The sequence below is a fragment of the Hirundo rustica genome, chromosome 18, assembly GCF_015227805.2.
Source record: "Hirundo rustica isolate bHirRus1 chromosome 18, bHirRus1.pri.v3, whole genome shotgun sequence".
NCBI classification, from domain to species: Eukaryota; Metazoa; Chordata; class Aves; order Passeriformes; family Hirundinidae; genus Hirundo; species Hirundo rustica.
Genome location: NC_053467.1, coordinates 9957390 through 10027956, shown reverse-complemented (window position 1 = coordinate 10027956; position 70567 = coordinate 9957390). Strand labels below are relative to the sequence as shown.

Sequence of the window (70567 nt, the reverse complement as noted above, 5' to 3'; positions counted from 1 at the left end):
AGGCGGTGGTTTCACAGAGGGGTGAAGACAGCCAGATTTATGGGGATGAGGCGGGGGGGGGGTGTGTTTATAAATCATCAGCAGAAATTTCCAGGCTTCCATTTGCTTAGAGACCCAATCAGCATCTCTGGAGGTTTTATGGTGTGGCAGCCACCAGGAGCATCCCTCGAGATGAATTTGAGTGCCATCTTAAACGCTGCAGGGAACAAAACCTGTCTGGCCCAGCCCAAGAGCTGAGTTTGGAAGATGGGCAGAGGGCTGGGGGAGAAGCAGAGGGAAAGGAGGAGAACCCTCCCGGGGCTGGGATGCAAATATCTGTCCTGATATGCAGCTCCCTGCTCCTGCAGATCCTCTCTCCTCTGCTTTTCCTCGCAGGTACAAGTTTATTCTGCCAGAGAGTGGTATTTAAATACGAGCAGGGATGATTATTTGTTCTCAAACACATATGTTCTCCCTTCCCCTGAGAGCAGGGGGAGGAGGACAGCGATGAGAGCCGGCGAATGTTTCACCCTCGCTGCAGTGACAGCTTTGATTTGTGAAACAGCTTGGAATAAAACGCCGGTAATTTTTCATGGAAAAACCAGTGGACATAATTTTTGTGTGTCTGAAAGGGAACAGTGGAGAGCTGAAATGCCTGGATACACCATTGTGTGAGTGCCAAAATCCCGGATGGATATAAAACTCAGTGTTTTCAACCCAGAGAAATAACATTACAATCATCCCTGGTTAAGCAGATCCTGCTTGTTTATTGTTTCCCAGTATCTGCAGCTCCGCTCATCAATTTTTCACATTATTCCTTGGCTGTTTCCTCGTGTTCTGTCTCTTTGCTGGTTTGATGTTCTGTTCCCTGGAGATCTCTCCCATAAATTTTTATTATTTCCTCCGAGAAATCTTTTATGATTCCCAATAAGAGTTGGGACCGCGATATGGTGGAGGGAGAGGAGAGAGCTGGCCAGTGGAAACTCCTTTAACTTAATGCCATGGAAAAACCCCTCTGGCTCCCTGTCAGCCAAAGAAGGTCAAACGCAGTCCGAGCTGCAGCTCTGCCAATGGATCCTAAATCCAGTATTTAACATCGATCTCCGGCTTCATAAACACCAGGCTGACAGCGCTGACAGCAGCCCTGACATCAGCGTGATGACACGGGGCAAAAACATGACTTCACACCGCCAGCTCTGCTCCCTGCAAGCACCAGGGCAGCGCTGGAAAAGGCCTTTTGTTTAATTAGCTACTGCTAATGAGGTGGGACTGAGGGGAGCGAAGCTGGGCTGCCTCAGTGCTTGGGGCAGGGGATGTTTGGCATCGGTGGGGCAGGGGTTTAAAGCAGGGGTTTAAAACAGGGGCTTCAAACAGAGGTTTAAAACAGAGGTTTAAAGCAGGTGTTTAAAGCAGAGGTTTAAAAAAGAGGTTTAAAACCGAGGTTTAAAGCAGGGGTTTAAAACAGAGGTTTAAAAGAGTGGTTTAAAGCAGATCTTGGGCTCACTTTAGGTGTGGGAGGAGGTTTTCCAGGCACACCCAACCCCAGCCCATCACCCAAGTGGTTGGAGCTGAAGCTGAAGCTGATCTTCAGCTTTGGAGGAGGATTTTGGAGATTTGCCTTCAAAGAGTCTTGTGGAGATTTAGCTTCAGCTTTGAGGGAGATTTTTGGGAATCCCTCTGTCTGTGATCTGGATGAACCCAACCCTACACAGAGTAACAGGAAGGTTCCCAAGGAGCAGAGTTGGAACCTTGGTGCTGTAATCACAAGGAAAACCAGACTTAGACATTCCCAGAATTGCTGGGCACATCCAACACCAGCCCATTGCTCAGGTGATGAACCAAAACCTTCGCCTCTGGAGCTGATCTTCAGCTTTTGAGGAGGTTTTTGCAGACCCTTTTTCAGTTTTAGAGGACATTTACAGAGATCTGCCTTCAGCTTTGGAAGGAGATTTTGGAAATTCATCTGTGATCTGGCCAAACCCAAACCTACACAGGGGAACAGGAAGGTTCCCAAGGAGCAGAGCTGGTGCCCTGGGGCTGAAATCACACGGAAAACTGGACTTAGACATTCCCAAAATTGCTGGGAGCATCCCTTTGAAGAATGATGGCTGTGGGGTGCGCTGCCATCACCGCCCTGTCAGTGCTGAGCCCCATGGATGTCCTTTGTGAATTGAATTAAAATCTAGAACCACCACCATTAAAATCTAGAATCACCCAAAGCCCAACAGAAATATTTAGGAAAAGGGAAAATTCCAAGTGACCACAGGGGGATTCAGGGAAATAGTTCCCAAAAATTCACCTGGTAACTCCTTTTTTGATAAAATGAAGAGGGCAGGAAGAGAGCTATTCCGACCTGACAAAATTACTTTTCACCTACCCCAATGATCCCCACCTTCACTGCATCCATGAAAATCTGTGCCCACAGAACGAGGCAATAAAAGCCAATCCAATGGGAACAGCATGAGCCAGAGCTTGGGACTGTGTAAATAAAGCCCTGGGGTGACCTCACTGGGGCAGAAGGGATTTATACCAGCTGAGGATCTGGCCCATAAAGTGGGAATAACTCCTTGTGCCCTGTGATTAATGCTCTCCTGTTATTGACTGCTCCCAAATAAGCCCCTGTTATAAACAATCCGGGCAGCAAAGAAGGCAATTGCGCCTTAATGAGCCCGCGGTTCAAAGCTCTGCCCCGCTGCAGTGACCCTTCTATAGATCACAAACTCTCCTTGATTTAATTACCTTACAGAACCCCAGACTAGACAGCTCCAAACCTCATTTATGCCCCAATCTTGCTATATATATTATATATATGATGTATATTTTTTTTTCTGCACTTTATAGCAATTTACAATTCAGCCAAGGGACTCTTCAGGCAGACGAGTGAGAATTGTTTAGAGGGGTTTGTGTGCAGTTACGTTTTTCTGAAGGAAAGAAAAAGGGGGAAAAGAAATAAAGCACATTTTGAGACTCAAAGGTCTCGTCTCCTTTCCCATGCACAAATAATAAGCAGTTCTGCCTTTTTAAGTGTAAAGGACTAGAAACTTCAGGGGTGGAATTAAGGGAATTTGAATCTGAGGCGAGACACTGCACACACTGGAAATGTTCCCGTTTGGAAGTTCCCAATCTGGTCGTGCACAGCTTTCAGCAGATATTACAGGATTGTTCCACCAGGACTATCTCAGCTACCAGGGTATTTATTTTCCCCTTCCAATCTGTGGCACAGAGCTGTGGAAATCATGCAACCTTCCCCTTGCACTCACCAGCACCTCGTCCCTCAGGATGAGCCTCTCATCACATGAGCCTCAAAATGCCCTCAAAAAATAATCCAAAATTAATCCAATGACCAAGATTACATCTGAATTTCTTCTGGAGCAACGCTGAACTGCAACCACACGTGCAGCAAGCAGCCCTGGCTCCTCTCTGCTGCCTCCTCGGCATGAGGGATTCCATCTCCTCACTGGCAGCAAGGGATGGGAGATAAAATTATGGATTGAAATCACAGAATCATGGAGGAGTTCGGGCTGGAAAGGACTTGAAAGCCCATCCAGTGCCACCCCTGCCACGGGCAGGGACACCTGCCACTATCTCAGGATACTCCAAACCTGGCCATGGACTTTCCAGGGATCCAAGGGGCAGCCACGGCTTCTCTGGAAGTTTTGCTGCAGAGAGCACCAGTGTTGGTCATGGATCCTGCTGAGGGCTGATCCAGGTTAAAAAGGGTCCAGGACTGGCTCTCCCAGGCTGGAGGTTGTGGCTGGGTTGAGTTGGGACCTTGCACTCACCTGGCCCAGGACAGAGCAGCTCTGGCACCGCCGATGCTGTCAGATGTCAGAGCGGCTCCACAGTTTGGAGATTGTGTTTCACTCTCCGCGTTCTTGTTTTGTGACAGAACTGGATCACTAAAACTGCCACATTATTCCCTTTCTGCCCCTCCCTCCCCCCTTGCTCAGCAGAGACACTTATTGCAGCTTTAATAGGGAAAAACAAGTTCCCTCTCTCCTTTTCCAGCCCTAAAAACACAGGGGTGTATTTTCCAGAGGAGCTGGTGATTGAGGCTTAAATGCTCAACCAGAACACATTAAAATGCTCAGAGCATCAAGGAGGAAAAGGGAGCCCTGATACCCAGAGGAAAGTGGGGTGCTTGAGCTGAGTTACAGCCCTGTAATTATTGGTGCTGTCAGGGCTTAAAATCTACAACATTATTTTTAGGCCCCCGTCCAATCCACAAAAAGATCTCTAAAATAATTGCAAAAGGACCTCACTTGAAGACTGTTTGTTTTGGAAAAATAGAAATCTTTGCTCCATTTCAGCATATTTCAGCCTTGGAGAGCAGTAATATTTTATTTGTGTTGAAAGAAGGCAGGGGTTTATTCAATATTAATAAATGGTTTCGAGCATGGGTTAAAGTTCTTTTCCTATTCTACCCTGCAACCCTGCCCAGGAGACTCCACTCCTGGGGGAGAAGATGCTTCTGCTGAAAGCATTGAAATTAAAAAGAGATAACATTCACAATGTATAAATCTGCCCAAACAGAGATGTTTTCTGCTCAATATTCTGCTACGTTTTGCACATTGGTGCTAATTAGTGGTGCGAGCTAATTAAAAGCGGTGTGTTAATAGGACACCTGGCAGGGCAGTGTGCTCCTGGCCAGGACAAAGGGACCTGACCCATTCCTGGTCCAGGCTCTTGGTTTGGACCCCTCTGAGGCCCAGAACAGACCCTGGGAGTTGTGCCAAAGTCACTCCGTGACATTAAAGACTCAGAATCCAACTGTCTGTGGTCAGAGACAAGAAAGGGATGGAAAAGAGGTACCAGGAGAGAAAGAAAAGGGGGGAAAAGAACAGATCCTGAATCAGGGGGATGCACTTCAGTGAATGAGCTTTAAGGTCCCTTCCACCCCAAACCCTTCCGTGGCTCTCTGGGTTTCCCTGGAGGATTGCAGCCTGCAGGTGATAGAAGGGATGGAATTTTGGCTACTCCTGAGGATGCACAGACCCAAAAAAACATTTTGACCCAAAACCCCTCACCATTTTCTGCCTTCTTGATGTTTTCCTTTGCTTTGTTCAGGGGAAGTGTTCTTGTCCAGTGGAAGATGTGCTTCCCTTCCACCCCAAACCCTTCCGTGCTTCTCTGGGTTTCCCTGGAGGATTGCAGCCTGTGGGTGATGGAAGGGATGGAATTTTGGCTGCTCCTGAGGATGCACAGACCCCCCCAAAAAAGGCATTTTCTGCCTTCTTGATGCTTCTCTTTGCTCTGTTCAGTGGAAGAAGGGGGAGAAGGGGAAATGTCTGAGGTCCTGGTGGCTGTGGCTCAGCTCTGGCACAACCCTCCGGGCTGCTCATGCCCCTCTGGCTCCCGGGGTTTGTGCAGAGCTCTCCCAGCATTCCTGAGCCCCCTTTCCGGCCAGGAGAGCACAGCCCTGCCAGGTGCTCCCCCACATCCCAGGCTGGGCTGAAGCTGGATCCCTGGCACAGCTGGAGCCACCAGGGCTTTAGGAACCAGAACCCTGCAGCTCACAGAGCTCAGCTCGGACCTTCACTGAGCCCCTGAGCAGCGGGGTGCTGCTGGTTGTGGTCACCAAGGGCCCTGCACCCTTCCAGGGCGGCACTTCAATCAGTCAGTGACCCAGCTGAGGGGCTGGCACCTGGAGAACCATCAGCAACACAACGCCCAGGCACAAAACCCCGCAGGAAAACAGCTCTGTGTGAGGAGAACGACGACACCAATGACAGCAGCAGGGAGCTGAAATGGCTGCAGGCAGCCCCGGCCGTTTTCTGCCCAGATCTGGTTGGAATCGTGGCTGTGAGGGCCTCGAGGGGACAGGTTTGGGGCACAGGGAACAGCAATTCCCTCTGCAGTGGGATTTGCGCCTCTCCTGCCTGGGCACTGCCCTGGTGCTGCTCCCACCAGTGCTGAGCTTGGATTCCGCTGCAGTGACTCCAAAACCCAACCAAATCTGCTTTTTCACACCACAGACGGGACAGGAGGAGCAAAACCCGCGGTGATGGACACTATTGACCACGAGCCTGGCGTTTTTGATTAATTGCAAACCAACAGGAGCCAGCAGGGTTTCAGGAAGTAAGATCAGTTTCAGTGTCGGTGCTTTAAACATTAACCAAGCCCTGCTGCAGAACCCAGAGATGCTGAGGGGACAAAGCTCCTGCTCCTCCATCTTTTACCTCAATTTTTATTTTTTTTTTTTAGTGCTGCTTTTCAGGGCTCCCGAGTGCTGGGGACTCCTCTGCAGGCAGCAGCTGAGCAGGGCTGTTTATTTATAAGAGTCAACCAGAGCCACAAAAAAGGTTATGGCCACGGGCCAAATGTCTTTGACATCATAGCCTGTCATTAATGGCATAAATCCTCCGTGATTTCATTTCCCACCGAGCCAACCAGCATCTCTCCCAGATTATTTCAGAGGAAAAAAAAGTCTAAACATTTACCTTCAAACCCCAAACAGATCGTATCGTTCCATTCCGCCTGCCCGATATTAAATATATTCTCTGGCACATGGCATTTTTATGGCAGGTTGTGACCACTCCTGGAGCTCGTTTCAGAAGGAGATAGACTCAGAAAGAGAAATTTTCTTATTGTTCCCTAAAGGCACAAACAAAAACACGACATTTCATTTAACAGAACCTTTACTAACCACTGCACTTTGCTGTTTTAATGTACTTTTTGTCCCCCAGACCTCTGTCTGAAGGAGAGAAATATCTAAAATCTTCTTGTCTGTGCCACAGCCTCTTCAGTGTGAGAATGTTTAATGTGGACAAGCTAGGAAAGTTTTTCTTCAAACTGTTTTTTGTCTCTTTTTTTTTCCCATCATATCCATAACGTGCTCGTGGTTATGTGGAAAACATTAGGAATTCACTCTGAGCATGAAAGGTCTGAATATACCTGCAATACCTGAACAGTTTAATTTAAATCCTTTGGGATTTCAAGTCTTCCTGACCTTCTGTGTGATAAAAAGCCAGGAGGAAAATATTTGATAATATTTGATAATATCAGATCGTTTTTGACCAGCCATTGCTCGTTACTGAGCTGAGCCTAAAATGCCCAGGAAAAGTTGTCCAAACCAGGGCTGGCACTAAACCTGCAGGGATAAACCAGGAATTCTACATTGACATGCAAAAGCAGAGGGTCAGAGGGCTGGGTTTGACCCCACTTTTTGGAATATTTGCTGAAATGGCTCCAGACTGAGATGAAAAGAGCCTGGCAGGACTCCTGTCCCCAGGAGCAAATGTCCATAAAGTCAGGGAAGCTCCCACTTATCAGCTGCCCTGCCAGGAGAAGTTAATCACCTGCAATTACAGGTGAGTCCTGAGGTCCAAATGAACTCAAAGAAAGCAAGTTTAGGCTCAGCCCAAGCCCAGGTCGGGTCTGGGCGCTCAGGGCACGGTTAGGGGTGGTTTGGTGCCTCCTGATGCTGCCCCTGCAGGCTCCAGGGAAAGGAGATCCCATGGAGCATCCACAGCCCCAGGGAGGATCCCCAGGCTGAAAGGAGGAATGTGAATTTTCCCAGCGCAGGAAAGAGCCCTCAGGGGCTCCAGAGAGAGAGAAGCGAAGTCCCCCCAGGCTCAGACGAGAAAGGACAGAACTGAGCGTGGCACAAGGCTCCGTGTGAGCCACCTCTGCTGTCTCCATCCCACCTCCGCCCACCCCGCTCCCCACAGCCCTCACCGCCACCAAAGAACAGCAGGAGGACCTCCAGCATACCTGAGGAATATAAAAACTGGCCGTTTCTCCCTTTTTTTTGTTTTATTTTTTGGAGCAGTCTGGAATCTCAGGAGGCCCCGGGAGCAGCGGTGCCGACAGCGGGGCTGTGTCAGAGCTCTCCTGCGAGAGCCAGAGCTAAAATATCCCTGCAAAGCACCAGTAGCTCCATCCCTATGACTAACACATCCCAAAGGTGCCATAACAGGCACGGAGGCAGGGAATTCTGGGGTGCTGGAAGGAGTACAGCGAGAGGAGGAGCTGCAGGGGAGAGGTTCCGAGGAAAGCCAGCCAGGTTTTTTTTTTGTTTTTTTTTTTTTCCACCATTTATCATCCTGCTTTTACTCCGCTCCTCCAAGCGTGGAGATGAAAAAGTCCCACAACTCCAGCACGGGCTGAGCCAGCCAAGAGAAAGAAAAAAAAAGAAAAAGAAAAAAAGAAAAAGGAAAACGAAAAAGGAAAACGAAAAAGGAAGAGGAAAAGGAAATAGAAAAGGAAAAGGAAAAAATGAAAAGAAAAGGAAAAGGAAAAGGAATAGAGAAAAGGAAAAGGGAGAGGAAAAGGAAAGGAAAAGGAAAAAAGAAAAAGAGAGAAAGCAGCTTGCTCTGCTCCCCAGGGCACGGATCCTGACTGTTTGCTGAGGGAGATGAGCTTCAAGGGAGGAGTGTGGTCATCTCCTATCAGAGGCAAAATCTGCCCTGATAGCCCCTGCTGGAAGGGGCTGAGCATGTCTGGTGCTGGGGGCAGGCCGGGCTTTGGGTGGAATGTGGCTGGATTTTGGCACAGCTCACCCAGTGCAGGGCTCCTGGCTGGGTAACTCACAGCGCTGCTGGAAATAGTCACAGGAGGGTTTGGGTTGGAAGGGATCTTACAGATGAGCTTGTTTCACCTCCTGCCATGGCAGGGACACCTTCCACTGTCCCAGGGTGCTCCAAGCCCCAGTGTCCAGCCTGGCCTTGGACACTTCCAGGGATCCAGGGGCAGCCACAGCTTCTCTGGGCACCCTGTGCCAGCCCCTGCCCACCCTCACAGGGAACAATTCCTGCCCAAAATCCCATCCAGCCCTGCCCCCTGGCACTGGGAGCCATTCCCTGTGTCCTGTCCCTCCATCCCTTGTCGCCAGTCCCTCTCCAGCTCTCCTGGAGCCCCTTTAGGCCCTGCAATGCTGCAATAAAACCACCCAGGAGCCTTGGGCAGGCTGAGCAATCCCAGCTCTCAGCCTTTCCCCACAGGAGAGGTTCTCCACCCCTCTGATCCCCTTTGTGCCTGCTCTGCACTCTCTCCATGTCCATGCTGTGCTGGGGGCAGAGCGGGAGGGCGATGAGCAGCAGGAGACATCCCAAATTCTCTGGTCATGGACATTCCCAGGGCTTAGAGCTCCTCGGGTGATGACCTGGGTGCCAGCAAAACTCCAGCAGCCTTCAGAGCAGATAAAGTCACCTGTAAAAATGCTGGGAAGGTTCCTCTTGACCGCCCATCCCCATCCAAACCAATCCTCCCCGTGGCATGAAAATCGTGTGAGGCTTTCAGGCACTGCCTAATTAATTGCACCTCAAACACACGCAAATGGCTTTAATGAGCAACAAAACGCCCAAGTGTGAAAACCCAGGACACAAGAGGACGGTTCAATCACTTCTGGAGCAGTGACAGTGTCGCTGATGGTGATGCCCTCAGGTTTTGTCCTTTCCGCTCCCCAGGCGCTGCCGTGGGGCACAGCTCCGGCTGCACAGAGCGTTGGTGAGCTCTGTGCACAGTCTGGGCAGGCAGAACCATCCTGCCAGGCCTGGGAGCCGAGGACTCCCTCTGCCCCCGGCCCCAGCGAGGGGTTATCCCTTCTCCTGACACAGACACGGGGCTCTGAGAGGCGTTTCAGAAACTTTCATTCCATTTTCAGCCTCATGCGAAGGGTGAGACGCTGCAGATGTTACAATTCACGCCATCACAATCAGAAGCCAAACTATTTCCTAATTACAATCCATTATAAACTTTTTTTGGCTTATCATCTTACGCTACACAGTGCTGCTGATGCTTCTAAACATCTAAAATTACCCCTCGTGGGTCCTACTACAATACACCTTTCACAGTTCTGTTTCTCTAAAATACCTAACCTGTTTGCAAAGTCATCATTTGAAACTCACTTCCAGCTCCATTCCTCTCTCAGCAATGTCTGTCCTATTCCATGGCCTCTCCAAATCGGCGTTTTTTATCTCAGAGTTTGCACACAGGTGCACGAGGCTGTGTGAGCCTTCTGCCAGGCTTTGGGAATTCTCTACAAACCCATTTCCCACACCGAGGAGCACACACAAAAGTGAATCTGGGGGGGAGCAAACCAGGGAATGAGACTTCATCACCTGAGGCTGGAATGGGACAATTAACCCCTGATATGCAAATTGACCAAACTTAATCTGCCTGAAAAACTCGTGGCCATCGTCCATCCTTGGTGTAGCCTCTGCCAGGCTTTTGCACTGCCCAAGCTGCATCTACTGAATAAATAACCCACTTCAATAAATAACTTTAATAAATATCAATTTTTTCTCTTAATTCTGTCCAGTCTCTGCTCTTGTGAGCCACTCCAAGGCACAACGGGGTGGCACAGCACGATTCCTGCAGAGGACAAAAAGGAGAGACAAGACACGCAAATCCTGCTCCCATTCCGGTTCCCTGCTCTCTCCCTGGTTCAGTTTCTGCCTGATTGTCGGATTATCCCTTTTTCTGACCCAGACACGGGGCTCTGTGAGGCGTTTAAAAAACTTTTATTCCATTTTCAGTCTCATACAGGAGGTGAGACGGTGCAGATGTTACAATTCACACCATCATTAGATCAAACTCAGTGTTCCTGTTCCGTTACTTTTTGATAAAAAGCTTTCCCATATATTTCAATTTCGAAGCAAATCTTTTAGCACTTTTGCCCCTGATTCATTCAGGGACTGGCTAACTACAAGGCACTGAGCTGTCCGTTTTACATTCAATTTTACAAATTTGGATATCTTGGGATCCTTTTTTGGCACGATGGGCACCAGGCTTTTGCTCTGACAATTCTCCACGAATCCATTTCCCGCAGCTGAGGAGGGCACAGCCCCGAGCAGGAGGATGGCTCCTGGTGAGGCCACTGGGGATGAGAGAGCTCTCCTCATCCGCATGGAAAGCGCCGGCCCTGCCTCAGCCAGGGCTGTCACAACACGCTGAGCTCCAGGGATTCCTGGGGGAGCTGGGCTGACACATCTCATCCTGACTCGCATGGATTCGTGAATCTCGCTCAGTCTTTTTGTCCAGAGGTTCCGAAGATGTTTAGTCAGCGCATACCTGGAGATAATTCGACAGAAAATCTGGCAGATACAACGCCATGGGACCGGTGATGCCTTTTGGGCTACCCAAAAACAGAGGCCAGACAAAATTAAGGGAATAAAAAGCAGTTTTATTTATTGAAGGGCCTGCAGGTACATTTAGGACAGATGAATCCCACCCAAAATGGACAATGGTCATGGGTTTCACACTTTGATAACTTTGGTCCATTTGCAGATTGGGGGTGAATCTCCCAATTACAGCTTCAGGTAATGAAGTCATTTACCCCCAGTTTGCTCCCCCAGCTCACTTTTGTTTCCATCTCAGGGCCTGAGGCAGTGAGGTGTCCTTGATCCCCAGCCTGGAGAGGAATTGCTGTGTGTGACCAAAATGGGGAAGCAGCAGCTCCCACTGCGTGTGGAGTTTGGAGTTCTGCACTAAAGAGCTGCAGGGTTACAAACAGATGAGAAATATAAAAGCCGAAATCCTGAGGCATCACAGGTCCTGCAACCTGTTAAACACCCAGGGCAGCGCCTGCAGCAGGATTTCATCACAGCACTTAATGAGCTATCGATAAATGCCAACACACTGCAAGTGCATGGAAATGTTCCAGTACCAAAGCCAGCGGGGTCCTGAGATCACAACCCGCTGTCACTGCGAGGAGGGAGGGATGAGAAGGGCAGAAATGAACTCCAGAGAGCACTGGGAGAAAGCCTTGGAGAATTGGAGATAAATGCTCTAACAGAGCTGCAGTATTGGCTCTAATTAGGACAAATCAGGGCTTCCCTAATTGCTTTTAATCCTTTGGATTCTTGCTGACAGGAGTGGCCATGCCCAGGGTGTGGGGAAGAGCCACGGGGGGATGCACATCCTCTGTGTCCCACTGCCAGAGCCCCATTCCCACGCGCTGGTGGAAGGTACATAAATATATAGATAAAATAAATAGAACTGCTCTTTATTCCCATAACTTTGTCTGGCTTCTGTTTTTAGCTAGCCCAAACGGCCTCACCTGCCCCATGGTGTCGTATCTGACGGATTTTCTGTCGAATTAACTCATGGGATGGAGGGTGAGGAACCCAAATCTCCACCAGCACAGCCTCTGCAAGGCAAAAGTTGGGATGTTCTCCCTTCTCCCATGGAATTATTTGCTCCCCTTCCCCAGCTGTGCCACTGCAGTCTCCCCAAATCCTGCAGACAGGGAGCCCTCAAATTGCAAGATTAAAATGCAGCGTTTGAGCATTTGAGCTGCTCCATGCTTCTGTTCACTTTATTTTTTCCTTTAAAGCTTTCCCCCTTTTTTTTTCAATTAGCTGAGGGGTTTTTATTAGAGCACAAGCATCTCTTGCCAGGCTCTCCTGCAGGAGGAGGGATGGGATTCCCTCTGTTTCCATCCCGGAGGAATCCTGAGTCACCTGCAGCAACAAAAGCTCTCTTGCTTCAGGTGTAAACGGAGAAAAATAACAACTTTTGATCTGCTTCTGCCTTTCCAGGAGACGTGAAGGCAGTGCAAGTATCAACGTGGAAAAAAAAAAAAAATAATAAAAGGGTTTTCTAGGCTGTCTTGAATTCTGTGAGCGCATGGGGAGGATCCCACAGAAATCCAGGGAGCTGCTTCTCTCAGAGGTGACATCCATCCCTCCCGGCTGCAACAGCCACTGCCCCACTTCAGAACATTAAAAACCTTCAAAACCAGAGCTGAAGCAGAGTTATTTCTCTGGGTAATCCCTGTACCCCCGGGGTGAGATGCAGCTCAACTGCAGAGATCCACCTTTGCCTATTCCACATCAATTAAACCCCACTAGTGAGTTCAGCAGTGGAAGCACCTCGGAGTTGGAGAGCGCTGGGCAGCACCAGCAGCCGGGTCTCGCTCAAAGCTCAGTAACCAGGAGATTTCTGAGGTGCTGACCTCAAAGTGCTCTGGTTTTGGTGCCCTCATTATTTAGAGCCCAGCGAGCCCCGGGCACAGCCAGGAGGCACCCTGCATGCCTAATTAACGAGCTGATTTGCGTATCAAATGAACTTCTTGCCCTGCAGGATATTTGGACGAAATTTTTAGGGGATATCTCGACAAGAAATTAGCAGGACGAAAAATCCTGGAAAGCAAAAGCCAACAGCCTTTCCCCCTGCTTCCCAAGCTGCCAGCACATCTCCAGCAGCAGGGGGGAGCAGGATTTACCTGATTTACACTCAGGAGGGAGCAGGATTTACCTGGTTTACCTCCCTCCTGCTGTTGGACGCGAGGAACAACCAGAATCAGGCCAAGTTTGGTCATGTGAGACCTACAACTCAGTTTAGACCTTGGTTCCTGGGTTATCCTGAAATCTGGAAGGTGGATTTCCAGGGTGGAAAGAGGAAGGAGGAGGGGATCCAAGCCCAACCCATCCTGACACAACTTCCCGACCAGCAGGGATCTCACAACTCCATGAATATGTCATTTGTACAAGTCTCACTGGAGATTTTTCAAAATAAAATCTGTTATGGGTTGAAACCCGAGCCAGTGAGGAAGGGAAAGGCAAGGGCAGCATTTTTCTCTTTTTAAAGGAGAACATAAAATGCATAAATTGCTGGAACAGGTGTGTTTGTCCTGCCCACACAAAACTCCTAGCTGCACTTCTTTGCGTGTGACTCCCTGGATTTGCATATTCAAACAAGCTGAAAACGTCGGTGTTGGGTTATAATCTGTACTTCAGTGAAAAGCTTGGAAGGAGAAAGAAAAAATACATCTTTTTAAGACTCGTATATAATTTTCATGTTTTTGATTTTTCTATAGTTCCGTTCTTTTCCGCAGTTTTCATTGCTTTCCCTTTTCTGTCCTGTTTGCCAGAACTGGCAGAAGAGGCACCGGTTAATTCACGCAGATGTTTTGCAGCACAGGAGCCCCCAGCAGCATCACTGCCCGCATCCTGCAACTTCCCAACACTCTCTGTTGCATTTTCTTCCCCTTGCCTGGCTCTGGAGCATCTTTCAGCTGGGCTGGGCGCAGAGAAGAAGGCAAAAATTCGGTTATTGCGCTGCTGGATGCCAAAATCAGCTGTTGGAGTGGTTTAATTGTTGAACTGGTGCTGGATCCACTGGGCCAGAGGAGGAGAGGCACCGACAGGAGAGGGTGCTGATGATTTAGGGAAGGGAGAGAGCAGCAGGGAGTGGTCCCTGTCCCTGTCCCTGTCCCCGCAGGGAATCCAGGGCAGGGCTCTGAGCATCTGTGCCTTTCAGCAGCAGGGAGAAGAAGCAGATGCCGGCTGCGGCAGCTAATCTGTGCCTCGAAATCCCGGCCCTGTAATTATGATGATAAGCTTTGCGAGAGGCCATCCGATTTGGAAAGCAAATTTGAATGGATGAACGGAGCCCCCGCTCAGCGGGGTCAGGGCTTCAGCCGAGGCACGGTTAAATGGCATTACAGGCTGATTTAAAAAAAAAAAAAAAAAAAAAAAAAAAAAAGGGTTGGGAAATCAGCGGAGGGGTCAAACCTGCATTGAGATGCTCCTCTCAGCCGGGGGCACTTTGATCCCGGCTGGATCAGCACTCGGCAGCTGAGTCACGCTGGTGCAGCCGCGGTGTCTGCCCGGCAAGGCCACAAAAATCAGGATTTCGCAGCTCCCCGAGGCTCCTGCAGGCTGCACTGCCCTGCGCTGCCCTGTGCTGGTGACACCGGGCTCGGGGAAATGAGGGATGGAGATTACACCCAGCCCGCTCAGAGCTCGGTGAGGAGATGTTCCAGGCGCACACGGAACGCGGGGATTGCAAGATGACTTTGCTGCTTAATTTTTTAATCCCTTCCCAAATCTTCCAGTGTGCCTGCTGATGCTCTTGGGTGCTCTCATCCCCCCCTTTCCCCTGCTTTGGAGCTTTTCTTGCATTTCCACTCGGAGGCAAGGACTGAGCCGGGGCTCTGCAGCCCCAGGTGGGACCTCGGGAGAGGTCCTGAATTCGCCTGGGGCAGATTTTCCTCCGGCACGAGTCTGGGTTGTGTTCTCCCCCGGGAAATAAGGCTGGGATCACCTTTCCTCCTGCCTTTTGTCCAGGCAGAGAACGAGCTGTCTGCTCCTCAAGTGCTCCAGACAATAACACAGCTCAATATCCCCCTCCAGACCCGTCTCCCCCCTTCCTTTACACACGGGCTGCGCACACCGAGCTCATCCTCAAATTATTCATCTCTCTCTCTTTTTAAATTTTTTTAATTATTTATTTAGAAATAATAAAATAAGACATAATATATAAAAATCTGTACAATCCACAATTTGTGCAGTACATTAGGAAGACCTCGATACAAAAAGGCTGCAAACAGGAAAATAGTCATGGACAAGTGTCAGATGCCGAGATTGTTCGTCTTACGAGAGCTGCAGGCCAAAAAAAAAAAAAAAAAAAAAGTCCTCACAAAATCAGCTTCTGATGGGCCGTGGGGTGGCAACTGTGCAGCACCTTCTACTTCACAATGTGGTGAGCAGCCAGAATTAAAGACATTACAGTACTTCTCAGTTTTACCTTGTAATCCATCGTGAAAAAAAGAGAAAACCTAAGAGAACCAAGTAAATATCCGAGCCCTTTGTCTTTTTTTTTTTTTTTCCCCCCGAGGGTTTCCGCTAGCACAGAAGTGTTTCACGGCTGGGAGAGGGTAATTAAAGCCAGCTAATGAGGGAGGACTCCTACCCTGGCCATTTAACCCAGGACAACTCGCACGGAAGAGACCGGAGGGAGGGAGGGAAGCATCCCCACCTGCCTCTGCTCCTGTCACTGTACACAGAATTATGGGTCAGACAATGTGTCTCATTCAAGTATTTTCAGGGAAGGGCAGAAATAACATATTCCCCCCCAGCCCCTAAGCAAAAGACAGGATAAAAGCTTCCGTGCCAGCCGGGCGAGCCAATTTATCCTGGATAAAGAGGCTGGACCGAGGCCTGGGGGAGGCTGCGGGTAGAGCTCCGTCAGTTTAAAACTTTTAAAGTTTTAAAGTCAGCATAAGCTTGGCCCAGGATCAACGGGAACTGAAGGAAAGCTGTCAGTCGCTGTCTAGTCCTTAGACAGAAGAAAAAAATAACCTTTTTCTTTCTTTCTTTTTTTTTTTTTTTTTAGCGATTCCTCCAATTTGCTGCTGAGAAAGCCAAAATTGATGGCAAAAAGGGGAAGGGGACCACTTGCAGGGCTCTTCCCAGCAGCTTCCCGGAGCCAGGGCTGAAATGTGGGATTCCCTGGGCAAAGACAAAGGGTCGTGAAGGAAAGAACAAGCAGAGATTAGCAATGGATTACACCTCGACACACTCCCCCCCCTCGACGCGGCTCTGGGAGCTCTGCGAAAACGCCAGTAACTAGAATGTGTTCTCAAATGAAAAGTCCATGCTTAAAAAATAAATAAAGAGAAGTTCAGAGCATTCGGAATCCTATAAGGCTTGCAAGTAATTTGCTAAAAAATCATGCTAACCTGTAGCATCTAGTCCTAGCGAGCCGAGACTGCTGAGCTGAATTGATACGTTGTTTTTTTTTTTTTTTTTTGGTGGCCTTTTCGTTGTCTTCTCCTTGTCCTCCTTTACAGACTTCTATTTACATTTGGCTTTAAATATGAAAATACTTGATAAACTTTATAAAATGTACAATTTTTAAAAATATTTCTGAAAAAACCGACTTGAAAAACAAAACGAAACAAACAAACAAGAAGGAAAAAAAACCAAAAAAAAAAACCCCCCAAAAAAACAAACCCAAAACCTCTGCACCAGAAATGTTAAAGGGGAGGGGATTTTTTTTTTTTTTTTTTAAAACTCTCTGGATTTCTTGTGTGTCAAAGAAGTGAGACGAATCCTGCATTTTTCCATCCCCCCCTGTCTCTCATCTCCCCCTCAAATATCTCAAGTATCATTTAGTGGGAGCGCTGTGCACCTGGGGGATGCTGATCTGAGATCAGGTCCCCTTCCTCCTGCTCAGCCTCCCTTTCCCCGCTGTGTTTTCGCACCCCCTCTGATTCACTGAATACTCTTTGGTTTGGTTTTTCTCCTTTTGCAAGAGCATCACCGTTAGCAGCACTAGCAGCACCCCGTTGTCTCCACCACTGTCGACCCAGAAACTGCAACCAGACCGCCTTCCAACGCCCACCCTTCCCTTCCTTCTCCATCCTCCCACCCCAGTAACAGCCCTCAGGACTTGCACTTCATCCTCTGCCCTCTCCAGGAGCCAAATCTGTGTTTACAACACGGAATTCCCCCTCTTTCCAACCCGCTGTAGAAAGCGTTTCAGAAACCAGGTGATTGCAGGCGTTTCTCCCAGGCAGGGCTGGCAGAGGCCTTCACAGATATCCACGTGCAGAAGACACCAGACCTAGAACAAGCTGTTTTTTAATGGCATACAGTGATCCAATACTGCAAGAGTCATCGGGACTGCCAATCCCAGGGCCCCCGGGGAGCAGGGGCCAAGCACAGCTTTGCTGTCTCCTCGAGCTTAGAGGCACAGAGAATTTAAAGCCTTCTGGGTGAAGGAGCCAAAATACCACCAGAGCTTTGGGGAAGGTGACAAAACCCGCCTGGTGACGAGTGAGGGGTGAGTGTCACCCGGCTGGGGTTTGCCGGGGAGGGAGGCAGGAGACGAAACTCCCTTTGCAGCCTCATCCCCCCCAAAGAATCCCTCTCTCCACGAGGTGGGAATCCACCTCCCTCACGGCCCTGCCCTGCCGAAGAGAAGGATTTTGCACAAAACGCTGCCATCCCTCCGCCACTCCCAAGTGCTGTGCTGCCAAGGCCCTTTCCTCCTTTTCCTTCCTCCTCAAAAAACTCTTCCTGGGGACTCCTCTGCTGCTTGGCTCATCCGTGGCCAAACTCCAGCAGCCTCTGGAATCAGCCAGCAGCTCCACGGCGTGTCCATGGCACAGTTTCAGGGAAAGCTCCTCTGCTGGGAGCTGGAGCTGGGGCAGGCCAGGGAGGACATGCAGATGATGCTGGTTTGCTTCCCCCAGCTGAGAAAAGAGGGATCTTATTCCCCACACGGAAGAACGGAGGGAAAGAGGAGGAGGCCCAGCTCGCTTTAGATCCGAGCCTTAAGCCTTTAGAATAAGGTGCAAAATAAAGGTGTTATAAGAAAAGGAAAAAAAAAAAAAAAAAGGAAAAAAGTCAAAACCAAAAAAGTGTCTGAGGTTTGATTTTTTTGTTTGTTTGTTTAAAGCAGCCTGTTCCTTTTTTTTCTTTTTTTTTTTTCTTTTTTTTTTTCTTAAATAAACTCCACTGTGCAAAACTGTGCATTTTCTTTGGTATCCACTTAGGTAGTTTGAACTTAGTACTTTTTCTTATGCATACATATCTTTTGTCTCATTTTTCCTTTAGACAGAGAATTAAATTCTCCCCCCCAAAAAATCATAATTTTGCTGGAGGCTACTGATTGGCCTGATATTACATAATGCCCCTTATGTAATTGGAAAGAGAGAAATTGATTCTAGCTATCAACTACTGGCCTCAAAAGGAGTTTAAACTTTCTGGCAACATCGGCCTCTCTGAACTGACCACAAGCTTTTCAACCCCAAAAGTTCAACACTGACTTTTTTTTTTTTTTTCTTTTTAAATTACACAAGAGAAAATAAAAACTACACTGCAACAAAAATAACCATTTGTGTTCATGTAGTTAGCAGCAGCTTTTTAAAAAATAATTATAATAATAATAATAAGGCAGATTCTTGCCTTTGTTATGCCATTAAAAACATTCTTGTTCCCTAGAGAGAAGCATTCTGGAAAAAGTTGAAAAAAAACCAAAACATAATAATAACCCAACCAAAGCTTGCCTGCAAGTTCAAGTTTTGTAAAAAAATATATACATAATTTATTCTACAACATATGTGCCTTCTGTTCCTACTTAGACGTGTTTAGTGCTTTGTGTTTAGAGTTCATTTCCTGTCGTCCCTCCTCTGAGGACAGCCCTAAAACCAGCCTGGGTTCCTCGGGTCTGCTGCCTTCACACCACTCTTCCACAGTACCGTAGTCTGCAAACTCTTCTGGGCCAACTTCTCAGGTCAACGAGCCCTTGCCCGATGGACACGGTGGGGATTTTGCCTTCCAGCCACGCGGGAGAGGCGGAGCCCGCCAGTCATATCTCCGACTCTCGCCGCAGCGGCCGCGGCTCCAGGGGCACCCCCGCCTGGTTGTGGTGCTCCATGTCCGGGTGAGTGTCCGTGCTCATGCTCTCAGGCACCCCCGTGTCGATCTCGTCCTCCTCCTTGCTGCTGAGGGCCACCTCGTTCTCGTAGCAGAAGGAGTTGGCGTTGGAGAGGATGTATTTCTTCTCCGCTAAGTCCCTGGCACTGCAGATGGGTGTGTTGGGCACTTCGTACGTTTTGTGGAACCTCGAGTAGTCCACTTTGTAGTAGTTCTTCTCTTCGAAGAGCACGGGCTCGTAGCGGTGGCCCCAGAGGATCTCGTTGGCCAGATATGAGCTACGGCACTGCGTGGTCATGGCGGTGGCCTCCACCATGCCCTCCAAGATGACCACGATCTCAAAGTCAGCATTGTCCATGTCCTGTTTGCTCAGGTCATACAAAGGACTGTCCTCGTCTATCTCGTGCACTATTGTAATGGGGGACACCAGGAAGATGCGGTCGATGCCGCTGTCGAAGCCCACGTTGATGTCGATTTGATCCAGGGGGATGTACTCCCCTTCCGACGTGATCCTGGATTTCAGGAGCTGCGCCCGCACGTGCGCCTCCACCAAGTGGCTTTTCCTCAGGTTCCCCACGCGCCACATCAGGCACAGCTTCCCGTCCCTCATGGCCACCACGGCATTGTGGCTGAAGACCAGAGTTTCGTTCCTCTTTTTTGGCTTAGCCATCTTTGCCATGACGGCGCCAATGATGAAGGCATCGATGATGCAGCCCACTATGGACTGGAAAACCACCATGAACACGGCGATGGGACACTCGTCGGTGACACACCTGAAGCCGTAGCCGATCGTGGTCTGGGTCTCGATGGAGAACAGGAAGGCTGCGGTGAAGCTGCTCACCTGAGACACGCAAGGCTTGCTGTTCTCTTGGCTCTCCAGATCCCCGTGCAACAGCGCGATCAACCAAAACACACAGCCAAAAAAAAGCCAGGAGAGGATGAAAGTCAGGCAGAAGATCACCAGCATCCACCTCCAGCGGATGTCCACGCACGTGGTGAAGATATCGGCCAGGTAGCGCTGCCCCTTCTCGCCCACGTTGATGAACTGGACGTTGCAGTGCCCGTCCTTCTTGACGAAGCGGCTCCGGCACTGCTGCCGGGTGTGGACCTTGCCCTTGCCGTTGCCGAAGCCGTTGGCCACGGCCATGGTGGACAGCTTCATGCCGTCCTCCTCCGAAGACACGATGCTGTAGCGGTTGGTTCGCACGCTGCCCATCACTACTGCCGGGGACTGAGGTGCTTCTGCTTTAGAAAACAGTCTGAGTTTCTGCAAAACCCTTTGGAGAAACAGTTTTGAAAGTTCTACAGGAACACACACACGCGGAAAAACCGGGCGGAGGCCGGAGTCCCCAGAAGCCCTCGGATCAACCAAGGACAGTCTTCTGGCATGCAGGGTGAGCTCAGCAAGCCACCGTCATAGAGAGGGCATGGTCTGCAAGAGAAAGAGAAAATGGCACTTTAGGTCCTGGAGGAAAAGCATGAGGGATCAAGGAAAACGACACCTGTGGACCTGCAGGAAGTTCCCTCTTTCTTAACGGCATTTTCAGCAACGCTCAGTGTGCGCAGCTGTGCGTGGACAGGGGTCACACCTCGTTACTGCAAGGAAGGAATTGCCCTTCCCGAAGGAAAGCTCTGAAGGGATCGTGTCACAGCAGTCTGAGCAATATTCGCTTTAAAGCTGGGCACGCAAAGGATCTCTCTGCTATTTATAACTGCGATTTCTGCTTATTTTGAGACAAACAATTCCCGTTAACATCATTCTGTCCAAACACAAATACTGAAGTGGTTTGCAGCGACTTATGGTGTGCCTCGTGGACTGTCTGACCCATGACAAAGCAGTGAGCAAAGGGGAAGGTGGAGACAGGGAATAAACTTGGGAAGTGCAGACAGCGGTGATTCCATGAAATTAAAGTGCATTCAATTGTTTTAATGAAGCTAAAAAGAAGGAGTTGTGCGTTCTCAGCAAATTTCAAGAATAAGGGCTGCAGTAGCTAATTGCATAAACTCATCGGGATCTCTTGGAGTTTTTATGCTCAAGTTTGGCCTAAGTTGTACATAAAAGTTAAGCCTTTTGAAGCTCTCGTTTGCTCCTGCTAAAGCCACCAGTAAAATGTAGCAGGATCAGCTGAGTGCCTTCCTAGCACCTTTAGGAACGAGCCTTTAGCACCTTTCGCTCAGGAGCTCGAGGCAGCCCCTTCCATCCCCAGAGGGTGACGGTCCCGAGGGTCCCGGGGGTCTGAAATGTCACCAATCAAGGCTCAGCAGAAAGGCTACAAAACCCTCTTCCTGAGGGGAGAAGCCACCAAAAACTTGTTTCAGGGAGGTCTGGCTTAGACCCAGGTCTAGCTTTTAACAAGTGCGTCACCCCATTAAGTCATGCACCGCATATCAGGAAATGGAATTGAAATACTGCAGAGGAGAAGGGATGCATTAAAGCGACTGCTGCAGCCACACAAGGCCCACGGAGGGAATAAAGCTCAGCCCGGGTGGAGAGGAACGTCTGCTGCCCCTTTGGCACGGCACGGGAGGCTCCAGAACCATTTACAGTAGCAGGGGATTACATCACGGTGCTCTTCCTAAATTAATGTTTTCAAAACTCGTCTGAGTTTGTCCAAAAGCCAGCAAAACTGTAGGAGCACAACCCCTGCCCGGCAGGACCTCTGCTCTTCTTCTGACTGGAATCTGACAACAGCTGGAGATAAGATGTTACCTCCTTTCCCAACAACAGCAGCCCCTAAAGCCCTGCTGAGGTGCTCCATAGACTTGAGCGATTCCAAACAACTCCTCAAGCCCTCCCACATCCCTCAGGCCACATTGCAGAGACTTGAGATCAGCAAACACTTGTTAGGAAAAGAGCAGGTGACAAGCAGCAGCATCATCAGCTTGGTGTGGGCTGCTTTTCCCTCCAGGATCCGCTCAGGGTTTACTTTCACCTCCTCTTTTCCCCTCGCTCCTGTTTGTTGTGCAAGAATGTGTCCGGGTGCCTCCTTGCCAGGATTAGTCATCTGTGACTTCAGCTCAGACAAGACATTTTGGCAGCTCTTGGCGGGTTCTGTAATGCCCCTTTGAGCGCAGCTCTCAGCACTGAACGCTTCTGGTGGAGCTGCCCTCCGACTTATTCTCTGCACTTTTTCTTACTTTTACAACTGTCTTGCCTCCACTGTGTAAAGATCCACTCCTTCCCCCCCTTACACCTCTTTGTTCCCGGGGCTTCTCACTCCCGTCATGATACCGTGCTCAAAAGTACAAAATAATTCTTTTAACGCTCACTTAAGTGATTTGCTTTGGCCAAAACCCCGCTTTTATTAGAAACCTGAACACAGCAGGGAAGTGAAATTACTGTTAATACATCCCACATTAAAAAAAAAAAAAAAAAAAAAAAAAAAAACTTCTTGAAAAGCCATTGCACTGCTCTGCAAATCGATCACTTTCATAAACCACATCCTATAATCACAGTCATGTTCGACTTCCATGGTCAAAGCCTGTTTTGTTCCAAGCTGATGGAAACACACAGCCTAGGAAACAGTTCATTCTGGAGTTTGTTTTTTTTTTTTCCTTTTCTTTCCTGGATTTTAGAGGAAAACTTCTGGCGGAGGGAAGGACAAGCTGTAGCAGTTAAAGTGTCTGAATACGCAGCTTATCCCACAAAAGTGACCTGAGTTCACTTGTTTGAATTCCACAAATCCCTGAAATCCTAACGCCAGCGTCCTGTGGCTGCATTTAGAACTTTGGGACCCGAATTTGTCCTATTCCCTCCCCGGGGCACCCAAATTTGTCCTATTCCTCCCCTGGAGGACTGAGCAGTTCTTCCCTCCTGTCCTTTGCCCGGATCCCTCTTCGCTGGCTGTGCTGTGGGAGTGGAGCTGCACCCCTTTGGTTCCAAGGACCCCAAAACCTTGGGGTGAGCCTGGGGGCAGCTTTGCAGCTGGAAGCTGCAGCTGGAAGTTTGTGCTGGAAGTTCGCAGCACAAAGCTCTGGCACGCTCCGGGGCAGCAGAGCTCTCTGCCGGCTTTTCCAGCACAAACTGCCGCTCTTCCTGCGAGCGCTGGGAGCGGGGCGGGATGGGAGCAGGAGCAGCACACGCACAGGGATCAGCCACAGGGGCTGATCTCGCTCCTGCTGGTGGAAATTCAGGTCCTGTGAAATGCTCTGTGCATCCACTGGCTGCCCCAGCACCTGCTCCGTGCTCACCCTGACCCTCACAACCCCTTCCACCGAAAGATCCCCAAAAACCCCAGGAACAAAGCAAAGCAAAGCAAAGCAAAGCAAAGCAAAGCAACCTCTTACTGTGCCAATCCACCTGCTGCTCGAGGGTTGCACAACGCTGCTGCCCCCCTCCCTCCACCTCAGATCAGCTGCTGGTGGCACCAAGAATTCCAGGCTGGTGTGGGAGCAGCCCTGCAATCCTCACCGGGCAAAGGGAGCCATCCCAGTGCCACCCACCCAGCCCAGTATCTGCCCAGCTGGGCCCAGTGCAGCCAGGCACACGCAGAGCTGCCCACTCAGTCATCACCAGCTGTGTTATGATGGTTATTATCATTAATCCAGGCGACCTTTCCTCCTGGAAGGGAATGCAAGCAGCGCAGTTTGGAATTGCCAGCAGCGGCAGGGACATGGGGTTACTGGGATGGGGCGGGATGGGATGGGAGAGCCCGGCTGGCTCTGCTGCGAGGGGATGCTTGGAGGAGGGAGGAAAACGGGGCTGCGCTGCATCTGCAGCGTTTCCGAGCCAGCATTTGGGGAAACGCCGCGATGAGGAGCCCAAACCTTCACCTTGCCCCGAGCATCCCCCTCCAGAGCTTCCCTGGGGAAGGACGCTCGCATCGCAGGGCACGGCAGGAGGGGAATTTGTGCGAGGGCTGAAGACTGAGGGATAACCCTGGAGCGCCGAGGAGCAGGGGAGGGGTGGAGAGGAGCAGCAGGGAGCGCTCGGAGCGGTTATTCCCCGGCTGACGCCACCGAGCCCTGCGGAGCCAGCCGGGCACATGTTGCCAAGAGAAGCACCAGCACCACCTCAGCCAAGCGCCCTCCCTGCTGCCCTCGGAAAGCAGAACAAAGCAGCTTCTGGCCCCAGCCGAGCCTGCTCCCACATTCCTGCTCCCTCGCCGCCGGGCACGGCCACCCCTGTAACCTTTCTCCTTAAAAGTCATTCCCCAGGGCTCCTCCGCCGCTCCGGGCGCGACTCGAGTTACACGGAGCGGCTGAGCCGCCTTCGGGAGAAGGATCTGACCTTCAGGGACAGGCAGAGGGGGGGCGGAAAAAAAAAAAAAAATTAAAAAAGAGCGCATGATGCGGGGAAATGGGTGCGAAGAAATAGGAGAAAGGGAAGGACAAGTGGCGCTCGCATCTGCCGTCCTGCCAAAAGAGACGGGCTCGGGGTGTTTGTAGCGGGTGACAAAATAACTAACTCCGAGCGGAGCAGCCATCACCAGGGGGTGTACGCGGCGCAGCGGCTGCGAGGATGGAAAAGCAAACAAGTGTAAAGGTAAGGCTGAGCCGCGGAGACAAGTGCGGGCAGCCTGCGGGGTGGGGACAGGGCTGCGGGGACAGAGCGGCGGGTCCCCAGCGGCCCCCGCCCCGCTCAGTGCCCCCCCAAATCCATCTGCCTCTGCTTATCAGTATTTTTTCCTCTCACTGTCATGAGCTAAGCTGAAACAATACAGCTCTTCGCTGCCTTCACAGATGCTTTTTTTTTTTTTTTTCTTTTTTTGTTTGGGGCAGGATGGTCAAAAATGTAGAAGCCCTCCCGCTTGCACCGTGCCGATGAATGAAGCTACAGGTTCACTTCACACCCCTCTAGCCCATGCCGGACTCTCAAACCCACGCTCCATCCGAGTGCCGAGACTCGCCGCTCCTGCCGCTCTCTCCGCGCAGGAAAACAGCGGGCGAGAGGGCGGCGAAGGGATGGAGCGGTGCGCTTTGTGCGACACGGAGTTGTCATGCGAACTTGCAGCCCTTCCCCAGGATAAAATATCCCGGGGTGGGGAGGGGAAAAAAAAAAAACAAAAAAAACCGGGAGGGAGCAGCTGGTGCATGGAAAGTTATGAGCACAAACAGATGCTGGAAGCAGATGCTCGGGCGCTCCAGCCATACCTATCGAATTATTTTAGGCGCTGAGAATAGCTCCGTGAGAAACGCAGGAGTTCCCCCTCTTCTCCGAGGCGGAGGCAGCGGACGCTTTGTCGCGGGGGTATCGCGACAGCGCGGGTGCCGCGCATCGCCTCCGCTCCTCGGGGAGGCGGCGAGACGCGCGGAGAAGGAGGCGATCCTTACCTGCGGCGGCCGCGAGGGAGGTGCCGGTGCGGAGAAGGGGTAAGATCCGTGGCGAGGCCGTGCCCGGTGCCCGCTCCGCTCGCACTGCGCTCCCGCCCGCCCGCGGCCCCTTTTTGCGGGCGGCCATGGCACCTTTAATACGGCCCCGCCGGACACGCCCCCCGCGCGCCAGCAGCCAATCAGAGAGCGGGGCGGGGCACGGGGGGCGGGGTCCCGGAGGGAGCGGGCAGAGGGAGCGGCGGGGCCGGAGCGGAGCGGGGATGGAGAGAGCGGGGATGGATGGATGGATGATGGAGCGGGGATGGATGGATGGATGGAGCGGGGATGGATGGATGGAGCGGGGATGGATGGATGGAGCGGGGATGGATGGATGGATGGAGCGGGGATGGATGGATGGATGGAGCGGGGATGGATGGATGGAGCGGGGATGGATGGATGGAGAGGGGATGGATGGATGGATGGAGCGGGGATGGATGGATGGATGGAGAGGGGATGGATGGAGCGGGGATGGATGGATGGAGCGGGGATGGATGGAGCGGGGATGGATGGAACGGGGATGGATGGAGCGGGGATGGATGGATGGATGGAGCGGGGATGGATGGAGCGGGGATGGATGGATGGATGGATGGATGGATGGATGGATGGATGGATGGATGGATGGAGCCGGGATGCAGCTGGGATGGACCCGGAATGGAGCTGGGATAGAGAGGGGATGGAGCCGGGATGGAGCCGGGATGGAGAGGGGATGGAGCCGAGATGGAAAAAGCATGGAGCGGGGATGCTCCGGGAACGCTCCGAGAACGCTCCGGGAGCAGAGCGGGGATGCTCCGGAGCGGCGCACGGAGCCGGGGTTCCCGCTGCCAGGAGGGGCTCGGGAGAAGGCGCTGGGTCCCCCGGTCCCCTCTGCGGAGGCTCCTCGGGTTCCCGGTGCGGAGGGTCCCGGGAGAAGGCGCCGGGTCCCTGGATCCCGGGTCCCTGGTGCGGAGGGTCCCCGGTGCGGAGGATCCCCGGGTCCCCTCTGCAGAGGGTCCCGGGAGAAGGCGCCGAGTGCCTGGATCCCCGTGCAGAGGGTCTCGGGAGAAAACGCCGGGTCCCCGGGACCCCCGGTGCAAAGGGTCCCGGGAGAAGGCGCCAGGTCCGCGGGTTCGGGGTGCGGCGCCTCCCGGGAGGAGCCGCGGTGGAGAACGGGGCTGGCCGCGCTCTCCCGGCTCTACGGGCGGCTGCGCCCGTGCGGTTTCATTCCCCGGCTCCGGGACGCTCCGGCTGAGCCCGAGGGCACCCGGCACCTGCCGCCGGCATCCCCTCACCCTCCTTCGGCAGCGATAAAGGATTATGCGGGACTTCACCGAGAGTTTGGGATGGGTGGGAGCTGGCTGCCCGCTCGCTCCCATTCCCAAGTTTTGGGCTGAAGTCCGAGGCCCCGAGCGGTGAGAAAAAAACCACCGGAGACAGAAAAGTTTCGTTCCTTTTGTCCCTTTCTTTATTTTAGAGAAGGGAAATGCGAATGTGCAGGGTGTCCCATCCCAAACTCCCGACCCCAGCTGGCACGAGAAGCCAGGCAAGCACAGCACCGCTCCTAAACCGAAAATCCTTCTTTTTATCTATCCCTTTCCAAAACGAGAGCTTTGATCCCGGTCGCAGATCTTTTGGAGCAAGGCTGGAAGCGAGGGAAGGACGAGCCTGGCTGCAGTGCGTGGGATCCACGGCTTTGCTCCCTGAGTCACCTGTGGCAGCTCGGTCAGGCTGGCCGGGGTTGAAATGCGCAGAAATCCACTTGATTTTTAACAGCTTGTCCTCCCTACAGTGGACATGGCCTTAGACAAAGAAAATAAGGATGAAATGCCTGGCCGGGAGCCTTGCAGGAACAAAAACAGCCTTGTAAGCACAGCCTGAAGTTTGCCAAGCCCCGGCTCTGATGGACGGGGCAGGGGTGTTGGGTTCCAGGGCAGGTGTCCGCGGCAGGACACTGTCCCTGCCCTCGGGAAGGGACAACAGCTGAAACCCACGGGGCAGCCCGTGGTGTGCTGGAAAAAATGAGGTGACTGCTGAATGCAGGGGGGCAGAGCACCCCAGGCTTTAGGAATTGCCAGAAACACCCGGAATTGCACCCAGCACTGCGACAGCAGCTCCTGAAACACCCAAAAACGAGTGCAGGGGATGCTGCCGGGAATCAGCAGCAGGTCAGCCTGGAGCTGCTGAGGGACAGGCTGCTCCGAGCGGGACGGCCTCCAGAGAACTTCTCACAATGTCCAGAGCAGGCTGTAAATATGATTCCTTACTTCCCGCAGCAATGCCAGCGCCTGCAGTCGCTCCTCGCCGCTTAAACTCTCCTCCTCCTCCTTCTCCTCATTTCTTTGCTAAGTTTCCAAGTCTGCCGTGAGCTGTCTTTAAACACCCGGTGGAAAAGCTTCGCCCAAGTGCTGTGTCCTGGCGCGGAGGCTCCGGGAGCAGCCTCCCCGTGCTGCTGCTGCTCCGTCCCACCAACTGCCGTGCCTGGCACCGGCGGTGTTTGCCGAGTTCCCCGGATCCCCAGCGAGGAAGTGCCGCATTGTTGCAGCAATAAACACAAGGGCCGAGGGCAGCTGGTTCACAAGCGCCGCGTTTGTGAGCGCAGGAGGCGCAGAATTTACGTGGTGGGGAGGGGGAAGCAGAGACAAGTGCTTCTGTCGGTTGGGCAATCCGGGCGAGTTGGGCAATCACGCTGTTGGTGAGCCGTCCTTGGGTGGTTCCGCTCGTTTGCAAGGGGAAGAGAAGTCCCAAACTTATGGATTCTGGAAAGCAAAATCTGTAACGGGGGACGGCCGCAATTAGTTTATCCATTTAGTGAGAGGAGGATAATTAAATCCGCAGGATTTCAAAAACGCGGTCCGTGTACCTGCATCAGAGAAAAAAATACCCCTCACGTTTCTGTGTCCTGCCCATGAACTGCTAAAATAGCAACAGTCTGAGGCACCTCGAAGCATTTGCCCATCTACGTGTCAGTGGAACAAAGAGCTGTGGTGCGCTCCCGCTGGGAGAGGCTCTGCTGAGGGGTGGGCGCAGCAATTCCCTGTGCAAAACCCCCAAGATATTCCAGATTGCAGCCCGGCTTTGGAGCCTCTTACTCAGCCTTTACTCATGCGAGGCGGCTGATAAAAAATGCAGCCCTACTACAGATTTATCTGCTCAGATGAGTAAGGCTTACTCAGCCATTCAGGGCTTCACACGAGGCAGGGGAGAGCAGATACATCACCGCTGTTTCACAGCTTTCTCAAAGCCGGGGCAGCTGTGCCCAGAAAAGTCTTCTTCGAATGAAATATCGATCCTACACCCATCGCACGGATAATGAAAACCATAACGGAGCCGCCTGCGTGGGCTCCAGCGAGAGGAGCCCTTCCAAACTTCCAAACAGGGAAGCTGAAGTTACAAGAAAAGTTTCTAAAAAACCCTTTCCTGTTGCAACAAGCCAGGACAAAGAGGGTGAGACAGCTGAAAACTTAACCCTCAGCGCCGAGCGAGGGGCTCGTTTCCCTTCTCTCCGTGAATGGTTTTCCAACCTTGCCTCAGAAATCTCTCACTGAAATATTGGAAAAGAGACGTGAAATGGTCATGAGCTGGGAGATTTTCAAGGCAAAACCCTTTATATGCAGGAAAAAAATAGTACCAAGGGAGAGGAAGGGCTCCAGGAAGGAAGAACATTCGAGAATTTTTCTCCCCTTTTTTCTGTCACAGTTCTCCCTTCAGTTGTCACCACAGCCACCCTGGAAGGAAATCTGGAAGCTGTGTTGCAGGCCCAGACCTTGGACTGGAGGCTTCAGCCCGTCTCACTCCACGGGAGACGTTATTAAATTACTTTTTCTGACTTGGCGCTGAAAGCACCTAATTATCAGATTGCATTAGTCCTCATCTCTTCAAGTGGCCAAATCTGCTTTGGTTCTCAAGGATTTTATTGCCAGCTGAAAATGGCTTAATTGTATCGTGCTTGCAAAGAAAACACGGGCTGGGGGAATCAAAGCTTTCCACAAGAGGAGAAGAAATGCCATGAATAACATGCTAGGCTTTTTGATTTTTTTATTTTTTAATTTTTTTAAATTTTTTTATTTTATTTTTTATTTTTAAATGGTCTCACCATTTCCATGCATGTAAACTGGCGTGAGTTTGCCTTTCTTCCCTGACCATGAAGTCAACAGGAAAAAATTTCTCAGGAAAAGGTGGTTTCCCCATTCCCAGTAACCTCCTGGGGTTTAGGCATTAACTGGATCTTTACAGGGATCCCCGAGGGAAAAGGAACAGGGGGAATGGGGAAATCCAGTGAAAATTCCACAGAGAGAAACTTGCACATTTGATAAGACTTGAGAGAGCAAATAAATAGACTTGCAAGCAAATGGGATCTACGGATCCGCAGTTCTGCTCCATAAAAATGGGTTTGTCCATGGTAGGGATGAAATTGGACGGAGGAAATTGAATTTGGGCTTTATGTACCTGAGAAGAGTGGAACTCACACCCCCCCAACCACGTTTATTTTCTTAACCACACGTTTTGCATCCCAAGTCTTCATTTAAGATTTCAGGCTGCCTAAGTTAGGTTTATCCTAAAGGCAAATCACCAGCCAGTCACTGTATTTTGGGGAAAAAAAATTATATATGTATATATATTTATATTCAGTTCTTGCTGCTGCAGGAGAGGAACGTGGGGAGCAAGGTGAAGAAATCTTGAAATACTGAATTCCAAACAGAAATCCACTTCTAGCAGGAGCTCTATCTAACTCCCAATCCAACAGCAACCCACAACTTCTGCCAAGGAAAACTCCTTTCCGACGCTGTATTCCATGCGGCTCGGTTCTCACCAAATTAAATTTAAAGCATCTTTAGTTCCCAGCTGAACTTTCAGACCCAATAAAACGCGGTGCTGGTAAAAAGGGAGCTCTGAGCTCTCCGTGCAGGGTCAAAGGCCTTCAAATGATCAGGAAATGTTCGCCTGATATTGAACGTACACCTGGCACATTCCGTATTTTCTCCGAGCAGGCAGGTCCAGCTCCATGCAGGGACCTGTTCCCACCATCCAGGATTGTGGATAATCTTCCAGAAGCGCCGTAAACGCAGAGGACATCTGGCGTTGTTTGTGACACGGCAATATTCCACGTTCTTCCTTCTCAGGCCATCAGTCAGCTGGGGCTGACTTTGTGCTCAGAGCGGGGAGGTGTTTTCAGATTAATGGGAAGGAATTGTCAGATTAATGGAATAGGAATTGTCAGATGAATGGGAAGGAATTTTCAATTAATGAGGAGGAACTTTCAGATTAATAAAGAGAAATTTTCAGATTAAAAAGGAGGAATTATCTGATTAATGAGAAGGAATTTTCAGATTCTTGAGGAGGAACTTTCAGATTAATGGGAAGGAATTTTCAGATTAATGGAAAAGGAATTGTCAGATTAATGGGAAGGAATTTTCAGATAATAGGTAGGAATCTTCAGATTAATGAGGAGGAACTTTCATATTAATAAAGAGGAATGTTCTGATTAATAAGGAGGAATTTTCAGACTCTTGAGGAGGAATTTTCAGATTAATAAAGCAGAATTTTCTGATTAAAGGGAAGGAATTTTCAGATAAAGAGGAGAAAAATTCAGATTAATAGGGAGGAATTTTCAGATTAATGAGAAGGGATTTTCAGATAGTGGGAAGGAATTTTCAGATTAACGAGGAGGAATTTTCAGATTAATAAGGAGGAATTTTCAGACGAATGAGGAGGAATTAGTGTGAGTGATCAAAGCGACCGTACAATGACATATTCCCAAAGCTAAGAGCTCCCACCGCTGCCATTCTTTGTCTGTCTCCAGGGAAAGGGAGTTAATGGTTAATAAAACTAGCCAGAGTGGTGAGAACACGCTCATGGAGCTGCCGTGGGGATGTTGACAATTCCTGGAAGGAAAAGGGTTAAGTGCCAGCAGCTTACACACACACACACAAGAGTGGGGCTGCGCTTTCATCCCCTCCCTTACAGCTCCAGTTCAGTGCCAGGTTTTCCAAAATCGGGATGGGCACAGCAGGGTGAGGAGATCCGGGCGTTTCTCTGGATTAAAAACCTCTGGTTGTGGATCTTGCCCGTGAGCACGAGGCTCTCAAGGATATCCGTGGGGTTTTTTAGTGGTTCCCTGCTGCGGGGAGGCACAGGATCAGTCATAAAATCCCAGAATTCGGGTTGGGAGGGACCTTAAACTCATCCCATCCCAGCCCCTGCCATGGCAGGGACACCTCCCACTGTCCCAGGCTGCTCCAAGCCCTGTCCAACCTTGGACATTCCAGGGATCCTGGGGCAGCCACAGCTGCTCTGGGAATTCCATCCCAGCCCCTCCCCACCCTCGCAGGGAAGGATTTTTTCCCAAAATCCCATCCAGCCCTCTCCTCTCTCAGCTTTCCACCATTCCCTGTGTCCTGTCGCTCCATCCCTTGTCCAAAGCCTCTCTCCATCTTTCCTGTAGCTCCTCCAGGCACTGCAAAGCCACAACGAGGCCACCACGAAGCTTCGCCTCTCCGGGCTGAACAATCCCGGCTCTCCCATCTTTTCCAACCCCAGTTCTTCTCTTTGAGGGGAAAAGGCAAAGAGAGCCGGGATTGTTCAGCCAAGTCGAGCCACCTGCTCGCCCCAAAGCCCTGGTGGTGCTCAGAGAACTTTCCAGCCTCCCCTGCAGCGCCCAGGAGGCTCCGAGAGGAGCTGGGCTGCGTTTTCCTGATTGCACCAGGCGGGGATAACGCAGGGACCCGAGAGTGCCACCACGGGCAGAGAGGTGGAAAGCTTCCCGTGGGAAAAGGGAGTGGCAAGAAGGGAACAAGGACTCGTTTGCAGCAGAGAGAGCTGGGAAGTTTCTGTCTTTTCCCAGCGAAAGGATTGCAGACCGCCTGCCTTTTCTGCGACCCTCCTCCTCCTGACCCGTGTGTGCGCACACCTCGGGCACCAAGGGCAGCGTCACCTCGCCAGGTGAGGTTTGGCGGTGCCTGAGAGGGAGATGGTGAGGGATGTGCGGGCTCAGGATGGATCCTGCTCCCAGCAGTGCCCCAGGAGCAAAGCGAAGCCTGCGTGGTTCCCCCGCGCTGCTGCATCTCTGCTGCTGAGCACTCGTTCATTACCGCTGGAATTTATCACCTCCGCGCCGGTGGAAAACCGCCTTTGTAAACCTGAAAGCATCTGATTTCCGCTAACACCACGTGAACGGCTGCTCTCCCCTCTTTCTCACACTTTCTGTTCCAGTAGATTAGCCGAGATCAAACGCCCCCAGTGTTTTCTATCGCTTTGTACCCGAGCCTCAGAATTCGCCTGGAGTCTGCGGCCGCAACATAAATGACAATATCAGAGTTTATTTTCTCTCCTGGAAAGCAAATAAACTGTGCTAAAAACAGGGAGTTAGATCACTGGCCATTGTGGAAGGAAAACCGCGGCAGAAAACAAGCTGTAGCTTCCTGAGGAGCCAGCCCTGGGGTTTGTCCATCCAGTGGGAGCTTCCATCCCTGGGGCAGGGCAGGAAGAGGGGCCCGGGGAGGTTTGTGCTGGATTCTGCAGTCAACAACGATCCCATTTCTCTACCAGGCGCACCGGGGATGGTCCTGGAGATGCTGGAGCTGGTGGGGAGCAGTCCCAGCTCTTTTTTTTGGGGAGCCTCAGGCCCTTCCAGAGCCTTCGGAACATCTTTTGCCCCCTTTGCCTGCCCTTCCCTGCTGAGGAAGCCGAGGAGATCCTGGCCAGGACACCCAGAGCTGCTCCCTGGCACACGTGGAGCTCAGCCCTTCCCAGAACTCCTGCAGGGCCAGGAAAGGGGAGCACAAATTTAATCAGCTGGCACCTCTCAGAATGTCCCTCCAAACTAAAACTGAACAGAGGAGTACGACCAAACCGAGCTCAAAAGTGCTGCTTAAACTTCCTGAGATTGTTTTGGGCTGATTACTTGGACCAGCCCTCCAAGGCCCACCCATTAAAACACCTCTGCCACTTGACAAATCTGTCGTCAGAGGGGAAATTATCCTCAGCAAGTGAACGCTACGGCTTCCTTTCCCCTGCTATCACGATCTTGCGCTGCTTATTTGCTTTTCTGGTGCCATTTTGTGCCTCCAGGCCCAGCTCTGCCCTTCGCTTACGCACAGGGGAAGGATTCCCCACCCACCCCGGGCATCCTGCGCTGGGATTTGGGCCAAACTGAATGTCCTGTGCCCTGGCCCAGCCTGGTCCAGGTGCCAGGAGGGGAAGGACGGTGGCGGGAGGGAAAGGCTGCGCCTCATGAGCCATGAGTTTCTTTGTAATCTCCCTAATTCTTCAGGAGTTGGCGTTGATCCCCTGGTATTGTTTGAGCTGATGCCCAAACCCTATTAAACAACCTTGTGACAGGGACTGGAGGGGGAAAGGTTGTGCTTTTTTGTGCTTTTTCCCATCAAACGTTGAGCAATCAGCGTGGAAAGATGACGAATGTCAGAGCCGGTGACGGTGAGAGCTGGGGACATCGTGGTGCTGGGGTGGCATCACAGCTCCTGGGATTCCTGTGCTTCCACGGGGCTGGGATTGCTCCCCACACGTGGGATGGGAGCTGCAGGAGCATCCTGGGGCCCTTCTCTGGGTCCTTCCCTGGATCCCTTCCCGGGTCCTTCCAGGGTCCCTTCCCTGAGTCCATTCCCTGGATCCCTTCCCTCATCAGTTCCCTGGTTCAGATCCTTCTCTGCATCCCTTCCCTGAGTCCATTCTCTACATCCTTTCCCTGAATCTCTTCCCTGAATCCTTTCCTTGAATCCCACCCCTGAATCCTCTCTGAATCCCTGCCCTGGATCCCTTCCCTGAGTCCATTCTCTAAATCCTTTCCCTGAATCCTTTCTCTGGATCCCTTCCCTGGATCCTTTCCCTGAATCTCTTCCCTGAATCCTCTCCAAATCCCTTCCCTGGATCCCTTCCCTCATCAGTTTACTGGTTCCCTTCATTGGATCCTTCCCTGCATCCCTTCCCTGAGTCCCTTCCATGGATCCCCTCTCTGGATCCCTCTCTGGATCCCTCCCCTGCCTGCCCTCCAGGCTGACACCCAAAATCTCCTGCAGGTGTCCGGAATCCCACCACGGGTCTGTGTCTCCAAGGAACCCAAGGCTGATCCAAGAAGTTCCCATCCCTCCTCAGAGGCCCTGGAGCACAAACCTCTGTCGAGAGCCGTGCTCTGGTGGATATTTCATTTTCATCCCAGCACATTTTGGGGAGCACAAACCTCTGTCGAGAGCCGTGCTCCGGTGGATATTTCATTTTCATCCCAGCACATTTTGGGAGCCAAATGCCTCCTGAGGTCACCTGTGAGAGGCACAGGGGACACCCAGCACCCAGGCTGGGACTGTCTTGATCTGACAAAGGGATCACGTGTGGGGACAACCAGAGGCACAGCGGGGGACAAAGAGAGAAAGGGAATGAGCAGGGGCTGTGGCAGTGCTGGAAGGTGCTTGTGCTCTCTGCCACCAAAGGTGACACAAAAAAACCTGTGCAGAACAGACTGGAGCAGGGAACAACGGGCTGCCTTTGTCCCTCTCGCCTGGTGGGGTGACTCCAGAGCTCAGGATCAAGTGCCAGCGATGCCGATCAATTCTGCCTCTTTTCTCTTAAAAACAAAAGTAAAAAATAAGAATAAGAATTAAAAAATAAGAATAAGAATAAAATTTAAATTTAAAATTAAAATTAAAATTAAAATTAAAATTAAAATATATGAAAGCACCCAACCCACAAATCCATCCTCCAGGTTTCCAGGTCTGAGTTCCCCCAGCAGCTCAGCTTTCCTTCACCCCCGCTGTGATCCCGGGGCTCCAGGGAAGGCAGGATGGGTGCACAGGGCAGCATTTTACACCGGAGGCTGCACTGAGCTCTTTGCTTTGCGTTATTCACACTCCTCGAGCCCTGGCGAATTGCTTCACCTCTGACCGCGCTCCACAGTAATTCTTTCAAGCTGAAGAAGTGTCTGCTCCGAATCTTCATCTGAAACGGCAATTGACTTTGAATCTTTTTGGAGGGCCCAGAAAGGAATGAAAGGCTTCCAAGCATCCTTGTGCCGTTTGGTGCCTGGAAGTGGCTCCTCTCACCGGGGAGCGAAGACAAGAAGCAGATCCGGGGGAGTAATTTCATCTGCATCAGGTGATTTACTGTGAGGCAACACCTCAGCCCCCGATGGTTTGGTTCCCAAAGCATCCCTGACCTCACTCTCCTCTGCCCTCAGCTGTGCTTCAGATAACTCTGGGAAGGAGAAACCTCCCCAAGGAGCGAATCCACGAGTCAGAGCCGGGACTTCCTTTGCTCAAACAAGGCGCAGGGGGCCGGGGCAGGGCCTGGATCCTCCCTTCATGTGGAGAGGCTGTTCCAGAGTCTCAGCATCTCAGGTAAAATCAGCACCTTACTAATTACCCCGGGCCAAACACAGAGCTGGGGAAAGTGCAGCTATTCCAGAGGGGTGAAACTGGAGCTGGAATTGGCAGGGACCATCCCCTTTTATCGGTGTGAGGAAAGGGATGGGAGCTCTTTCAGTCCCACACGTGAAGGTCTGCTCACAAGTGACACTTCCCTGCTGGAGCTGCTCTCCCCAAATCCTGAGGGTTGCTGTCGCCAGAGCTTTTCCAAACTATTCTCATGTTTTTGGTCCCTAGCAAAGGAGTTCTGTGGGTTTGGGGCTTCTGGACTAGCAGGGTTTGCTGGAGGGTGTTGGGAAATGCCCCGTGGCTGTAAAGAACCACATCTGACTGCTTTACCTGGGACTTCTCCAAAAAGAAGGATAAAACAGGAGGAAAGACAAAACCCCCCCTCCCAACAGAGTGGACGTCTGTGGGAAAAGGCACCTCTGGAGAGAAGTTTAATCACTGCAGTGAGTAATTGTCATAAAACACTTCCCAAATTTAATTTCCCACTTCACATCCCACCACAGTTCGCCCTGGAAAGCCTCCCACGGGATTGGTGGGGTTTCATTTACCTCCCATGAGTAAGGGCAGGGAAGGTTTCCCCTCGGAGGCACTCCCTGGGCCCTTTCTGATTCCCCACTTGGAGATCTGAAAGCATCGATGCACAACTCCAATTTTTCCTGCCCCGCTCAGAGCGTGGCTGCCCCAAAGAGGCATTTCCCAGCCAAAATTCCTGCTGGAGACACCTAAGAGAGCCGTTCCACCGAGCCCCAGCACAGAGCAGGGCCCGGGGAGGCTCCGGGGCCGCCTCCTCCCTGCTCCGCGGTCACACAGAGGCCACCGGCTCCTTTTGGCACCTGGGCCAAGCAGGGATCGTGACAGACCAAAAATAGTCCCTCCCTCCCCTGTCAGGCAAGGCTGGGAGACACCCCGTGATCAAAGATGGGGAAGCACGAGGAGCGAACGCGCTGCCCGGTGGTCGCAGCGGAGCAGCTGCCTGACACTTGTGGAGCTTCCTAGAGCCCGGAGAAAGGATGTGAAGGAGGAGGATGACATGGAGGGCTCAGCAGATGTTCCATTGGAGCTGCTCCCGTGCGTGAGAGAACGCACGGAGCCTCTCGGCGGAAAATGTGCATCCAGAAGTGGACATGGCACTGGAGATGAGATAATTATGAAGGCATTTCTATTCCGGAGCTTTTCCGCATGGGGTTTTCACACGGCAATAAACGCTAGCGTTGCCTTTCCACACGCACACGAGTCCCCTGGCCCCAACAAGCTCTTGGTCACTGATATGTCCCCAGGCCTGTCTCTTTGGCCACAAATAGCTCATTGCCCTATTTGAAAGGTTCCTGGTGGAGCGCAGCCAGGTTTGCCCGGCTATATTTACCTAAGCTGGCAAATCGGGCCGCCCCCTCCCGGCTCTGCCGCCGTGTATAGAGGGGAACCGTACAAAATAAACCAGCAAACGCCACATCAGTTTGATAACAAAACGTGTTCTGACGCTGCTGAATGTGAGAGCTGCGCCCAGATTTCCCGGCGGTGGTCAGGAAATGCTGGGAGCACTGGGAATACACTGGCAACAGGTTGTGCGGTTAAAACCCCGCTCTTTAGGGGGTGATACTTGGAGACGGCTGGGGGTCGCTCCCCGGGTGGCGCAGAGCGGCCCCGAGGGGCTGCTGGAGCCGGGGGCAGGCGGGGACAAGGCTGAGCGCGGCGCGTCCTCGCTGCCGCTGTCGCCGCTGTCGCCGCTGTCGCCGCAGATGCTCGGTGACCGCTCGGAGCTGCCGCAGATCCCGGAGCCGCCGCCAGGTGGCGGCCGAGGGACCGGGACCGGGACCGGGATCGGGATCGGGACCGGGATCGGGATCGGGATCGGGATCGGGACCGGGATCGGGATCGGGATAGGGATCGGGATCGGGATCGGGATCGGATTGATCGGGATCGGGATCAGGATCGGGATCGGATTGATCGGGATCGGGATCGGGATCGGATTGATCGGGATAGGGATCGGATTGATCGGGATAGGGATCGGGATCAGATTGACCGGAATCAGGATGAGGATGGGGATTGGATTGATCAGGACGAGGATCAGGATGGGGATTGGGATCGGATTGATCAGGATGGGGATGGGGATCGGGGTCAAGATCAGGATCAGGATCAGGATTAGGACAGGGATGGGGATAGGGATCAGATTGATTGGGATCAGGATCAGGATTGGGATCAGGATGGGGATGGGGATAGGGAGGGGGATAGGGATTGAATTGATCAGGATCAGGACCAGGATCAGGACTGGGATCAGGATCAGGACAGAGATCGGGATCATAATCAGGATCGGGATCATAATCAGGATGGGGATGGGGCTGGGGATGGGGATAGGGGCTGAATTGATCAGGATCAGGACCGGGATCAGGACTGGGATCAGAACTGGGATCAGGATCAGGACAGACATCAGGATCAGGATCAGGACTGGGATCAGGATTGGGATTGGTCTAGACTCTAAAGGGGGATGGCAAAAAATAGGAAGAGTTGCTTGTTACGTGGAAAGACAGCGACAGGAAAAGGGGTAGTGGATTTAAACTGAAAGAGAGGAGATTTAGATGAGATATTTGGGAGAAACTCCCCCATGAAGTGTCCAAGGCCAGGCCGGAGCAGCCTGCTCTGTGGAAGGTGTCCCTGCCCATGGCAGCGGTGGCACCGGATGAGCTTTGAGCTCCCTTCCATCCCAAACCATTCCATGATTCCATCACACACCTGGGTGGGAAATCCTTGTGCATTTCTGACAGTCCAAGGTGACGTTGCACTGCTTGGGCTGAGGAAACCACTGAGAGGTGCCGATACCAGGGCTCCAGACCCTGCTGGCTCTCCCGGGAGCAGCACAGCCCCAAGCAGAACCGCCCAGCCTCACCCTGCCCCTGCTCCGTGTTCATCCCCAGCAACTCCACAGCCACCAGGAGTGACCCCACAAAAACCCGCAAATCCTGGAAGCAGCTCCTGCGCCGGGATTTTTAAGCCCCGTCAAAACACCGATCCACAATTTTCAGCCCAGATGAAAACTTTCAACTTCTTGATTCAGCCTGGTTATGCCACACTTCCCTTTGTCTGCCTGGAAGTGACTCTGCTGTCAGATGCTTCTTCCCTTTCCCTGCTTCGGGCCTCTCCTGCCCACCACTGACACCATCTCCTCCTGTTTGCAGGTTCCCAGCTCCAACCAGCAAAGATTTAAGAGATAAAAAAAGCTAACAAGCAATTTCTCCCCCTCCTACACAACATTTCTGATGCCCTGAGTGGTACCTGTTATTTCCTGAAGTGAGCTCAGACCTCCTGCACAGCGTGTGAGAAACAAGGGATAAACAAGGGGATAATGTCCTGTCCCACATCTGAAACCCAACTTCACAAAAACCATGCTCTAAATGACACATGATAACGGGGAAGGAGGTGCCAGCAGCCCTAATGAATGGTGGTGAGCGAGGCTGGAAAAATAAATGATATAATAATCTCTTATTATATCCCCTTTGACATAAATTAATCTTGACCCGGAACAACCGTGCTGCTTTCCAAGGGAAAATAACCAGGGTGAAGTTTTAATCACGAGTCAGGAGGCCAGTGCAGGGTGGTTTGTGTTTGCTCTTTGTTGTTTAGCATTTGGCTTCATCTGGTAAATTTTGTGGAAAAGTCGGGGATGGGGTGAGCAACTTTCACACAGAAATTCCAATTCCTGCCTCTCAGTGGTGGCTGGGAAGGAGCTGCTGAACCTCAGCTTCAGGAATTGGCTCTTGGAAGCCCCAGGGAGACGTGCAAGGCTCTGGAAGAGCAGGAAGCTCCTGCTGTTTCACCACAGAACCATCCAAAATATATCCACGTTCTTGCCCTTGGGCTGGTGGGGATTTTGCTCCAATTAATTGGGAATAACTGGAGGCTCAGGTCTGTGATCCTGCTGTCACTTTGCTTGGGTTTCTGGGAGCCTTGTTTGCTTTTTAATTGCTCAGCCCTACAATGGGAACGGGAAAAAAAATCCTGGGGAAATCCTCATTGAGAAAGAGCAGATGGGGGAGGAAGAGTCTCCCTATCATTTATCCTATTTTTCCTATTTTTCCTATTTTTCCTATTTTTCCTATTTTTCCTATTTTTCCTATTTTTCCTATTTTTCCTATTTTTCCTATTTTTCCATTGTCCAGTGTCCTGCAGGAACCTTTCCTAGGGCTTTTCCTAGGGAGGAAGGATTAAGAACTAGCTCTACCCAGAACACAGTCAGGATATAAAATAAATATAAATGTATTTTATATTCATGTTATATTATGTTTGTTATGTTATGTTATGCTATGTTATGTTATATTTATAAAATAAATATAAATTTATTTTATCCTTCCCCTAAATATAAACCTGGAGAGGAGAAGGTTCCAAAGAGAGCTCAGAGCCCCTGCCAGGGCCTAAAAGGGCTACAGGAGAGCAGGAGAGGAACTGGGACAAGGGGTGGAGGGACAGGACACAGGGAATGGTTTCCCACTGCCAGAGGGCAGGGATGGATGAGAAATCAGGAAGAAATTATTCCCTGTGAAGGTGGTGAGGTCCTGGCACAGGCTGCCCAGAGAAGCTGGATATGGAAGCTTAAAATTTGTAGCTGAACAGAAAAAAAAAAGCCCAATGTGCTCTCAAAAGGTGTGTAGCAGAGGAATGTTCTTTATTTTGATGTCTTTATTCATTAAAAAAAAAAAAAAAAAAAAAAAAAGGTGCATGCTTTGCTATTCATTGTTATTATACACAGTGTTTGTACTGAGATAAATGAAATTAAAGTAGCAAACAGAAAAACAGCCAGGTTGGTTGAGAGCAGTGGTTCCCCAGCATCCTCTTTCCAGCACAGGCTGGTTTCAGAGGCTGGAGATAAAAGTAGAAGAAAATATAAAGTAGCCTTTTATTAATTAACGTGCCCATGAATTACGTTTCTTCCTGACCCTCATCAGCCGACTCAGGCACACCTTACCAGCCATACCCATGGATTTGTATTTATTATTTGCATCTCTCTGTGCCAAAAACCACAGGACTAATACCTAAATCTCCCGGTACTTTCATTTCCAGTGAAGCCATTGCAAAGGAAGAATTTTTTTCCAGAGGCTCACGGGGAAGAGAACTTCGGGAGGGGAAGGCAGCTGAGCTCCCCAGCTTCACAGCGGGAACTGCTTTGGCACCCAGCACCCGGAACTGGCACCTTGGGAAGGAATGTGGGGATTTTGGTCACTTACGTAGCAATATCTCACCTCCCTGAGTCCCTTTACTCTGAGATGGAGCAAACACCGTGGGTGAGCTCTTGCAAAGCCAGCAGCGCAGCTGTGTCCACGCGGGACACGCCCTGTGGATGGAAATCGCGGGATCGCAGAGCAGAATGCCGCGGCGGGCAGCGGCGGTCAGCGCCACGACGTCCCCAGAGAGGGACGCACCTGGTCACACAGGCACGTCTGCAAGCGCCTGGTGATTTCAGCTCAGCCTGGTGATTTCAGCCCAGTTGTGAGCTGAGCTTTCAGGGTGACGCAAAAGGAGAGAAGGGGTCTTCGTCTGGAGGTTCCTTGGAGCCTTTATTCTGCTGCTTCCTCAAATGGGTCCAAAACAAGGAACCAGAGAGAGCAGGGACTTACATAGGTAAGCTGGGGCAGGGCGGGGCTACACAACTTGGCCAATCAGGTGGAGGATTGAGAAATTAATCAATCAGGGGAACGGTTGAAAATGGACCAATCAGGTAGGGTAAAAAGGAGAAATGAACCAATCAGGGGAAGGATTGAAAACGGACCAATCAGGTAGGGTAAAAAGGAGAAATGAACCAATCAGGGGAAGGATTGAAAATGGACCAATCAGGTAGGGTAAAAAGGCGGAATTAGGGAAAGAACCAATGAGGTCTAACTGATTAACATATCAACCGCAAAGCCTCATGGGAGGGAACACATTTGCTCTCCCTGAGCAGTCTCCCAGGGTCTCTCCCTCAGGTGAGGTGCCACATACTTGAAATCTAAGGGCGGCTCTCTCTCCAAGGGAGATTGGGAAGGATTGGGAAGTTCCAGGCTGGCTTTTCTGCCTCACTACCAGCTTTGCTTCCTCCTCCATCAGGTTTCCCAGAGCCACCTCCGAGGTTACAAACCCTTATCTCTGTCACCCTCACCCTCGTTCAGTGTTTCCTGATTATCTTCCATCCCTTTCCTCCCAGTTTAATCCCGTGTTTTCGTGTCCCATCCTCTCCCAGCCCCAGATATCCCCCCCTCCTCCCAAATGCAGTCTCCGTGTTTGAGAGACCTTTGCCTCCCAACGCTTTTTAGCACTCAAACACCGTGAGCCATTTCCCTCCTTCCTCACTGACAGCTTTTCCACATCTCCCGATTCCCTCCCAATTCCTCCAGGTCTTTCCCAAAAAGAGGTGCCCAGCATTAAATAAAATCATCCCAGCCAGGATCTGAGGGGAGTGGAAGGGTTAATTCCCATGTCTGGAAGGTGATATTCTATTTTATTCAATCCCAATGGTGTTTTTTCCAACGCCACAGAAGTACTCAGACCCTTCCACATTTTCCTACATTTTCCTACATTCCTTGCCATTTTTTTTCTAGACTATTTCCCCCATGTCTGCCAGTGTTTAAATCCAGGATACAAGAAGATGGTTTTTACTGCACTTAAAAGTGGCTGCTGCTGATGAATCAGCACATAAAATAGGATAATTAATGAGTTTTGGAATAACCAACACCCTCCAGGCTTCATTTTAACTAAAGGGATCACGTTTATCCAGAGACAAGTGCTATCAAAAGAGAAATACATTCAAATAATCCACCAAGACTACTACGATGTGGAGTAAATTGCAGGGGGGGGGGGAAACCCCCAACAAAACACTTAGCAGGCTATTTTTTTCTTCATTAAATGTGATGAGCTCATAAAAACCCAATTAATTAGTCAGAATGATGTGAATGACTCGTCAGACCTAATTTTAGCAGCCTAAAGTTAGGCAGCATTTCCACAGCAGTCGTTTCATCTCCTCCAGCAATAAATGGAGAGGGATGAGCATTTCCAGGAAAATTCATCCTGCTTCCCTCAGCTCCCTAAAAACCTGAGGAAGGTGGAGTGAACTCCCCTGTGGAGAGAGAAGAGTTCCAGCAAGCACGGAGAGCAGGCAAACACTGAATTTCTTTGCTGCTAAGGCCAGGAGAGATCAGCACCACAAACTCCGATACGATTATTTTACATTTGCAGGATAATTAAACACAACGCAAATGAACTGCAATCATCAGGGGCAAAAGCATGATGAGGCATTGCTCACTAAATAATTACAGGGATGTGCAGAGCGCGGAACTTCCGCGTCACAGACACCTTCAGAGCATCAACATTTTCCTTTTTTTCCCAGTCTGAGCCAACAGAGGAGTTGTTGGATCTCTCCGTGAAGGATCATTTTTGCACAGCCGTCTCAGACAAGCATTTCTCATTTTGACAAAATCACCCTGTTTGTTCTGCAGATTGATCTTTGTCTCTGCAAGGAAGTGCAACACATAAAAAGAAAAGCAAAATGAAATGAAATGAAAGAGGATTTGATATAAAATATTGCACAGCTCACTCCAGACATGATCTTCTCAAGGCTCAACCTGATTTTGCTGATTTAAAACTGGAGGTCTTGGTTTGAGATATATATATATATATATATATATATGTATGTATGTATGTATGTATGTATGTATGTATGTATGTATGTATGTATGTATGTGGTGGGTTTTTTTGTTTGGTGGGGTTTTTTTTGGTTTTTTTTTAATCTCCTGTATTTCTCCAGCTGCTGAGGCAGTTGCACCTCAGGGAATGGCTCATCATTAGGGAGTGAAAGCTCTCCAGGATCCCACAGTGGATCCCACAGGACTGGGCAGGGTGTGAACAGGTGTCCAAAGCCACCCAGGAACACTGGGGTCAGTTATTCCTTTGTCTTACACAGAACAGCCCCACAGATTCCCCAGAGGAGCTCTGGGATGAGGCTGCATCTGAGGAATCATCTGTTGGGATAATGGAGCCTCCTGGAGGCACTGGGAATGGGCTCTCCAAACCAATGAGGCAGTTTTGAAACCCCTACTCAGAGGGCAGAGGGCATGGTTTGTGTGCCCTGCCACGGTCATCCTGTGTCCCTGGGCACGGCCAGCCCTGGTCCCTGCAGGGGAAGGAAGTTCTCAGGGTTTGCTCAAGTGCAGCGGCTCTCTGGGCATCCCAAGTGGAAGCTGCTCCCTCGTGCCCACAGCAGCCCAGCAGGGTGTGACAGCACGTGACAGCGTGTGACAGCATGTGACAGCGTGGGCACGAGGTCTCGGATACAAATACTGCCATTCCTTGTTTGTATTCGAGGAGCTACGAGGGGAGAATTTGTTGGGAGGGGATTTAATGGCAGGAAAAGTCAGATTTGGGACTCTATGGAGAGTCTGCTCAAGGTGACAGCCGCCTTCCTGTAGGAAGCCTCTCCAGGAGGCTGGCTGGAAGCTGTCACGGGCTCCTCAGGATCCTCACAACTGGTGACGAGGGCAACAGCACTGAAGGACTTTTGGCTGGACTTGATTTCCAGGGCCGACTTCTCCTCTTGCTTCTCCCGCGTCTTCTCGGCGCGGTTCCACTCCTGCTCCTTCCGCTCCAGCTGCATGGCGCTGCAGTGAGGGGCGTACACCTCCGTGGTCTCCTCAAACTGCAAGCAGTCCACCTTGTAGTACTTCTTCTTGACGTGCAGGACGTCGTTGAACCTGTGGCCCCACAGGATCTCTCTGGGGACGTAGGAGCTCCGCGACTGGTGGGAAGTCCCCGTGGAGTCACCCGTGTAGACAAACGTCACCAAGATCTCAAAGTTGTCCTTGGCCAGAGCTTTGCGGTCCAGGCCGTACAAGGGGCTGTCGCTGTCGATCTCGTGGACGACGGTGACCGGCGTGACCAGTATGATCTGGTCGTTGAGCAGCTTGAGGTCCCGGTACTCCATGGTCATCCTGCCCTCCTTGTCCTCCTTGTAGCGCAGCAGCTGCGCGCGCACGGAGCCCTCCACCATGTGGTTGGGCCGGAAGTCCCCGATGCGCCACATCAGGCAGAATTTGTCATCCCTCAGCCCGACCACGGCGTAGTAGCTGAAACGGATGGTCTGGGCCCTCTTCCGGGCCGTGGCCATCTTGGCCAAGGCCGCGCCGATGATGAAGGTGTCGATGATGCAGCTCAGCACCGACTGCAGGATCACCATGAGGATGGCGAGCGAGCACTCCTCGGTCACGCAGCGGTACCCGTACCCGATGGTGGTCTGGGTCTCCAGGGAGAACAGGAAAGCTCCCGTGAAGCTGTGCACGTTCGCCACGCACGGGGTGACCTCCTCATCATTGAATATGTCCCCGTGCTGGACGGCAATCAGCCAGAACACCAGGCCGAAGAACAGCCACGAGAGCACGTAGGACAGGGAGAAAATCACAAACATGTGGCGCCACTTGATGTCCACCAGCGTGGTGAAAATGTCCACCACGTAGCTCTCCCACTCCCCGAAGATGTGCTTGAAGTAGACGTTGCAGCTGCCATCCTTGTGGAGAAATCTCTTCTGCAGCTTTTTCACCTCCTTTTCCGGGCTGTCCCGACAGGTGCCGCGGTAACTGACCTTGTTTCCCTGGATATTCACGGGCCTGTAGCAGCCACTTTGGTCATTCATCTTCTTCATCTCTGCCTCAGCCTACAGAAGGTCCCAGGGGTTGTTTTCTTTCTTCATTGGAAATCTATGAAGTAAAGGAGAAAGTCTGTTTTTATTTGAATTTCCAAATCTGATCCCATTTACTCACGGATAATTTTTGGAAGGGTACAGGTTGTGACATCCATTACACAAAACCAGGCCTGGAAACGTGAGACAGCTACAAATTCAACAAGTTAGAAATGTCCTTATCAACCCTAAAATTTGGTCTGTAGATGAAAAGAGAAATCAAAACCTTTGTGATGACTCTATTGTGAGTGACTCCTTTAATGATCCCATGAAGCAACATTATAAGCAGGATGAGCTCCCCTGAGCAGTCACAAATGGCACAAACCACTTAAATCTGGCCAAATATTGGAGGTAATTAATTGCTTTTTGCAATTTTCCTTGCTTTCCTCCATTAGGAAAAAAAAAAAAAAAAAAAAAAAAAGGAAAACTCCCTTGTTTAGAGGTAAAACTTCATGGGCAGGGAAATTCAGTGCTGCTGTGTTTTAACCAAAAAATGTATCAAGCACACGATCATCCATCATTATTTATGTTCCAGCATTGCCCAGAAAAACCTGCTCTCGTGGAGTGAACTTGACTGAGCTGGTGCTACAGAGACATGTTTGTTCAATTTGGAGAAAATTATTTACATTTCAAATGAAAAAAGAAACCCCTCTGAGGTCCTGGAAAGCCTCTGAAATCCTTCCTTAAAGCAAACAAGAAAATATCCGGCTGCCAAAAATATTTAAATCTTGATTAATGAGTTTGAAACAAATATGGAGGGTGTTATTGGAAGTTGTGGGTGACACAAATTTAGGAAGTAATGTAGATTAGGAGATCCCTCTGTCAGAGCAGAGAAGTGCCAGTCCTGGGCCATATTTAGTGACCAAGAACAAGAATTATGTTAGAAATTGACACCTCATGACCTGGAATCCAAGAAAAAACATATAATTTAAAAAGGCAAGTCCTTTTCCTGCAGGTCTCCAGCTCATTCCACGACATCCCAACCATTAACACACAAACCAGCCAGAAGTGATGGGGACACAGCAGCAAAATTCCAATTTTTTGCTAATTTCATGGCTCTAACTGACAGTCGTAAAGGAAAAAAAAAAAAAAACCCTAATATTTTTGTGGTAAACCTGTCATTATTCTTCCAGAAAGTGCAAGTTTTTGATGGAAAAATGGCAAGCTCTTTTCCCATTTTTAAGCCGGTTTCAGCGTTCGGATGTAGGTTTTCAATGGAGCCAAGAAATCCATGGAAAATGAATTTAAGAAAAGCGAATTTCAGAAAAAAAAAACTTTCCTAGGAGAATTCTTTTCCTCAGGTCTTCACTCCCTTTGCCTGAGCAGAAATGACTGCACACAATTCCAGGCAGAGGAGAGTCAGGCCCACGGAGTGTAAAATATATAGGATGGACTGGATTAACAGCCCAAGAACTCTCTCCTCATCCAAGGAACAATGACAAGCATGCAGAGACATTCATCCAAAAACACTTGAAAGCCAAACATAGTTTCCATTTCTTTTTTTTTTCTCTTTTTTTTCCCTTTTTTTTTTTTTTTTTCCAGTCCAGAAATGAATGTGACATATGGTGTCGTAGCCTCAGAATGTGGCCTTCATTAAAAAACACAACATTAATGTTTCCAAAAATACTTCTTGGAATAGGGTCTTTGGAAACATTCATATGACTTGCTTTACTCAGAGTTTTAAACAAACAGTGCAGCCTGGTCTACTGAAGACGCTTGACCCAACATTTTCAAAGTCGTGTTTAACAACAAACAAAAGCTGGAAACTGTCGAGGGTTGGGATTTTTTGGTGTTTTTTCAAGGACCTCATAATGTGAGGTGTGAAAATGAAGTGAAGTGTAATCAGGAGCCAATATAATCTTAAATAAAAGGAGCCAGTATGATCAAAAGAGAATAAAAATATTTGTAGGGCCTTGTGTTGAGGGGCAGCTCCGATCCCAGCTCTCTGACGGGGACAGGAACCAGGGAATGCTGGAGCTGGAGCTGGGCCAGGGGAGGTTTTTGATAGGATTTTGGGAAAGGTTCTTCCCCCAGAGGAATGGGAAAGGCCCTGAGGCTGCCAGAGCTCCAGGAGAGTTTGGACACCGCTCCCAGGGATGCCCAGGCTGGGATTGTTGTGGTGTCAGCACCAGGAGCTGGACTAGATCATCCTTCATCCCTCCCAACTCAATATTCCATGATCCTGCTGCTTTTCTTATTGACTGCTTCAAACCTGAGATCCTTGAAAACGCTCCCGAACATCCCAGGACTCTCCAAGGGACTCAGCTTCATCAGTCAAAGGCTCCTGAGAGGACCCCACTCTCTGCTGTCACCAACAGAAAATCTTCACGTTTCCAAAACTGCGTTTCACTGGCACCACCTTTGGATTTTGGTGGGAAGAGCCTTGGATGGTGACACACACAATGGAGTAAGGGCCGCTCTGATTTTCTGCTCCTCTGCCACAGCCAGGAGACGACTTTGACATCTCTGGCTCTGCGCAGGGTTTCTCCTAAGTACAAGCTGTAATTATAGAAATGCCCCAGTGGATGTCTGAGATGAGTTTTGGGCTGGCAGACGAAGCCATGGAACAGGTTGGGATTTCTGGAAACAGTCCTGAGTATGGCCACAATAAGAAAAGGAACATGATGCTGAGCTCCCTAAACCAAAACCAGATATCCAGCCCTGGAGCTGGATGGAGCCAAAAAGAACCAGTGCAGAGCCGGGCTACCAGACAAGGATTGCTCCCAGGACCCGAGTTAAGTTTTCTTGACTTTGTTAAAACTTGGATTTCTCTGAGGCATTTGGCATTGCACAGTGGGGACTGCCCCAGGTGAGCTAAAACCCCAAACTGCACAGTGCAGACTGCCCCAGGTGTGCTAAAATCTGAAACTGCACAGTGCAGACTGCCTCAGGTGTGCTAAAATCTGAAATTGCATAGTGGAAACTGACCCCGGTGACCTAAAATCTGAAATTGCACATGGGGACTGCCCCAGGCAAGCTAAAACCCCAAACTGCACAGTGGGGACCACTGCAGGTGACCTAAAACCCCAAACTGCACAGTGCAGACTGCCCCAGGTGACCTGAAACCTGAAATTGCACATGGGGACTGCCCCAGGTGACCTAAAATCTGAAATTGCACATGGGGACTGCCCCAGGTGAGCTAAAACCCCAAACTGCATAGTGCAGACTGCCTCAGATGAGCTAAAATCTCTGGAAAGAACCTCCTCAGCCACTCCAAAGCATCAAAAAATGTTGCCCAGTATTTTGGGTGCGCTTAAACATAATCCAAACCTGCACTTTTCAAGGCCACCTCTTCAAGTCTCTCGTGCAATAATGACCATAACAATTAATAATCGTGCATGATGATTAGTAACTCTCTGACACTGCTGTTGCTCAGAACATTCAGGCCCAAAGACCAGCCTCCAGTGCTCCTGGATCGTGTACATCAGCATTAGGATCTGTCCCTCGTTCCTGGGGACACCACGTGATTTCCCTGTTCCAGATGAGCACGGGGAGTTTGGGAACCCAGATGTTTCCCCCTCCCCTTGCCGAGGCACTCTGACTGCTGCAGAACGCTCAGAAGAATCTGATTATCACCAAATTGATTACCAAAGACCGCAGAGTCCCAGCCAGACTGATGACCTTCAACCTCACTCAGAGTAATTTCAAAAGCCTGATTTCCCAAACTGGAAATATTGGAGGCATCCCTAAGAAAGCCCTGCAATTCCACGAGAGGTCCTGTTACCTGGTAAAGATTAACAAAGGGGGTGGGGGAGGATTCAAAAACATTCTCTGCTCACTAAAGCTCAGGGATCTGTCGCTGCAAATGACTCTCAGATGTTGCCAGGAAGCATTTTCACCTTCCTCTAACACTGACACAGAAACCCTCCCCATTTTCTGTCTTGCTTTTACTTTCTCTGGGTTCTTTCCTGGATTTCTGGGCATGTTTGTGCATATCATGAGCCTCCCCTTGCACTGCAGCACAGCTCGAGTTCAGAGTATTTTTGCTCACCGTTCTCATAAATGTATTTCCCCCCTTCAAATGGAAGTTTGTCAGTGATAAAAATAAAGCAGCAAAGCCAGGCAGTGTGGTAGGAAGGCAGAGACAGAGAAATCTCAAAAGATTTCTTTAGATTCAATGGCAGAGTGTTGTTCTAAAGCATAAGTGTATCAGGGTCCAGAAACCAGAATAATTCTTAATTGTCTAAGCCAAGGCCAGGGTTTCACTGTGTTGGATCCTGAAATTCTCAGGGAGACATGGAACTGCCCCAAGATCTGTGTTCAGGGACCTCCACACTGAACCCCCAAACTGGTGTTCTTTAAAAATTCCACCCCGATCAGATATGGGAGGAAATTCCTGTATCTCAAAGGTCATAAAGGAGTGCAAACCCAGTGCCTCCTTTTACCCAGTGAAGAGCTGCCACAAATCAAACACCAGCAGGAGCAGATTTTCTTATCATATTTGTATTTTCGTGTAGTTCCTCTCGAGCAGAGCAGCTGTGCCAGAACAACTCGAACTCCTGACTGTCAGCTCGCTCAGAACAGCCACTTCAAAGCCTCCAGCATCAAGCTGAGCCTCTCACTGGATTGTCAATTTAATCCCGATATTTGGAGTTTAGGGCTCAGTGTTTTGTGAGGATAATCCCTCTTGCACCGTAACCTAATACCTAACAAATTGCTGCTACACCCCTTTTATGACTCCCTTTTCCCATTGTGTAAACAATAGGGGTGAATTTTTGTCCGGTGACAACTTCACTCAACAGCCTGTTTGTAAAACATTAAGCAAAACAATGCGAAGATCTGGGTTCCAGGATAATTCTGTCCTGAGATCAAATCAGAAGGAAAACAACCCCAAACCTCCAAATGACATTGGGCGCTCGCTCTCACCCCCAAACACAGAAGTGATGCCTCTCTCTCTCTCTCTCCAGTGTTGCTTTAGCAATCACCTCAGTTTCCTGCTTCATTTTGGAAACGATCTGAAAGGTTTCCAGTTTTAGTCATTGTTGTGTAACCCTGGAAGGGTTTCAGCTCAGAGACCAGAAATGTGACAAGTCAGAACCTTCGGAGCTGCTTTGGGATTGGCCCCAACATTCGTTCCTTAAAAAAAAAAAAAAATCCACCACCCACAAAACCTAAATAAATCTATTGTGGGACAGCATTAAGGCTCTTCCTTCTTTCTTTCCTTCCTTCCTCTCACTCTTTTTGTTGCACAGGGACTTCTCCTGGCACTCAAAGCCAATCTTTCTGCTTCCCCAGGCTGCTCCAAGTCCAGACTGGCCTTGGACACTTCCAGGGATCCAGGAGCAGCCCCAGCTTCTCTGGGCACCCTGTGCCAGGAATTGCATCCCAAAATCCCATCTAACCCTGCCCTCTGCCAGTTTAAGCCAACATATTCAATGTTTGTCAGCTCAGATCCCCACAGGTCACCGAAGGGCAGCTCTGCAAGGGGAAAGGGAGCCCAAAATCCCCAAAACTGACCCCGGAGCCAGCCCTGGGGGAGCAGGATGGAGGAGAGGGGTTCCCATAACAGACCGTGACCAGGAGCACTCCTTGTGCTGCCTGCACAGATGGAGCACATCCCAATGGAAACTTCAGCCCTACATCCACAGTGACACCCTGCATGCCACCGGAGTGAAGCTTTTAAAAGGCTCAAATTTCCCTCAAAAAGCAAAAATTTCTTCTTCCCATCCCTTCAGCTGAGCCGAGTGAGTGCTGCAGGTCACCAAGGGCTCCAGCAGCACACAGCTCTGCATTCATCACCTTGCAGCTGACACCCCCAGCGTTTCTTGTACAAAAATCCTTTCAGCAGCAGAAGAAAATATTGAAAAAAAAAAAAAAAGTGTATATATTAACATATATATATATTAACATATATATATATATAATATAAAAATAAAAGAAATGAAACTCTGGGTGATCATTCCCACCCTTTTGCGAATTCCACCCCACACTGCACGTCATGGATTTCCCTCAGCCTTCAGAGCCCCAGCAATATCCCTCGAGGAACTTTTCCCCGCTCCCAGCCCTTGTTGGCCCGGAGCAGGAGAACAGTTTGTTGCAGCTCTGCCCGGCCGTGATGTAATTAATGAATTAATGCAATCAGCAGTAGGTGAGCGGCGGGGCAGGAACAATGACAGAACGAGATCAGGGAGTGCTGAGCACTCATTTCACGGAGCCAACCCCCTCCGCTCCCTTACTCTGCTCTGCCCCTTCCCAAAACACAGCAGGTTATTAATAATCTGGGAATCTGGGGGCGGGCAGCAGCTGATATTCCAAAAGGGTTCTTCCAGGCTCGGGGACAGCTTCCTGAACGTCACCCTGAGCAGCTCAGCTTCCTGAGGCAGGCAGCGAGCTCCTGTCCTTCCTGTTTGCGGCTAGCTGGGAGCCAGAGCGGCCAGCACAGCGCCGAGACACGGTACTGCCAGCTGGGACCCCCAGCCAGGGATACTCCAGCATTCCTGGGACCCCCAGCCAGGGATACTCCAACATTCCTGGGACCCCCAGCCAGGGATACTCCAACATTCCTGGGACCCCCAGCCAGGGATACTCCAACATTCCTGGGACCCCCACCCAGGGATATTCCAACATTCCTGGGACCCCCACCCAGGGATACTCCAACATTCCTGGGACCCCCACCCAGGGATATTCCAACATTCCTGGGACCCCCAGTCAGGGATACTCCAACATTCCTGGGACCCCCAGCCAGGGATACTCCAACATTCCTGGGACCCCCAGCCAGGGATATTCCAACATTCCTGGGACCCCCAGTCAGGGATACTCCAACATTCCTGGGGCCCTCACCCAGGGATATTCCAACATTCCTGGGACCCCTCATCCAGGGATATTCCAACATTCCTGGGGCCCTCACCCAGGGATATTCCAATATTCTCAAGCCAAGGATGTTCCAGTATCCCTGTGCCCATTTTCCAGAGATATTCTGACATTCCTCTGTCCCTTATCCAGGGATATTCCAACATTCCTGTGCCTCTTATTAAGGGATATTCAAATACTCCTGTGCCCCCTATCCAGAGATATTCCAATATTCCCATGCACCTTATCCAGGGATATTCCAGCATTCCTGTGCCCCTTTCCCAGGGATTTTCCAATATTCCCATGCACCTTATCCAGGGTTATTCCAACATTCTTATGCCAGGGATATTCCAATATTCCTGTCCCCCTTATTCAGGTCTGTAGATGTGAGAAATGAATATATCTGGAAGTTGCCTTTAATTAAGAAAAAATAATAATTTTAAGGATTTGTTTTAAGGGGGATTTTTGCCTCTCTGTGACTTGCACAGAGGCTGATTCGTGCCCCTCAGAGCCCAGGACTGGAATTCCGTGATTTGCCCTTTGTGTGGAAGATTTTCCCCCAGCACTGCTGAGTGAAGGAGCTCCTGGATGGGAATCCAGCCCATTCCAAGCTGTTTGCCACGAAGCTGCTCAGCCAGCCGTGATTTTCCTGTTTTACTTCTCCAGGCAAACATTGTGAAGGAGCGAGCAGATCTTATCAGAGCCCGTGTTAACAAAAATACATCAAATAAAAACCTGCTACATTGCAAGTGTCAACACTCCACACACACACACAAAAACGATATCTAAACTGCAGTAGGGTTGATTTTATTGCCAAAGCAGTTCCCAAAGGTTGTTTTGAGAGACAACTTTTTTGTTTGGCCTCACAGGTGCCGTGGGCCTGTGAAATAAATGTCACTCTCATTTATTCCACGTTACCTTTACAGAGCCGCTGTCACCAGAGGCAAGAGCGTGGCTAAAGAGAATTTCACCCTCTGGTTTGAAATTTACTGTCCCTGTCCCCCGACTCACTCCAGATTAGTTGGGAGTTGGATAAATGATGGACCATCCAGGCTAAATTAAATTCAGGAGCGATGCACACAGCCTCAGTGGGAGATTTATCCTGTTTTGTGCGCTGTATTTTTCCTGGGTCGTTTTCACTCCTGTTTTCACTGAACGAAATGGAGCTGCAGCATCGCTTGCTCCCGCTCAGAGCCAGAGTCCTTCCAGATGCACACAAATCCAAAGGTGATTAAGGAATCCCCAAATCCCTGCCAAGGCCTGCCCAGCCCCAAATCACGAGCTCAGGCTGGTGGCGTTCCTCCTCTGGAACATTCTGTGTGGTGCTGAGCTCCATCACCTCGGGATGAGAGGATCTCCGGGAGGGGGAGTCTTTGAAGAACACAAAGTGGTGTTTCCCACAGGAAAGAAAAAAAACCCCAAAGCCAAGAAACAAAAAAAAACCTTAACAAACAAACAAACCAACAAACAAAACAAAACAAAACAAAACAAAAAAACCAACAAAAACCCCCAAAACAAAACAAAACAAAAAAACCCACCAAAAAATAACAGCAAAACCAACTCAACAAACAAACAAAAAAAATCACTTCGGTTTCTTAATTTGGGAGCAACCGCAAGGCAGATAACAACAGCAAAACCAACCAAACAACTAAACAAACAAACAAAAAAAATCACTTGGGTGTCTTAATTTGGGAGCAACTGCAAAGCTTATCACGAGAGGGAAAGAAAGTGCGGACTAAGGAGAATGAAAAAGCGACCTCAGATGCGCTGGAACAATGCCAGGAGTGCTGGAACAAAGGGAAAGCGATCTGAGAGCAATAATGGCCCCAAACATCCGTGAGGATGAGCTGATACCTCTTCAGGCTACCTGAAAACAGAGGCCAGACAAAAGTAGGGGAGTAAAAAGCAGTTCTGTTTATCGAAGGGTCTGCAGGTACATTTAGGGCAGATAAATCCCACCCAAAACAAACAACAGGTTTTGACACTTTGATAACTTTGGTCCATTTGCAGACTGGGGGTGAATCTCCCAATTACAGCTTCAGGCAATGAAGTCATTTACCCCCAGTTTGCTCCCCCAACTCACTTTTGTTTCCATCTCAGGGCCTGAGGCAGTGAGGTGTCCTTGATCCCCAGGGCTGGAGAGGAATTGCTGTGTGTGACCAAAACAGGGAAGCAGCAGCTCCCACTGTGTGTTGAGTTTGGAGTTCTGCACTAAAGAGCTGCAGGGTTACAAACAGATGAGGAACATAAAACCCAAAATCCTGAGGCATCAGCGCCTCCAGCCCAGCCCAGGGCTGCAGGATGGAGCGATGTCCCCTACCAAAGCCACCCAGGACTCCGTTCCTGGTGTCTGAAGGAGCTGCCAGGGGCTGCAGCTGTGACGTGTGCTGATAATCGTGATCTTAAGCCATCGATTTGCTCTCGGGGTGTTTTTCCAATCAGGCCCGGAGATCTCTTTGTTCTGCCGTGTAAAACCCGGCTTTGAGGTCACTCCTCGCCTTCCACACCCTTGGCTGTTTATGGACAGGGCAAATCTCCGAGCCCTTTTCCCACCGAGGAAGACAAGAACGAGGTTGTGTCATTGTCTGGCTCAATTGTTCTCCAGGACTAATTCCAAGGAGAGGAACAACTCTCCAGCTCGGGGCTTGATTGTTGTAAAAGCCTCCTATCAACAATGAAAGGATGTGCAGGGTACCAGCCGCATGACTGAGAAAAAAAAAATCATAATCTGCTTTTCAAATTAAAAACTGAATGGGAACCACCTCCATTGATTCAAAAGGAAAACCGGTAGAAGGTTCAAGGGCCACCTACTTCAAATGAGTGCTGAGGGACATTTCTGATGCCACCAGGACAGGTGGCTCTGGATTTCTCTGTGTGGCAGAGGTCTGTAGGGACATCCCAAGGGATGCCAGCATTTCTGGCCCTTTGGTTCAGGGGTGGAGGGAGAGATTTTGGCACCCTAACCTGCATTTCCTTAAAGCTGCAGGCAGCACATTCTCCTGTCCTGGACCTGGGCATTGTATCCGTTCAGAAAGAGCTCTGGAATCTTCCAGAATGAAAGGATCCTTATTGCAGGAGTTGGAAAAGCATCCAGGCAGGAGGGATGAAATATTGCCCCTGCACAGCGAACAGGGAACCTTTTCTTCCAGCGTTGCTTTAGGACCTGCTCCTGCAAGGTCTTGTCTGTCAGCAGCTGCAATCAGGTTTAAGAGCCTGAATTACCATCCTGGAAATCGCCGGGAATTGTTTTGGCCATATAAAACCCGGCAAGCGAGGGAGTTCTCCAGCAGATCTGGGCCAGCACATTCAGCACCCTGCAGAGAGGAGCTTTGGGTTCTCAGAACCGTTCCTGGTGTCCAGGACAGCCACTCTTTAGGGCTCTGTGCAGGGAGCTTGGGTTTCACTCTCTTGGAAGATATTCCTCCCAAGCCCCTGGGACACACAGGCTGTGGCTGGTTTGGAAAACAAAGCGATTAACAAGTTTTTCCACCGCTCAGATTTCAGCCGAGGTCTGTCACAAGCTGAAGAATTTGCAGGAACAGTGTCGATCTGATGTCACAGTGGCAATAAATCCTATTGTACCGGATTGCATTCTACCCATGAAAGCGCTCTGACCCATTGTCATCGGAGTGGAACTGCATTCCACTGGCTGCTCAAAAGGTTCTGATTTCACTCCCGATTGTTGCCAGGGCAACTGCACCTCCATCCAAAACTGCCTCGAGATCGCTGCACTCCATTTGAACAGGCTGGAGATAAAGCAAGGCACTAATTACTTATTCCCGCTGAAAAAGTCCAAATAAAACCTTTCTGAGGCCCGAACAACAGAAACTCGCTGGAGCTGTTGGAGGGTCACTTGGGGTTTTTTTTGCATGAGGCAGCGATTGCCTCATTTCTTTGTGGAATAACTGGTTGTGGTGACAAAATACCATGAAAAGATTAATACTCTAAGTCTATCCAGAGCAAGAGTGCACTGGAAATCTCACCACAGGCCGCTCCTGGAAAGCGTCCTCACTCAGTTGTGGAAAACTGAAAGGATTTTCATGAACAGTCAAACAGCTGGTGAAGGCTTCTGAGTGGGAACAGAAATATTTGAATTTCCCCGTTGAGATTCCTGGTGGAAAGCGGCCTGTGTTTTATGGCCTCCACTTTTATTAAGCGAACATCATCTCCGTGGCTCAGATTTGTCCTCATCTATCTCCGAGTGGGACGAAGCCAGGTAGGAAATTGCTCCTTGTCCCAGGGCTGCTGGGGATCAGCGTTTCCTGCAGAGCAAAAGGGGCCACTTGGCCATCCAAAATGGGGTCTGTAAAGTCAGGAGGGAGCAGGGCCAGGAGATGCAGGTTCTGCCACTCCAAAGCAGTGCCCCGATGCTGATGTGCACAAAATTTGGGGCCAATCTGAAACCAGTCTGGGAGGGAATATTTTGAAAGGAAATGGAGATGCTTTGTGAAGTTGTCTCAGGAACAGAAATGCCTTTATTAAACATGGAAATTTTCCAGCTGTTTTCCAGCAAAATTTTACTCTTTTATCCGTGTCAGTCCTTTCACACCGCTCTGTGAGCCTGTCTTGGTTTTCCCTTCAAGAAAACCAGTCTGAAAAAATGGTTGTTCACCAAAATTACCTTTCTTTTTTGTCAGTTTGCCAAACTGTCGGTTTTTATCAAATGCCAGTCCTTAGATCTTCTCCGGGAAGTGTTGACCCACTCTCCTGTACCACAACAGCAAGGAGAACCCCAGAACTCAATGGTTCCTCAGCTGAACCTTTCCACAGGAAATTAAGGGCTGAAACCCTCTCCACCCTCCCAATTCTCCACCCCACCACGTCACCACAAAGAGCAGCAGAGGAGTTGAAGATTACCCTCCCCTGCCTGCGCCCTCAGAACATGAATTTATCTGCTCTAAAAAGAGGAACCAGCGATGGAATCATGGCTGGAAAACAAGAAATGAACAGCTCCTTGTGAAACGCAGCACGGCCACTTCTCGAGTTCCACTTTTGCCTCCTGCCAGGCAGGACAGACGAGTCCTGTTTTACAACTGGAGATGAGAAGATGAAGAGTCAAATCCAGCCCTTATCCTGGCTTAAAAGCGGGCAGAAACGCGAGGCGGCGTTTGTTTGGTTGGGCTCGTTTGTATTTATCACGTAGCGGTTTAATTGCACAATGAATTACTGGAAAGGGGTGTTCTGTTACCAAACCTCTCACCAAAAGCTGGGGGCGAGAATATTGGGCAAGAAAGGTGACTAATAACAGAAAAAGGGGCAGAGCACCAGCCAGCCCCCGGAATTTCAGTCACATCAGGGAACGCTGAGGTGAGGGAGGAGCATCCTGGTGAAATCGCTGTCTTAAAACACCAAAACCACCTGTAAACCATATAAACTCAAACCCATCTAAGAGAAAATACTTTAAGATAAAAAGATGTCACACTATTCATTCAAGCCTCTCATCAGAGCATCTTTGTTAAACACGCTGATTTACAAGGTCCATAAAATCAGAGGCGCAATCTACCATATAGGTGCATTTCAGTGTATCCCACCTTAACAAATTGTTGCACCAAAAAACCCCTATAAAATACTGAAATAAACCCCTTTATTTTATCCCTTAACCGTGTCTAGCTCTTAATTTTAAAACTGAGGTGAAGGAGCAGCATCCTGGTGAAAAGCAGAAACTTTCTCAGTGTTTTCCACCTGACCTTTCCACCAGCTGTTCAGGACCTCTGCTGGCAGAGGGCTGGCTCAGATTTCGACCTTTTTTGTCTGGGAACGAGTCCTTAGCTGAAGTTTTAGTTCTTTAGGAGAAGCTCCCCGAACAAATCCATCAGCCCCTGCTCTTTCTGCCTCTGCAGTGGCAGGAACAGAAATGCTGGGGAGGACTTGGCTGGTAATTCCCACACAGAGTTGTTCCCACACTAATGAAGCCCATCCAAAATATGGATGGCCCTGGTATTACCTGAATTTAGCGAGTTTGCAGCTGGTTGACTCTGATTGATGAGCTGACATTCGCCAGGGGCTGCCACACCATCCCTCAGCAAGCGCTGCAATAATCCTGGCTTTGTCAGCGATGGATCGACTGGCCCAGCTCGGAGGGGCTTGGATGGTTTAGCAGCACCCATCTCCATCTCCTTATCTGGATGCTAATTTCACACCTTTTCCTGAGCAGGAATATTAGGAGAGGGCACCAGAGTGTCTGCTCTGGTCTCAGAAAAGCCCAGAAGTGTCGTGGAGTGTGGCATGGAGGGAAGAGGAAGAGAAGAGAAGAGAAGAGAAGAGAAGAGAAGAGAAGAGAAGAGAAGAGAAGAGAAGAGAAGAGAAGAGAAGAGAAGAGAAGAGAAGAGAAGAGAAGAGAAGAGAAGAGAAGAGAAGAGAAGAGGAAGAGAAGAGAAGAGAAGAGAAGAGAAGAGAAGAGAAGAGAAGAGAAGAGAAGGAGAAAGAGGCAAAAAGATGGAAAAGCGCTGTGGGGTCCATTAGCGGAGCCTTTGCAGATCAGGAAAGTTGATTTTCCTCCTTTCCTTCTTTCAGTGACTAATTTCTCTTACGGTAACAAGGAGTAAAAAAGTTTCTCTCCACCAAAACTTAAATATTCACTTCCTCTTCTCCACCCACTACATTCACTTGAAAAAGCACTTCCCTCTCCATTCCAGCTCTGGCAAGAAAGCTCACAACAGTACTTACAGCAAACACTCTACAAAAAGGTATTTCTGTTTATTAAGTGTTTATAATCACACTCTGTTATCACCATCCCCACAGGGAATGAGTCAGGGCTCCCAGGAGAACACGATCCCAGAAGAAAGGAAAATGATGGAACACCAGGACTTTGCAGAGGTCTTTACCTGCGCAGAGCAGCCCTCACAGCTCGGATCCCCTCTGGATTTCCAGGCTTGTGGTGGAAATCCACCGCCTGGAAAAGAGCTTCGACCCGCAGCACAGGCACAAGGATTTGAGGAAGTTTGACAACAAGGAAGGTGCAGAAGCCAGGACTGTGTAAGCAAAGCCCTGGCAAAGGCGTTGCCAGCCTTTCAGGGACAGCTGCGCTGCCTTTCCCTGCCGCCTCTCAGCTCGCTCTGCGCGCCAGGTGAGCTGCTCTGGGCAGGTGAAGGAGTGGAAACCCCAGAGAGGGCGAGGAGAGGAAATCCTGCCTCTCGTGGGGCCCTGCCTCATCCCCAGCCTGCTCAGAAAGGTACCACCAAGGGTTTTTTTGGGGTTTTTTGGCAAAGCCTCTCAGCAGGCTCCTTGCACGGATACCCTTGCGCACAGGTCCGGGGTCACGCACAGACACTCGGATCCATGGAATTCCTGTTCCCTCGGCCATGCCAACAAACCCCTCGGCAGGGCGATGCCTCTGGCTCGCTCCCAACCTCCCTTTCCCAAATTCTGCAGCCCTCGGGGTGAGCGGAGAGCGCCTGTGGCTGCTCTGCCCTCCTGGAATCCCGAGGGAACCCTCAGGAATCTCCGAGAGGGCGCTGAGCTCCTCCAGGAGCGGGCAGAGGGGACAGGAAGGGAAGCAGGGGATGCCAAAATGGGTCAGGATGCTGCCACAGCCAGGAGCCCGAGCTCCAGGAGAAGGTGAGGGAGCCCTGCTCTTGGCAGCTCCCGGAGGATTTCCCTCCTCTCCGACGAGTTCTCACCCTGATCCGCGGTAATTAGAGCCTGGCTCAGCCCTGCAATTACACAGCCTAGCACCCTCCCCGAACATGGGCTCGAACAAGCTCTGCCTCCCTTTAATATTCAAATTAACGCGAATTCCGGGCACACAGACCGTGTTTCCAAACAACAGCTACCAGAGCTGCCAGGTTACGCTCGAAACACCCCTCCAGCAGGACGAGAAGCAGTTCATTCCCACCCGGGGGGTTTTGTTAGTTTAAAGCTCTCTAAGGAAACAGAATTTCTGTTTACGTGCGCAAACACAGGGGAAAGCGTAATTAAGGACGCGAGGAATGGGCTTTACCTTAACGTCCCGCTGAGGTTTGAAAGAATCTCTGCTTCACTCCCTCCTTTCTTTTCCTCTGTCTTCTCTCCCTCTCTTCTTGCATGGCTGGACTGACAGGTTGGCAGGGCTGAGAACGACAGGTTGGGTTTGTTTTTTTAGACACAACTCCTCCCCCTCTCAAAGAGAAGGAGAGGAAAAAAAAAAGAAAAATGGGCAAGACTGTCTGGGAAAAGTTCACAGAAAATCCCATCCTTTCAGCACATTCGAACTGGTGGGGTAAATGCTACTTTGGGGAGCCCCAGCAGTTTTCCCATTGTTTTTCTCAAAAAGGCTCAAGGTCTGCTTTGCAATAAGTGTGAAGCAACCAAAGGATTTACGCCAGGAGCCGACCTGACCCCAAACCTTCCCCATGTCCCTGATAACTGATGCAGGGGCAGTTCCAGCCCCTCCAGAACAGCCTTGACCAGAGGGCTGTTGAAAAAGTGGAAAGGGCATTTTGCAGGCAGCACAGATGTCTTTGGGCCTTGGATTTTACCCTGGCGTCCCAGCACCAGTCTATGTAATAAATGTCACCAAGAGATGCCTGAAGACCTGATGTGTTTTTAAATAACCTGCCCTCACAGAGGGTTGTTTTAAATTCCTGGCCCACTCCATGCTCTGAATTGGTTGCACAGAGACCAGCCCAGCTTCTGTCCCTGTCACCTGAGAGGTGAGAGGATCCCAGAGAGCTGGGGCAGGTTCTTCACAGGTCACAGTGTCCACGAAAATCACGTCAGTGTAAAAAGCTTCCACTCCCACAGGCCTTTCCAGGTGTTCTGGCTCAGGTGGACAGAACTCATCCCTGGGAATGCTCAATGTTTGTAAAACCTAGACACAGACACTGATTTAACCACGGGTTTATCAATAAATTCTTAATTTATTAAGAATTTAATAAATTCTTAAATTCTGTGTCGAACCAATTCAGCGCTGCTGGTGCCTGTGCCCTCCTGGCCGTGGAGCTTTGCTCCTGGCAACCCATGGCATGAGGATCTGCTAAAAAATGCCAGGAAAGAGCAGCCAAGAGGTTGGTGGCCGGTGGTGAAACAACTCCCACCCTCCCACTCCAAAAGAACTGGCAGTCAGTCTCTTTCAGCCCCTAAAGCTTTTTTTTGGGCACAAATCTGCAATTCCCAGGCTGTTCTCTTCAGAGCAGCTGCCTGTTCCTTACACAGCGAGCAGAAAAACAAACACACAACAGAACTAATGGCTGTCATCTGCATAAATTTACATCGCAGACCGAACCCCATCTCCTCTGGGTCAGGTTTGGAACCACGAGGATCCAGAGGCTTCCTTTACCTGCCTCGCTCTGTGCTGAGCACCAGCAGCTCTGCAAAGCCAAAAGGGTTCCAAAACTTATTTGGGGAAAAAGAAAACCAAAAAACCAAAAAAACCCAAAACAAAAAAAAAAACCAAAAAAAAAAAAACAAAAACAAACCCCACAAAAAAAACCCCCAAAACCAAACAACAACAACAACAAAAAACAAACAAACAAACAAACAAACAAACAAACAAAAAAAACATGAAAAAAACCACCACCACAATAACAAAAACCCACCAACCCAGCCAGTTTAATTCAACATTACAGTGAGCTAGATTAGAGGTGAAACCAGCATGACATCATATCCAAAAATGTCTCATTGCACTTCTTGCCAGCTCAGCTTTATCTCCTGCACCAGGGGAGGGAGGGCCAGATCTGTCTACTCCATCTACTCCATCTACTCCAGGGCTGATTTCCAGCCCTCCTGCCTCCTGCAGAACGCCTTCTCACCCTGTCCCTTTCATCAGGCAGCTGCTCTCAATCGTGCTCAACTCCCCACTTAAGATCCACAGGGAGATAACGCAAAAAGCTCAGAAACCCTTCCTGCCAGTGGAACAAGTTCCCTGAACCCAGACAAAACCGGGCAGAGTTCAGTGGATCGTGGCTGGAGGCACCACTGCCTGCTGAGGGAGGCCAGGATCTGCTCTTCAGGTTGCTGCATGGTCACAGGCTGCAGCTTTCTGCCTGAATCTCCAGTGCAGATGCATGGGGATAAGAATTCATCAGCTTTCTGCCTGAATTTCCAGTGCAGATCCATGGGGATAAGAATTCAGCAGCATTAAGCACACGCCAGGGTCAGCGCTGCTGTACCAAAGGTGGATTTCCCAGCAGACATCCAGCTGCAGCTCCCTTTGGCACTGATTTGGATTTCTCTCAGTCCTCCCTCCTCAGCGTGATGTGATGATCCAGACTCTCCAAAAGGTTTGCAGCTTGAAGAATCTTTGAGATCTTTTAGCAAAGGGGTTTATTCTCTTTATTGGTTCAGGTCGCTTGCCCTAGCACCAAGAAATCACCAAGAACACGCCCGGTCTGATGCTCCTGCTTTACCTCCAGGATTTTCATCCCACATGAGAGTCCTGGAGAGGGAGAGAAGCTGAGCAACATCACAAGGAGAAGGAAATCTCCAATCTCCAGCTGCAGCTTCCAGCCCAACCCCAGTCCAGCCCTGGAGCGTGGCAGGTTTTTGTCAAGGCTCTGTCTGTTGAGGGTGAACTAAAGCCAAGAGCCCTCAGTTCTCAGCAAACACAGTTGCTATAAGAACTTAAAAACAGTCAATAAATGCACTTCAATTAAGCACTGCAGCGAGGTCGGGTTTCTTGTTTTTCCTGTTTCACCAGCCAGTTTCAAGACAGCCTCATAATGAACCCTGGGAGCACAGCTCCTTACAGGCACCAGAAAAGTTGCAAAATTGCACCCAGCTTTGGGTTGTTATGTTCTGGTAGTTACACTCCCTAAAGGGGAGGAAAAAAAAAAAAAAAAAATCAAAGAGGAAGGAACATGTCTCAAAATGCAGGAACTTAATCCCAAACGCCTCGACGCCAGTGACAGGATTCCCATGGTTTCAGCGGGTTGTGGATCAATACTAATGTGTGGGGAAATTAAATGACTCAAACTGCTGTTTGCAAATAGATGGCAATGGAAAAATAGCGAAAGAAATAATGAAGGGAATAAAAAATGAGCTTGTGTGTTGGTGCAAACACGGAAAAGATGAGAGAGAGAAATGTTTTGGTGGTTATCTGGTGGAGTATGAGTTAAATGCTTTTTTTGCTTTTATGTGCTGCAGCAACTCTCATCTTTTTACCTTGCTTTGTGCAACTTATTCAACACATGATCAAGGGGCAAATAGATGTTTGCAGATAGATGACAGCGTAAAAATAACAAAGGGAATTAAACCAAATAACCATCAGACTAGGAAAGAGATCTACCTTCCCCTGATCCAAGACAACCCCTGCCTCCACCCAAGAGAAGAGACTCTCCGAAAAGAATTCCAAAACATTCCCCAGCTGATTGGGCAACCAGTAGTCCCCCCAATCCCAGCCTCACAGGCCTCCCATCCTGGATGGAGAGGGGGGAGAGGAGCAGCTCTTTAAAGTGCTCTAAAGGCTCTCACGGTGTTTACTGGTGGCTCAGGGAACGCACACCAGTCAGTAACAACATGGAAAAACCAAAAAACTAAAAAATAATGAAGCAAATTACAAAGGGAATAAAAAATGAAATGGTGTGCTGGTCCAAACATGGAAAAGATGGGGGGGGTGGGGGGGAAATGTTTTGGTGGTTATCTGGTGGACTATGGGTTGAACAAATGCTTTTTTACCTCTTATGTTCTGCAGCAACTCTCATCTTTTTACCATGCGTGATCCCTTGCCCCTCACTTGACATGTGATCAAGGGGCAAAGAGATGCTTGCAAATAGATGACAATGGGAAAAGAGCGAAACCAATGACAAAGGGAATAAAAAAGTTAGCTCCTGCACTGGTCCAAATGTGGAAAAGATGAGAATGGGACATGTTTTCATGGTTACCTGGTGGACTATGGGTTAAACAAATGCTTTTTTCCCTCTTGTGTGCTGGAGTAAGTAACTTTTTCACCTTGCTTAGTGCACCTCACTCAGCCTGTGATCACGGGGATGCAGGTAGGAGCCACGCCTACAGACCCAGCGTTGGCTACAAAAGGACAGAAAATGATGTCGCTGCGAATAGTTGCAAAGCCAAAAAGAAACCCCGGGGAGAAAAAGTGAAGTCGATGATAGGTAAGGTTTGTAAAGAGAATTATGGAGAAAATAAGAGGAAGGGTTGAAAGGAATGAGGAGGAGGTGTCTACACAAACAAACTGTGGGGCTGATGGCAGATAAGGCCAGACACGGAGAAGGGAAAGGAGCAGTGGGGGAACCACAAATTCCATAGGAATTCCACTAATTGACACAGACTGTTACTCACTCAGGACTGTGCTACTCCTCTGGATTTGGAGAAGAACAGAGACATGAGGAAAAAGAAAAATAGGGGGCACAGACTCCCCAAAATTCCTAATACCCCCTTCTACACATTAAAAGGGGGTATTGGGAATTTTGGGGAGTCTGTACCTCTCAAGTACCTCAGCCCATGGGGAAAGAGAGAGGGAAAAGCAGCCGGAAAATTGGGATAAAAAGGAGGCTGCATCCTCTAATAATCCCCATGGAGAACACCCCATGGCCTCTCCCTTTATTCAAATAAAGTTACAGGACTCCTCTGTCTCCTTTCTGGACATAAACCTCTGGTGTTTGTGGATTAATTTTCCTGACACTAAGAGAAATCCCATGTTTTCACATCAGACTGGTGCTTCCCACTGATTTCCAGGTGGATCTGTGTTCCCTGATTCCCTGGAAACCCCTCCCTCGATGCCTGCAGACTTCTCTTGTCCCCATGGGCTCCGTGAGCTGCTCCAGCTGAGCAGACGCTGGAGCCATCCGTGTATTGCAAAGGAGGAAAGGGGAAAATCCCCATTTCAATCCCCAGCTTTCATCCTTTGAGAGCGTGGATGTCTCCATCCACCCTGCAGCAGCCACCGATCCCGATCCATCACCTCAAACCAACCCAAACACGTGCAGAGACCTTTCTGCAACCTGCCTGAGGCTGTTGCTCCAAATTTCCACCCATTCCAAGCTCAAACTCTCTTTTAATTCCATGAAACCTGCAGGTGCTGAGTGTTTGATTGGGCAGGGAGGAGGTCCCTGTAGAGAAGAGCAGCTCATGGGACCTTCAGGGCTTACAGAGTGGTGTTCCTACAGAAATCAGCACAAAAAGTCCCTTTTTGGGGGCACAGAAACGCCCCGGGGGTGTCACAGAGCCTCTGGCACCTCCAAGAAGTTGTTCAGGGTGTTGGGAATGACAGGAGCGCTCCAGTCCTGCTCCACGTGCACAGGGACTGAATAATTCACCCAGAAATCAGCTGGCCAGCGTGGAAATGATTTGAAATTAACTGAGCCCTTAGGTATTGCATTAACTGGATCTCTAGGGGAGGATGTGGATTAGAGCAGCTGAATAGAGCCCTTATTTATCAGATGGAAAAGGTTAATGTCATTTCCTTTCCTTTCCTCCACGATTTTCCTCACCACATCCCCGTTTCTGGCGAGCAGGAGGTGCAGACAGTGCAAGAGCACGTGCTCGACTCTTTAAATCACCAGAGCTGCTGCTCGGGGCAGGGAGGGGGGAAGAAATTAAGATTTCTGCTGGTTTCCTGGGGAGAATTACAGTGCTAGGAAACATAAAACACCGAGGAAAGGAAATGGGTTGTGGAGCACCTGGGCTTTGATTTGACGTCCAGGAGTCCTCACTCGAGGAGGGAATTTGTGCATTCTCATCTGCTGTGGTGCCTAATGGGGACCAGGATCAAACTAATCTAATATCCTTATTCCATACTTCATAAAGCAAGAGTGCATTAAGAGAGGTCATTTTGTTTTTACTCCTTAATGAAGTTTGAATACAGTTAAATTAAGTTCTACTAATAAAGGGTCCATGCTTTTTTGTAATTTGCCTCTGGAGTCTCGAGAGCTGTTGACTTAAGGATAAATATCAGAGCAGTCCAGCTATCTGTTATGTGCTCTGCTAATGATGTCAACAAGTTAATTCTAATGTCAACTGAGGAGAAGATTTCCATGTCAGACCTTAGCTTGGGCTGAGAGGAAACAAAAAGCTTTTTGTGGTAAAAGCTCAGGACACCCAGGTTGATTTTGCTGTCTCTGGCCCAGGATATCCTTGGAAATGCCATGCAGGGATACTCCCCTTCTGCAGAAATTAAGATGGACCTAAACCCCACTGAATTCAGACTTCAAGAGGAGGATGAATGTTTCTGACCATTTGGGAATGTCAGGATTCCAGGTGCTGGCTCCCTGCCTGTCCATGAAGAAGGATGAGTGTGGCATTGGTGTTTGGTGCTGGCCACAGCTCTTCTTCCCCCCAAGGTCTGCAGGTGCTCCAGGCGTCTCCTGCTCATTTCTGCCTGCCTTGCCAGAGGCCAGCGATGCTCTGAGCTCCTCACCGCCCTCTCCTTCCCAAGGCCATTTTAATTCCATCCCTTCATTCCAGCCAGGCCCCATAAAAAGGCACCTGAATGCAGCTGCTGGTCTCTCTGACCACACAAGCTGTGAAATTACCTCCCAGTTTCCAGCTCCAAGCTGGACAAACCTCCGGCTCCTTTCCTCTCTCCCTGCCCATGGAAAGAAATCCAGACTTCTGGGTGATTCTGAGGTCGCCTTTCCAACACCAGCTTTCCATCCCTGACCTGAGTCCGTGGCTTTACCTCACCTTGCAGAGGTGCCTCGAGGACAAAAAAAATCCATTTTTCAGGGCATGGCAGCGGGGCTGGCTAATTCCAGCTCTGAAGGGAATGGGGATGGAGATGCCCATTGACTCATGTGGGATTTACATTGAGCCCTTATCCATTTTACATCGGCCCCGAGCAGCCATCTGAGGATAGCAGGCTCTGGCCATTAATTCCTCAGCGGGTAAACAATCAGGATCCCAGTTAGAATGGAGTAAATTAATGGAGGTAGCCAAGGCAACCCCAGCGTGGCTCCTGAGTTGGCTTCATGGGCTATTTGCAGGCTATCAGAAGAGCTGAGCACATCTGCTCCCTATATATATATATATATATATATATATATATAAAGTTATTATTTTTTTTTTTTTTCCTGCTTGTCCATAAAGGAACAGCCTTCCTGGACAACCAGGCAGCGAGGACAAAGCAAATAGCCTTTCCCAGAAAGCCAGCCTTGACTTTGTTATAATTGCTGTGTAAATATAATCCCACTCATCAATTAAAAGCTGCTCTCCAGGGCTGGAACATTATCCATGTTCATGGGGATGGAATCCCTGTCAATTCGCTCTGCTACCTCCGTATTCATGGGCATTAGCCTCGGGAAAAGAGAATGTGATTGCTTGAATAAATTCAGCCGCCACCTCCAGCACCCCTGGATCAGCTGGCAAGCGTCAGGCTGGCTGGAAGAGGGGCTCAGAAATAGGTTTCCCCGGAAATCCTAAATATTCAGCACTCATCAGGGGGATTCAGGTGGGATATTTGATAAACAGAAATAGCCCAGCCCTTGCCAACCTCAGAGCTGACCCCTTGATCCTACAGGTGTTACTGAGGAACAGAAAGTTGGGGTTTTTTCAAAATAAAAGAATTGAATAAGAAAAACTATGAATTTTCACGAAGAAATATGCTGCCACGGAAATCCTAAATATTCAGCCCTCATCAGGGGGATTCAGGTGGGTTATTTGATAAACAGAAATAGCCCAGCCCTTGCCAGCCTCAGAGCTGACCCCTTGGTCCTACAGATGTTACCGAGAATCAGAAAATTGGATTTTTTCCCAAAGTGAGCAAGAAAAATGGTGAATTTTCACGGGCATTCCTAATTCCAGGTCCTGTATTCCATGCAGAGCACTCCCAGAACCTCCCACTGCCTGTGCACAGCCTCTCCTGTGGGGCTGCACTATTCCTGAGCTCTCTGGGTGCAGCCAGTCCCACGGGCCAGAGGGCAATTCCTAATGGGCTGTGCCCAGGGAGCTGCGGCGGCTGAGGTCACCCCTGCCCTGAGGGTGACCTGTGCCCCGTGTCCCTGCACAGCCCAGCACCTGACCCCTCGGTTTATGGTCCTTGTTCTGTGTGACTGAACATTCCTAATAATTCACAGCGGCTCCGTGGCTCTGCTGTTTCCCCAGCGCCGTTGCGAAGTTTACAACCCCAAGTACAACCCGTGAGTGGATTTCCCTCTGGGGCAGGATCCAGCCGCTGTTCAACAACCCCAGCACCCGCCCTGCAGCAGTTCAGCACCAGGACTGACGTGTGTCCTACCTCATTAGGCTGAGGCAGTTCAGGCTGGAGACGAATTCTTGGCCCTGTGCTGGCAAAGCAGCACAAGAGCCCAGCGCTGGGGGCATGAAGGGCTGCTGGTGGTTAAAATCTCAGTGTTTTTCGCAAGGGAGGAGAAACTGAGTACCATGGAACGTGCTGGAGAGACCCCAAAGAACAGTGAGGTAGGGAAGGGTCTGGAGAACCAGGAGTGCCTGAGGGGGCTCAGCCTGGGGAAAAGGGGGCTCAGGGGGAGCTCCTCGCTCTCCACAACTCCCTGACAGGAGCGTGGAGAGAGATGGGTCTGTCACTTCTCCCAGGTAGCAAGTGATAGCACAAGAGGAAACAGCCTCAAGTTGTACCAGCAGAGGTTCAGGTTGGACATCAGGAAGAATTTCTTCCCAGAAAAGGCTGCCCAGCCCTGGCACAGCTCCCCAGGGCAGTGGTGGAGTCCCCATCCCTGGAGGGATTTAAAAGTGCCGCAGATGTGGCACTTGGGGACACAGGGCAGTGGATTTGGCCATGTTGGGTTCATGGTTGGACTCAGAGAGCTCAGAGGTCTTTTCCAACCTCAACGCTTCCATAAGTTCATCCTAAAACCAGCTTTGGGGCAGGAATGTTGTTTTGAACAACTTCTCTTCCAGAAAGCCCTGTTGGAGCACTTGGACACTGCTTCCCTTTGGGCAGAGTGACTGGAAAATAGAGGGCAGGAGGTGGAGGTGTGGGTCAGGTGTGGGTCAGGCGTGGGTCAGGCATGGGTCAGGTGTGCATTGGGCATGGGATGGGTTTGGATCTGACAGGGTTGGGTGAGATGTGAGCAGAGGTCAGGCACAGGTTGGGCTTGGGTTGGACATGGAATGGACACAGGATGGATACGGGATGGAGCTGGGATGGATACGGGATGGACGCAGGGCAGGTGAGGGGCAGGCGCAGGTCGGGCACAGGGAAAGGTGAGGGATGGGCAGGATGTGGGCGCGGGTCCCGTGAGGATCAGATGTGTGGTGGGTGCGGGATGGACGTGGGTCGGACACCAGACAGGTGAGGGACAGAGGCGGGGAGGCCGCAGGGATGGGTGCGGACCGGTCCCGGTGCGGGATGAACACAGGATGGGTGCGGGACAGAGGCGGGGAGGCCGCAGGGATGGGTGCGGACCGGTCCCGGTGCCACAGGCACGGATGGGACACGGGATGGGTGTGGGACAGAGGTGGGTCAGACACGGGATGGGTAAGGTGTGGTTCCAGTGCAGGTGGGACATGGATGGGACATGGGATATGGGATGGGACACTGATGGGACATGGATGGGACACGGATGGGACACGGATGGGACATGGATGGGACAGGGATGGGACAGGAATGGGACAGGGATGGGACACGGACTGGACACGGATGGGACACGGATGGGACAGGGATGGGACAGGGATAGGACACCGAGGGGACAGGGACGGGACACGGACGGGACCGGGATGGGCGCGGAGCGGTCCGGCGCTATCCCTTCAGCACCACGGCGGCTCCGCAGCCCCGAGCCGGGAGCGGCTCCGGCAGCGCTGGGAGGGAAACCCCCGATATCCCCCGGCCCCTCGGGGCGAGCTCAATCCTCCGCCGTGCACAGCGAAATAAAGTAAAATAAAACAAAATAAAATAATGCCCTTCTGGCGGTTTAGGTTTCATACGGGTTTGTGCTGGAAAACAAATTAACCTAAGAGGATTTGGGGAATTCGAGCCGGGAACAAAAGACAAGGTGGAAGTGTCTGAGTTTTGAAAATGTGCCCAAGGCCCCGACTGGCAAATCCTTTCTCTGAATGCTCTTGCTAAGCCCTTTCATCAGCACTGAAAGAATACAGAGAAAAGGTGCTTTTTTTTGGTTCCAGAAAAGATTACCTGGAAATTATTTTCCATAAAATATTGGTTGTGCTTTCTGCTCTTCTCAAAAAAATGTTTCTGTTCATAGAATTATATGAGAATAAAACTTAGCAGCCACTAAATCTGTGGATCTGATCTGGTAATTTAATAAAACCATCATTTGGTTTTGTGAAGGTTGGAATTAATTTGTCCAAGACATATCTCTTGGACATTAATAATTAATTTTGGGCTGAGACTGTTTCATAAGATCATGGAATGGTTTGGGTCAGAAAGGACCTTAAAGTTCATCCCATGGAGAGAGGGAATTTCTAAACACTGGTGGAAAATTTTGCTTTAAGGACTGGATTTCTCTTTCTCCAGTAGTTTGTCATTT

At 50.1% G+C, this 70567-nt stretch overlaps 2 protein-coding genes across 3 annotated transcripts; both read right to left on the bottom strand.

Annotated features, from left to right (window-relative positions):
• Positions 1–15222: 15222 nt before the first annotated feature.
• KCNJ2 (potassium inwardly rectifying channel subfamily J member 2) lies at positions 15223–25466 on the bottom strand. 2 transcript variants are annotated; one of them, XM_040081719.2, is made up of 2 exons: positions 25365–25466; positions 15223–20523 (listed from the first exon to the last, which is right to left on the bottom strand). In XM_040081719.2, the coding sequence occupies exon 2, from the start codon at positions 20305–20307 to the stop codon at positions 19024–19026; it is 1284 nt and encodes a 427-aa protein (XP_039937653.1). In that variant the 5' UTR covers positions 20308–20523; positions 25365–25466; the 3' UTR covers positions 15223–19023. The 2 variants fall into 2 exon arrangements, with proteins under 2 accessions (XP_039937653.1, XP_039937654.1); XM_040081720.2 differs by lacking the exon at positions 25365–25466 and adding an exon at positions 25185–25358.
• A 14986-nt stretch (positions 25467–40452) lies between these two features.
• On the bottom strand, positions 40453–60282 carry KCNJ16 (potassium inwardly rectifying channel subfamily J member 16). Its single transcript, XM_040082006.1, has 2 exons — positions 60172–60282; positions 40453–45462 (listed from the first exon to the last, which is right to left on the bottom strand). The coding sequence occupies exon 2, from the start codon at positions 45405–45407 to the stop codon at positions 44127–44129; it is 1281 nt and encodes a 426-aa protein (XP_039937940.1). The 5' UTR covers positions 45408–45462; positions 60172–60282; the 3' UTR covers positions 40453–44126.
• Positions 60283–70567: the final 10285 nt, after the last annotated feature.

Excerpts from the sequence above, each read along its gene's own strand:
- KCNJ2 (XM_040081719.2), bottom strand. The coding sequence starts at position 20,307 with ATGGGCAGCGTGCGAACCAACCGCTACAGCATCGTGTCTTCGGAGGAG.
- KCNJ16 (XM_040082006.1), bottom strand. The coding sequence starts at position 45,407 with ATGAAGAAGATGAATGACCAAAGTGGCTGCTACAGGCCCGTGAATATC.